The 72,089-nt window shown below is 35.0% G+C and overlaps 1 protein-coding gene across 2 annotated transcripts; it reads left to right on the top strand.

Moving 5' to 3' along the window:
• The first annotated feature begins 27,938 nt into the window (after window positions 1-27,938).
• Window positions 27,939-57,283, top strand: Gabra6 (gamma-aminobutyric acid type A receptor subunit alpha6). 2 transcript variants are annotated; one of them, XM_076856373.2, is made up of 11 exons: window positions 27,939-28,528; window positions 28,727-28,845; window positions 29,430-29,497; window positions 31,553-31,773; window positions 31,858-31,940; window positions 32,197-32,340; window positions 32,724-32,876; window positions 34,145-34,404; window positions 42,592-42,846; window positions 56,171-56,306; window positions 57,225-57,283. In XM_076856373.2, the coding sequence occupies exons 1-10, from the start codon at window positions 28,467-28,469 to the stop codon at window positions 56,177-56,179; spliced, it is 1,374 nt and encodes a 457-aa protein (XP_076712488.2). In that variant the 5' UTR covers window positions 27,939-28,466; the 3' UTR covers window positions 56,180-56,306; window positions 57,225-57,283. The 2 variants fall into 2 exon arrangements, with proteins under 2 accessions (XP_076712488.2, XP_076712487.2); XM_076856372.2 differs by lacking the exons at window positions 56,171-56,306; window positions 57,225-57,283 and having other exon boundaries at window positions 42,592-44,667.
• Window positions 57,284-72,089: the final 14,806 nt, after the last annotated feature.

The raw sequence follows: 72,089 nt of genomic DNA, 5'->3' as shown, positions 1-72,089 counted from the left end.
GATTGCAGTTTACTCCATCAATTCTCCTAGTTTTCAGACCTTTGGACTTGGTCTTCAAATATCAGTTCTCTTGGGTACCTAGTTTTCTGATTGTATTTTGTGGGACATCTTAGCTCTCATAATTATGTGAACCAATTTCATATAAGAAATCTCTGTGTGTGTGTGGGGGGGGGGTTCTCCCTTCCCTCCCTTCTTCCTTTACTTCTGCTTCACTGGAGAACCCTAATAAAAAGAGGGAACAGAATTTGGGTAGGTCTTTTTTCCATTCTATTACTCCTCCTTTTCTACCTTCATGAAGTTTATAAGGACATCATCATTTCTATTAAATTTCTGATCTCAGTGGATACACAGTAGGTCCTCATATGTCTGATTCATTTATATATGTGCTTAAGAATCCACCCTAAATAAAACACAATTTCTGGCAATATAATATTATCATATTATATTGTTATAATTAATGTTATAATTAATGCCAAGTGAAGAACATGAGAAATAAGTATATATTAATCTTTCCACTACAAAATAATTAAAAGTCAAATGCTGATAAAATAACTAGTTTCTTTAATAAAACTCATGAACATTTAGAGTATTGTGACCATTCACGCATTGGCAATTACTAATACACTTGAATAAAATTATTTGTAACCAAATAAACATTTTACACCTCATTAAGTATACCTTAAATATTCACATTAAACACTACTAAAATTATGCTATTTTACTGATTTAAGTTAACAATGGAAAGATTTGCAAAGACTATGTCAGAGTGAGGCAAGATGCTTTCTTTTAAAAATTGTCTTAGACTTGTACATTAAAAATAGTAAAAGAATAAGAATAGCCAAAGTTAATTTATAGTTTATTTTATATTTACTTGAATGACATACTAAGTATGTAATTAAATCATTTCTGATCTAGGTCACATTCTATAGAAATCAACTGCCTATTACTTACAGAGTTTTAATTCTATAATAAATATTTCTAATTCATTTTTCTTCTGAGCAACTAAACAAAAAGCAGTGCTCTTGAAAAATAAAATAGTGTATTCTAAAGTGAGACCATATTTTATCTTTCAAAAATATTAAGGCACTTCGGTTTTCCAAACCTATAAATGTAACTCACTGACGTGATAAATTACAAGTAGTTTTCAATGGGGTGGTTTGCACTCGTTGAGAATCCCATTTTTCTTTTGCCGTATCCATTTTCCTTCTTGACAATGATTTCTGACATTCAGTCTTTTACCCAACACACTGTGAGTGATAGAAGTACCTAATTAAATTTTTCTCAGTGAATTTTTTTTGCATAGAAAGCTAATCTGGAGCCCCATAAATCTTCTTCACATGTGCAAGTACACAGATAGTGCTGTAGGAGGGAAGTGTAACTGAATAACAACCTTGAATTGCTCATCACACCATTGTCACCTAGGCAGATAGATTTCTCTGTGTATGTTTTATTGGCATGTTATATAAGCGAAGCCTAGTAACAAAGGCTGAGAAAAGCAAGGCAATCACGTTTAATGTTCCATATACTTTGATCTCATAGTAAATGCTATTGATCTCAGAATTTTTCTCTTCCATTATAAAATGAACAGTATTTTAAAATTTTATCTTTTCATAGAACATAGGCACACACATATCTATGCACACAAATCCACAAGTGTGCATAGATATATACATGGGAAAATTAAAACAATAAATTGAAGTTTACTCAGTTACACACTCACTTAAGAAATAATGATTAAATAAATATTATGCAGCAAACATTGCACTAAGGGTTATGAAAGTAAGTCTTTAATATATAGATTTACATTCTGATTGGGAATGGAGATACTCTTTGTTATAGTCAATTTTTCATCCCTGCAAAAAATTACCATACAAGAACAATTTAGGGGAGAAAAAGTTTGCTTTACCTGATGGTTCCAGAGGGTTCAGTCCCTAGAAGGCTTGTTCTATTGCTCTGGGCACAAGGTGAGGGAGGCAGAACATCATGGAGATGGATATGACACAGGAAAGTTACTCTACCCATGGCAGTAATGAAACAAATACAGGGTTGGGGGAAAGGGAAAAGGGGCTTCAGGGAACATGAGCCCTATTGGGCATACTTCCAATGAACTATCTCCTTCAGCCATGCCTTACCTGCCTACAGTTACTACAATTCAAATTAGGAAAGACTGACTAGGTTACAGTTCTCACAATTCAATCATTTATCCTCTGAACATTCCAAATCATAGCATTTGCCTCTGACCCCAAAAGTATGGTACCACCATGATCTCCCCTCAAAGAAATTTTTCCTTCTGTCTTATGTCTGTGGTAGATGTGGTCTCTTAAATTCTTGAGAAACTCTCAAGGCATCTTTTCTATCATCTGTGTTTAAAGTCCTTAGCATCTTTGCAGGGGCTGTGATCTCTTCAAAATCAATCAGTTTTACACACACTTTTCTGGTCAAATTTCAAGTTTTTAAAAATCCTTCAACTCTGCTTGCTGCTCACTGTAAACCATGCTAGTAGCTGTCAGTAACACCCATGCTACTGACTGAATGCTGTGCTGCCTTGAAACTTTGTCAGATTAATTAGCATATGATCTTTAAATTCATCCTCACACAAAGTTTCAGGGCAAAATGTAGCCAAGCTCTTTTCAAAAATATAACATGAATTATCTGCTCCAACACCGTCCTCATTTCTTTCTGAAATCTTTTGAACATAACCTTTAGTGTCTACATTTTGGTCTTCTAAGGTCCCACTAGAATTGTCCATTAACTGCTGCTTACTGCATTCTAAAACTTTTCCAACTCTCATCTCCAAACTTTTCTAAACTCTTCCTGCAACCTAGCTTCAAAAGCTTCTGTAACATGGTGAGCAACAAACCCACTTCTGTGCATCAGTTTCTGTTTGAGTCAGCTCTGAGTCAATGTAATCCAAATGCCTGAAAAGAATAATTTAAGGGGGTAAAAGTTTATTGGGGGTTTGCTATGAGATTCCCCCTAAAAGCTTATGTATGAAACAATGCAAGGAAGATTAGATGTGAAATGATTGGTTTATGAGATTATTATACTCTTTGTTTTAGTCAGTTTTTCATCTCTGCAAAAAAGAAAAAGAAAAAGAAAAAAAGAAATAATGACCTGATCATTGCATTAATCCTCTAATAGGAATTAACTGGTATAACTGTAAGAAGGTAGGGTGTGTTTGCGTGAGTTGGGTAGATGGGTCGTGTCCTTATGGTTTATGTTTTGTCCATGGTGAGAAGAGCTCCTTCTCTCTGCTGCCTGATTCCATGTCCTGAGACGCTTTCCTCTGCTATACTCTTCTGCCATGAGCAACACTGTCAGCCATCTATGGACTGAGACCTCTGAAACTGTATCAAAAAAAATTTTCCTCCTCTAATTATTCTTGTCAGGTCTTTTGGTCACAGCACCAAAAATGTTGATTAAAACAGGGCTGATGATTCCAGAGGTTTCTGTCTATAGATGGCTGACTCTATTGCTCTACACACAACACAGACAGAACATCATGGGAGAAGGATATGGCAAAGAGAAACAGATTCCTGCCAACTAGGAAGCAGAGGGAAAGAGGGAAGGAAGAAGAGGTCCACACATCCAGTGACCCACCTCTTCCAACCATGCCACACCTACCTGCCTAGTTACCACTTATTCCACTCAAATAGGATGGACTGACAAGGTTATAGCGCTCATCCCCAATTATTTCACCTCTGAACCTTCCTGTATTAGCACAGGAGCTTTGAGGATAGATGATAGCAAAAATAATAATACCCTTAAAGAAAAAAAATACTACACAAAAGAAGATTTAACATTTTTATTAGTGCACAAGAGAAGTACCATGTGCTGTAAAAATACAGACTCCAGACTAGTTATTTTGGGAAGGAAGAAGAGAAATAGGTAGATTTTGCTATGGAATTGACATTTCAACTGCAACTTGGAGTATAACTTGCAAGATAATGAGGAACAGCAAGTGATATCCATCAGAGAAGATCCATTTCTTAGATAATAACTTTAGAAATTTCTCAGGGATATGCTTCAGTAGGAAAGTCTTTGGGTAGTGGATAAAATCATAGGCATCAATTCTGTGAATATTTAGCCATGCATTTACCACCACGAGAGGCTGTTTTTCAGGTAAAGACTGAGGCCAAAAAAGCATTTTGAGAAGATACCTATTTCATTGTTTCTATTTCTTTGATCCGGCTTCTGTTTTCTAGGGTCGACCCTGATGGAGTCCTGAAAAACATCATGAAATAGAGAAAGAAGCAGTCTTTGAACAAAAGGAAAATAATAAACAGAACAGAGGGACCGCATATTTGTTACTGATATAAATCTCAGTTGAAAGATTCTGGCCTGCAAGGATGTAGCTCTTTCCTTCTGAATATCACAGCAGTAGGAACTAATGCAGATTAAAAACATGCATGGAGGGCAGAATAGTTGTTCTCAAGCACCAGTTCTCTAAGTTTCCAGTGAAATAGCATCGTCCCTGACTGCATTGTCCTGTGAGACTAAGCAGTTCCTCATGGTTTATGAGCTCTTCCTGAGGGACAGACACCTGTTTGATGGACCTATCATGCCACCATTTTCAGTCCAGTATCTGCATTCCAAGTGGGATGGCTGGGAGGTGAGTACAGCTCTCTGGAACTTTTAAAACCTACACACATTTTCATATTTCTGCAGTCCCCTTGGCCAGGGAAATCTCTTTGTAATCTGGGTAAAATGTTGTGTTTTTTTTTTTTTTTTGTACAACTTCAAATCACCCACAACTTTAGGTCTTTCTGGAAACAAAATATAGAGATGAGTGTATTCTCTGCTTTCTGCATTGCCATAAATGCTTGTGAGGCAATGAAGAATGGGATATGCTGCCTGCTTAAAGGCTGGAGAGATAGAAAGGAAAAAAATTGAGGGGAATAAAATAAAATAAAATAAGATCTTCATGTATTTTCTCAAGCAAATAGAAAAAGAATAGCTAAGAACAAACTTGAAATAGCACAGAAACAGACAATCCACTAATAACTGGAATAAAATTGAGCCTACAAGTGAGACCACCATGATCAAGATGGCTGCTGCAGTCAGCCCCTCTACTTGGCTCTGACAACTGTCTGTTTGCAACACTGTGACTGCACACTTGCATATTCTTCTTTGGTTCAGATATAGTTCCTTGCTTTTCCTGTTGTTTCCCTTTTAGCATGAGCATTTCAGTATTCTAATATTTGGCACATAATAACTACCCATTGAATGTTTGCTAAACACATCATTGAATACAGAAAAGGTATATTTTGATCACAGAATTTCAAATATATGAAAGTCATATGAAGATATTAACACAGTGGTTGAAAGAAAAGCCAATGAGTAGACACTGAGCTTTAGGCTGATGGTTCTGTTACAGGGCTGAGGCCTTCTGGGAAACTGGGCAGCATGAAGAACCTCCACCTCAATCCCCCTTTCTTGAGATCAAGTCAGAAACATTTTTGACATGTCACCCTGAATAACAGGCATGAGTTTATTGAAAGGATAGGAAAAGGAATAGGGGACACTATTAAAGGAGACCGTGGGTCCTTTCAGAGAGGAGACAGTGTGCCTCTCTTGCACTCATCTCCAGAGAGTCCTGTCCAGGTCCACCTCTTGACTTTTGACTGACAGAAGGATGACATCAGACTTTCAAGTCCCCACTGCCATGATAGCTCTAGGTCACATTGTCCCATGTTTATGTTCTAAGTAGATTCTTAACCATACATTCTTACAATTTTTTTTTTTTGATTGGGAGGAATTATCCTTATCTCCCTGCATTTCAGGATATGCTCCATGAAAGTGTTGATAAAACTTCAGGATAACTTGAGTTCCTCTTATTGGCATACCTATGTTGGACCTGCATTTCTGTAGATAACAGGTAGTTTGCTAAGGAATGTGACATATCCTGTACAGTTAGGCCAGGCAGAGCTGCAGGTAAATTGCTGCATGAAAAAGAAAAGATGTGGAGGTCAGTACAGTGGGCTCATTTTACACAATTATTCTCTTAGTATTGTGTTCCCACCACACACATTTATTTGACCCCTACCAGTATCAATTCTTTTTTCTTTGAATCTCTGAACTTGAATGTGGTCTACTATGTAACAGATCCATGTTTGTAAACATTTAGGAAAAAAAATGTGTAGGGTGTTTTCATAGTATACTCTTTCAAACACTCTTTAGTGATATTTTTGAAAAATCACATGTATTATCTTCTCCCTTTTGTCACACCTGCAGACTTACTTAAGAACAGAAAGACACAAAGTAAACATTTATATATAAAAGTCAAGCTTCAGGCCATATACTGGTGGGTCATTAGTTAAATCTGAATTGAGTCCCAGATTTAATTGCATTCCCTGAAAAGCAAATTGAGAGAGATGCCAGTGTGCAGGTGAAGGAGAAAGAGGTGCTTTGTGATTACTACCTGTAAAAAGGAGATGCATTGCAACAATGGTGTCAACATCATGGGAGGTCTGAAGAGGGGATGACTCTACCAAGTTGGCTCACATCCTAGTAAGAGTGCTGGGTATTGCACATGTATCATTGGATGTTTTCTGTTTCCTCCCCAATAAAGATGAATGCTCTGAAACAAGATTCTTCAACTGCAGAAATTCAAAAGAGGGTTTTAGCATTCACAGCAGCTAGAGAAATAAGTTCTTGATTCTCCAAAGAATTTTTTTTTTCTTTTGGAAGACGCACACTGAAACATCTCCTACACATAGTATTTAAAGGGAAAAATGAAATAACAGTGGTATGCATGTAAACCAAACAAAGCAAAATAAAAATCAATGAAACACACTTGAAAGCCCAAATATATCCTCCAGCAAAAAAGAAAAATCATTGAATTGTATAGCAGACATTGTAAATCAGTGGGGAATAAATAGACTATTTTACACTTGAGATTAAATAATTGCATTATAATTAAGAAAATAAAGCAGATCTTTACTATTCAACATTCACAAAAGTATATTCCAGGTAATTAAGGATTTAAGTGGCATAATTTAAATGGAATAATTATATTACAGATATGAATTTAAATACTGTAAAACTATCAGAAAACATAGATGATTTCTTAACTAATAGAAAAAATTCTTTATTAAACCTTTAGACCATATATGACTTGGAAAAAAGTAAGTTGACGAACAATAAAATATATATCTTTAAAACTCTAACTGGGATGTAGCTCTGTGGTAGAAAGCTTTCTTAACAAGCCCAAGCCACTGGGCTTAATCAACAATACAAGCAAACAAAACAACCAGAAAAAAAAAATCTCTATGACAAAATACACCATAAAGAAAGCAACAGTATGGAAAAGGAACTGGTTTGCCATATAAAAGCATATTATTTTAAATATTAAAATAAAAGTCAAGCATAAGCAGATACAAATTAAAGCAACAATGAAATATTATGTCAAATATCTCATATTACCAAAAACTGTCTGGCAATATCAAGATCTAGTACAAAGGAGATAACACTTTTCATACTTATATACTGGTAGTACAATTTGGGGAAAATATTTTTCAATATCTAATAAAATATGAGATGCACCAGCAAAACTTCCTGATTCTTTATATGCAGAATGAGATGTTCGGGGACAGACAGATGTGAGTGGTGGGAACACAAGGTTAAGAAAATAATTCTATAAAATGGGTCCACTGTACTGATCCCCACATGCTTCGCTTTCCAGGCAGCAATTTTCCTGCATCCCTGCCTGGCCTAAGTGTACAGGATCTGTCACATTCCTCAGCAAGCTGCTTTTTAACTGCAGGAGAAATGCAGGCCCAAAATAATGTTGATAAGAGGAACCCAAGTTATCGTGAAAGGGGAGACTTTTTTTTTTTTTTTTTAAGGGGGAGACTTTTGTAAATATACCCCGAAGCCTGGGAGATGAGGATAGTTTCTCCTGAACATAAAATCTGTAAAAATGTATAGCTCAGAATCCAATCAGAACTGGTAGGCATGGGCCAAGGTGACCTTGAGTTACTGTGGCAGTGGGTACTTGAAAGTCTGATGTCATCCTACTGTCATTCAAAAGTCAAGACGTGGACCTGGACAGGACTCTTTGGAAACTTTTCTGGGATCGCCCAGTAGAACTGGAGTGCAGGAGAGGCACATTGTCTCTCTCCTCTCTGAGATGACCCACTCTCTCCCTTGCGAGTGCCCCCTTTCCTTTTTCCTGTCCCTTCAATAAAATCATTCCTGTTACTTTAAGCAACTTGTGTGAATTCCTCCTGACTTGATCAGAAGAATTGGGGTTTGAATGGCAGGTCTTCGTGCTGCCTCAGTTTCTCAGAAGGCCCCAGCTCTGTTACAGAGGGACAAAAAAATGTCTATGCATTATAATATTACTTATGATATAAAAATTAGAAATGACCCCAATATTTATCCAAACAGAATCTAAAATTAAATTTTGTTATATATGGTTAGCTAAAAACAACATTGAGTGAAAGACGGCAAATGGTAGACTAACATAGAATATTTTTGTAAACTGGAAGCTCATGAGAAATTCCTTCAAATTCTTTCGAACACATAGTGAAAATATAAAAATATGTGCTATAAAGGTATATAACATGCTTATGATGTCAGTTACTCTCTTGAAGGAGTAGAATGAGATGTGGAACAAAACACAGACTAGCTTTATCTATAATAGTGTTTTAAATGTATTAAAAAATGTTTCAGTCTGTGATTCTGGTGCTGTGTGCTAGAATACATTTTAATTGATCTCTGTAATTTCTGTACTTTAAAAACCTGTACAAAACAAATTAACAAGAAGAAACATTTTTTAAACTCAGTCTCATTCACAATTAGCATCCTGCCATCTAACCTCCAACTTAAAAAAAGAATAATTGAAGAAAACATAGGAGCCGAATTTTATGACCTTGATTTAGGAATTTCTTAGGTCTTCCTCCCAAATCATATCCTACAAAAGAAAAAAAATGATATTTGGACTTTACAACATTAAATCACTTGTTCTCTAAAAGAAACTATTAAATTATAAAAACTCCAGTTGCTGACCAGGAGAAAATATTTCCAAATTTTATATGTGAAAAAGACAATCAGACAATATTAAGAGCTCTCAAAACTGAGTCATAAGTAACTGATTTTTAAAAATAATGTTTAAAAAGTTTGAACTAACACTTCACCAAAGAAGACATACATACCCACATGGCAAATAAGAGCATGAAATTATTCTCATTGGTCATTAGGGAATGGAAAGTAAAACAACGTGACAGTAAAGATTGTGGAGTAGAGGAAGGGTGCATTTCCCAGCAGTTCCTCAGCTCAAGGTTTAAAAAGTGAGAAGTCTGCTTCTCAATGAGATGGGTAACTCGAGGAATTCTCTACAACTCAACACTGGACAATGAAAGAAACAATTGCCACACAAAAATTCAGAAATTTCCAACACATAATCAGTTATTTCCTACACTGGGGCAGTAACAGCTTGACTGGATGTGGTGGTAGTATTGACTGCAGCTGCAGAAGAGAGAGGAAGCACAGGCAGAGAGAGAGAGAGAGAGAGAGAGAAAAGCAAGCATGTTGGAAAATGCTTGGGGGACTCTGTGGACTTGAGAGGGAGACTGATCTTGAACAGACCCAGCATCAATGAGGGAAGCTGTTGACTGGACAGCAACCCAAAGCACTCAACCCACAGGCAGTAGTTCAGTGGGAACTGGGGTCACTGGCATGTGAATTATTTATAAACATGGAGTGACAGTGAGCAGAGGCCGGAGATCAGAAACTCATAAAGGAAGTGGCCATCTGACACAGCAGTCACCTACTGTGGGACCAAGAGAATGCCTGGACCAGTGAGACTATGATAGGAACAAAGAAAATTTTGCCCATGGCATTCAGGCTGGATTGAGAGAGAGAGAAAGAGAGATTGGGAGAGAGAGAGAGAGAGAGAGAGAGAGATAGATAGATAGATATTGATTTTCTTTTGTTGCTGGCATCACATAAGAGCTATTGGAAGATGCCAATACCCAGCTAGACAGGAGCATCTGCATTCCAGGGCTCTAAGTGGTAATTTACATCTATAGCTGTGAATGTGAGACCTGTGACGATTTAGACTTTGCACCCTGAATGTGGAAGGTACAGGAGATCCCTGAGACCCAAATGTTCAACAGAGATTGGCATCTGCATGGCAGCAGGGTGTGTGAATCAAATCTCAAAACCCCACCAACAGAGTTTCAAAGGTCAGCCAAGACTCAATCCCAACTACTGGAATTTCCAATTTAGAACTCTCCACCACACCTGCTGTAGGAGTACCTAATTTGTCAGCACTTCCCAGTCTATTCCACTTTAGACTGAGGAGACAGGAAGCTGAGAGCTATCACAACCAACTTTGGTTCCTAATCACAACAGCTGGCAGCTAGGTGAGGAACACAGAGCCATGGGACTTGACAAACCCCAGTTCTTGACTTAAGGGTCACAGAGCCCGAATAAATACAAAGAATGAAAATCCATCCTTGCCAAGAGTTTTGACCATTTCAGCAGAAACTGGTCCTATATTTCTCATTAAGAATTTTGTTTGAAAGCAGAACCCAGCTGATTCGAAAGTTGAAACTCTGTTTGGAGTCTGAGGTGGTCTACTCAATGACCCTTACTATGGAGGGAGCTGTCACCCTCAAACAGAACATGTTTATCTTGTAGTCCTAAAGAAGGCACACATTCAGGGATTGGACATGCACTTCAGGCTGGATTGGAGCTCATCCCCCTTTCCTAACTGCCTAGATGCTTTATCTAACAATTCAGCTTAAATGCCATTAGATGGGATCAAGGATGTCAGTGACCAAGGTGGGGCATCAGAATCTGGCCTTAAGGTCCTCACCACATGCTAAGTAGCTGATGGTGCCATGCTCTTGGACTTCTCAGTCTCTAGAACAATAAAAGATCAATGTATTTTCTTTATAAACTATCTGGTCTCAGATATTTGGTTACAGTAGCCCAAAATGGACTAAGACCAAGACCCTCCATTATTTCCATCTCAATATGATAGTCTACAAAGTCCTACCTGATCTGTCCTTCCCCACCTCCCTGACCTCGTACCCTACTTCTTTCCCGTCTCTCATTACACATCCACCACAGATTTATTTTACACTGCTCCTTGAACACACCAGGCATTTTCCTGTCCCAGCACATGACCTATGCTAGTTCCTCTTCCAGGAATTCTCTTCCCCCAGATGTCAATATGATTTTTCTCTTAGGTCTCTAAAGTCTTTGCTCACTGAGGCCTTCTTTGAGGGTTGCAAGCAATTCCCCCAACCATGACCTTTAATGCCTCTTCTTGCTGTGTTACTTCTATTCATAACAACTTCGATCTTCTATCTCACTGTGTGAATTACTTTGTAATTTTTTTAAAAGAAATCTCTTTTTCTCCTTGTTAGAATATAAACCTCAAGAAGGAGAGATATGCTCTGCATTTATTTATTGCTGTATTCATATTGTTTTGAAGAATGCCTTGCACAAATCAGCAAACACCATGCCTAAGTAGTGGCTCATTTCTGGAAGTCTACCTATACTTTGTAACATTGATTCTTTTTCTTTATTATCATCCATTAATTGCAACAATTAGTGGGTTTCACTGTGATGTGCGTATATATCCATATAAGCATTCATCATGCTTTTATCACATCTAGCTTCCTTCTCTCCCCTCTCCTATCCTCCCCCTCCTATTTCCTAATACCTCCTTTACTATTTTCAGTTCATTCTTTATTTTTGTGTTTATTTTATTTTATTTTATTTTTTAGTGTTCACATATGCGAGGAAACGTGTGATACTTCTTGTTCTATATCTGGCTTAAAATGGTTACATCCTGGTTATTCCATTTTCCTGCAAATGACAGCATTTTATTTTTCTTTATGTCTGAATAATGTTTCATTAAGTATCTGTCCCATATGTTCTTTACCCATTCATCTGTTGATGGCACATAGGCTGATTCCATATATTGGCTATTGTGAATAGTGCCAAAATAAATATGAACATATAAGTTAAAAAATATCTTTTCTCCTCCCACATTTTCACTCTTTTTAATTTAAATTTAAATGTTTAAAATTTCATTTTTATTTTATTGTTTCCTTTTTTTCCATTCTATGTGACTGAGTGTTGTTACTGCATGGATTAATTTATATTAATAAATAAAATACACACCCACACATATATACATATATGTTCATATATTTTCACTTTCATTTTACTTGTTTTCTTCTTCATCCATTTATTATTTGCCATCAGATTAACTTTGGTTGTGTAAAATTATATGTTGGTTTGAGTTATTTTGATCTTACTTTTGCCTTGAATTTTGTTCCTCTTATTGACCCTTCTTCACTCTTCTTCCACAAATAGTCAAATTTTCCTGTTCTCTCTTTTTTAAAATTTTATTACTTGTATTTTTTACTCCTACTTCTTCATAGCCATTATCTACTATCTATGTCCTGCCTCTCATTTGGTCAGTTTTTAAATATTTTAAACATTTTCTTACCTTCCTAGCTTATTTTCTCTTTACTTATGAAAATTTATTTACACTATTGATATAACTATATAGTTTATGCAATTTCCATCCCATTCATTTGCTTTAAATATTAATAGAATGAACAATGTAGTGGACATCTCCTATTTAATGAATGATCTAGTTCATGGTTGTTTATTATTGGTGTTGATGTTAAATGCTGACCCAACAATTTCTAAATAGGTGGTAATTTGTGTGTTATATTTCCAGTAAACACTGGACATTTATTTTAAGACTATACAACTGTTTCTATTATAATTAATTGCCATTCCTAATTACCTACTCCCTCTAAGAAAGGCTAAAAAGTGATTGGAACACTTAAAAATACAGAGTAGAGACTGTGATGCTTAGAACTACTCTCAATTCAGCCAATTAACAGTGAAGTTTGCTCCACACAAACAATCCCCACTTAAGCCTCAAAAATACTTCCATACATAGAAAAGGAGAGAGAAAGCTCCCAAATGAACAATCAGGCCCTAAGGAGGAACAACCTCAGATCCCATTCCTGGACATCTATAAATTCATAAAAAAACAGAGATGTTCCAGAACAAAACAGATAACTTACTCCAAATGACATGTGTATAAAAGAGAATGGGGAATCTATCTCAAATGATAAATAAATCCAATACCTCTGAAAACATGAGAAAATAAGCAAACAAAAATTTTCCCCCAATTTTTAATCTCTAAGAAAAGGAACCCACAGATATGGAAGTGGATGAAATTCCTAAGAAAAAATATATAAAAATTGATTATTAAAATGTTCAGTGTATTAAAAATGAATTAAGAGAGCAAATATAAAATATGTATAAACTTTTAAATAAAGAGGTGGAGAAAATAAAAATAGAACAATTAGAGCCCTTGTAAATAAAATACACAATGAATCAGATTAAAAATTCATTTGAAAACATCAAAAACAGATTAGATTGCATAAAAAATAGAAGATTGGGCCTTGAAAACAAAACATCAGGTGTTGAATATAGGACATATAAATTTGAATACTCAGTATGCAATGAAAGAAAAATAATAAAGATTGTAATCAGAATGTACAAGAACTCTGAGACAACAGAGACATCGAAGAACTCAAAGAAAACAAATATGAGAGTCATTGAGATGGAAGAGAACATATAGATAGAGGATAAAGGCATTAAGAACATTTTGTAGCAGAAAAATTTCTACTATCTGATATTCAAAAAAGCGTGCATATAGGACCCCAAATTGACAAAATAAACAAGAATCTCTTCCAAACACAAAATCAAGATGTCTGACATAGAAAAGCGAAAATATTAAAAGTTCCAAGAGAAAACCATCAGGTCACATGTAGAGGCAAACCAATAATTTTCACTTCTGACTTCCCAATGCAGACCCTAAAATCAATGAGGAATTTGAATGAGGTGGTCCAAACATTCAAGGAAAATAAAATGGCCAAGCAAGATTTCTATATGTAGCAAAGCTAGCTTTCAGGATTGATGAAGAAATAAAAACTGTCCATATAAGGATAAACTAATAGAATTCATGACCATTAAGCCTGAATTACCAAGAATACTCAAAGATAAACTGCACATAGAAGAATTATAAACAAACCTCAAATCTCCCAAACAGATGAAGATCACTAGAAGAGCAACTAACTAAATAAAAATCAAGACATAATTAAACCAAACAAATCAAAATGTCAGGAAATAACAAACTACTATATATAATAATACTGTATGTAAAAGGTCTCAGCTCCTCAATTAAAAAACATAGACTGGAAGAATTGATTAAAGATGAGATCCAACTATATGCTGTTTGCAAGCAACTGATCTCATAGGCAAAGACACACACAGGTTGAAATTGAAAGGATATAAAAATTATTTCTTGTAAATGGTGTCCAAAAGCTATTTACTATTCTCATACCTGATAAAGCAGATTTCAAGCAAAAATTATCCAGAGGAGACAAACAAGGCCACTACACACTACTAAAGAAAAACACAAAGAAAACACAATTATAGTGTGTGTGTGTGTGTGTGTGTGTATATATATATATATATACCAAATATCAGTGTGCCTCATTAAATTAAGAAATTAATTTTTGATAGATAGACCTAGATAGACCCAATACAATAATACTGGGTGATACTATAAATCAAGTAGTCCTAAAAGGCATCTACAGACTATTTCATCTCCAAACACTTAAATTTACTTTATTATTAGCAGCTCATGGAATCTTTTCCAAAATACATCATTTTTTTATGTTACAATGTTAAGTCTGATAAATATAAAATATAAATATATATTTTATATTATATAAAAAATATAAATAAATATAAAAATATAAAAAAATTTTCCATGCATCATATCAGATTATAATAGAATGAAACTGCAAATGAATAATAAGAAAAATAATGGAAAACACATAAACATATGGAGATTGAATAATACTATTTTAAATGAGGAACAGACCATGGAAGAGATGAGAGAAAAAAAATCAAGAAATTCTTAAAAATAATGAGGGCATATCAAACCTACAATATATCAAAATCTTTGGGACAATATGAGAGTAGTAACAAGAAGAAAATTTATAATATTGAGTTCTTACTTTAAAAGAATAGAAAGACTCCAAACAAATAATGTAATACTCAACCCCAAGAACTTAGAAAAGGGAAGAAAAAACCTAATTCCCAAATTAGTGAAAGAGGAAACAATTAAGCTCAAAGCTGAAATTAAAGAGTTGAGAATTAAAAATCAAAACAAAATACAAAGGATTAACACAACAAAGAGTTGTTTCCCTGAAAAGTTAAATAAGATTTGTAAACCCTTATACAAACTAACAAAAGAAAAATAAAGATTCAAATAAATAAAATCAGAGATGAATCAGGTGATACCACCACAGACATTTCTGAAATCCAGAGTATCATTACAAACTATATTAAAAATTTATACGTCATTAAATTAGAAAATCTAGAAGACATTGTCGAATTTCTATATGTATATGTCCCACCCAAATTGAACCAGGATGCTCTAGAAAACCTAAACAGACCAATATCAAATAATTAAATTCAAACATTAGTTAAAAGCCTTTTAACAAAGAAAAGCCCAGGACCAGATGTATTCTCACCTGAGTTCTAAAAGACCTTTATAGAAAAACGAACACAAATCTTTCTCAAATAATTCTATGAAATTGAAAGGGAGGGAACAATCTCAAATATGTTCTATAAAGCTTGTATAACTCTGATACCAAAACCAGACAAAGACACACATAGGAAAGAAAACTATAGACCAATAACCTTCATGAACATATATGCAAAAATCCTTAATAAAATACTAGCAAACCACATTCAAATACACATTAAGAAGATGGTACACCATAATCAAGTAGTGTACTATTCTAGAGATGCAAGGTTAGTTCAACATACAGAAACCAAAGAAAGTAATTTACCACATAAATAAAATTAAGGACAAGAATCATATGGTAATATCAATAGATGCAGCAAACAACTGTGATAAAAACCAATACTCATTCCTGTAAAAAACAGTGGAGAAACTAGAGAGAGTAGGAACTTACTTCAATATCATAAAGTCTATATATGACTAACCCAAGGCCAACATCATATTGAATGGAGAAAAACTGAAAAAATTGCCTCTAAAAATAGGAATAAGGGAAGGATGTCCACTCTCACCACTTCTATTCAATATTGTTCTTGAATCTCTAACTAGAGCAATCAAGTAAGAGAAGAAAATTAAGGGATACAAATAGGAAAAGAAGTCAATTTATTTGTTTGCTAAAGACATAATCCTATATGAAAAAGACCCAAAACACTTCACCAAACAACTTATTCAGCTAATAAATGAATTCAGTAAAGGGGCAGGATACAAGATCAACATTCATAAATAAATGGCTTTCCTATATTCCAACAGTGATTCTTCTGAAAAATAAAATCAGGAAAACTATCCCTTTTACAATGTAAACAACAACAACAACAAACCAATGAGCAAAAAACAAACTTAGGAATTAATCTACCCAAGAAAGTACAGACTTCTACAATTAAAATTATAGAACATGAAGAAAGAATTTGAAGAAGACCTTAAAAGATTGAAAGACCACCCATGTTTTGGGGTTGTCAGAATTAATATGTCAAAATAGTTATATTACCAGAAGCACTATGCAGATTCAAGGAAATCCCCATCAAAATATCAATGACGTTCTTCACAGAACTAGAAAAAAAAAGTCCTAAAATTCCTTTGGAAGAATAAGAGACCCAGAATTACCAAAGCAATCTTGAGCAAGAACAATGCAGGAGGAATCACAATACATGATCAAATTATACTACAGACCTATGGTAATAAAAAAAAGCATGGTATTGGCACCACAATAGAAATGAAGACCAATGGAATAGAATAGAAAGCACAGAGACAAAACCACATAGTTACAATCATCTGATACCTGATAAAAGTACCAAAAATATATGTTAGAGAAAAGATAGCCTTTTAAACAAATGGTGCTAGAAAAGCTATCCACCCATAAGTGGAAGAATGAAAGTAGATCCTTTTCTCTCACCCTACACAAAAGTCAAATAAAAGGAGATCAACGACTTAGGAATTAGAACAGTAACATGGCAACTGCTAGAAGAAAATATAGGTCAACACTCCATCATATTGGTGCAGGCACTAAAGTCCTGCTCCATACACCTAATGCTTAAGAAATAAAACCATGCAAAGGAAACAAGAATGTAAAAAGAGAACCTATAGAATGGGAAAAAATCATTTCCAGCTGTTTTTTCTGACAGGGATTTAATATCTAGACTGTATAAAGAAACCAAACCAAACAAACAAACAAAAATGATGCAATCAACAAATGGGCAAAAAAGTTAAGCAGACATTTTTTTTCAAAAGGAAAACCACAAATGGCCAATCAATAATAAAAATATGTTCAACATCTCTAGTAACCAGGGGAATGCAACTCAAAACTACTTTGAGATTTCATCTCACTTTAGTCAGAATAGCAATTATCAAGAACATAAATAATATGAAATGTTGATGAGGATGTGGGGAGAAAGGAACACTCATACGTTGTGGGTTGGACTGCAAAGTAGTACAACTGGAAAACAGTATTGAGATTCCTCAAAAAATTGAGTACTGGAAACACCAGCTATCCCACTACTGTTCATCCAAAATCAGCATACTATAATGATACAGGCATATCAATGTTTAAAGCCTAGTTATGGTACCAGCCCAGATGCCTGTCAATAGATGAACGAATTAAGAAGTGTGGCATATATACACAATGTAGTTTTTACTCAGCCATGAAAAAGACTTAATTATGGCATTTTCTGATAAATGGATGGAACTTATTTCCCATGCTAAGGGAAATAAGCCAGAGTCAGAAAATCAAAGGTCAAATATTTTCTCTCATATGTGGAAAGCAGAGCAAAATGAGGGAATAAAGGAGGTGAGGATCAGATGTCATAAAGATGTAGGGAATATCAGTGGAGTAGAAGGAGATTAAGATGGATGGAGGAGGGATGGGAAATAGGAGGAAATGCAGAATGAATTTAACAAAATTATATGATGTACCTACATAAACATAGCATGGTGAATTCCACCTTCATGTATATCCACAAAGTACCCATCAATAACAAATAAATAAATGAGTAAAGGGAGGGCCAGAAGAGTAGGAGTACCCAGGACTGAAATGGAATAAATCAAATTCCATATATGTGTGATTTTGTTAACCATTATGTATAAATATAATGCTCTAGTAAATGAAAAAATAATATATCACTATGTATCTATTACAATGGCTAAAGAAATAAATCAATAATGCCAAGAACTGGTTAAAATGTGGAACAGCTAGAAGTCTTATACATTGCTCTTGGGAGTGCACAGATATTTTTAGAAGATAGTTTGGTGGTTTTTAAATAAAGTTAAACATACAATTCTACTCTTAGGTATTTATAGTTGAAATGAAGATGAAAGAAAGAAGAAAATGAAATAAATGAGAAGTTATGTTTGCACAAAAAACTCTATATGTTTATAGTAGTATTCATAATTGATCCAAATTGGCAATAATCCAATTGTCCTTTAGTTAGAAAAAGGATAAACAAATTGCTATAGATCCTTACAAGAAAATGCTACTTTTTAAAAAAGGAAAAATTGATGTAATCAATACCATTGATGTATGTCTAATGAGTTATACTAATTCAAATAAGCTGAACTCAAGGTTATGGGCTATGTAATTCTATGCATATGACATTGTGCAAAAACAAATTATAGAGGTAAAAAACACCACGAGTGGCTGCTAGGGACTAGTGGTCATTGCAGAGTTTAGTTACAGAAGGACAGTATAGGGGGATTTGGAGACTGTTACTTCGAGGGAAAATAAATTTTAAAATTGAGCATTAAAAATGGCAATTTCATATAAAGAAAACAATATTTCCTTCTTCCTTAAAACACCAGAAGATATGCAATATCTTGCTCATATAATTTCAATGTAAGAATTTGCTGTAGTCAAATGAAATAACCTTTATTCTGTAAGTAATCTAATTTCTACTTCCATGTCTGATTTTGCTAGAATCTTCTGATTATAACTCTCATTTCAGAGCTAAGGTCTTTTGCATTGTGAATTATTCCATCCTTGGTTTTGATTCAAATACTACTCTGTATGAAGCAATCAACAGTAATATGACTATGGTTGATCCACATAACCAAAGGGCCCAAGATAACCATAATAACTTTTTCACTTACTTCTGTTTACTTATTCCATCTTTCTTCCCCAAGTTTTAGGAACTTCACAAAGACAAGTACAAAATTATCAAGTAGAAAAAGAAAAACAGTCACAAAAATAATAGAAGACCAGCACCAACAAAAGTCAGCTGTAAATCAGTTCTTGCTTACCAGGCAGCAAAGCCAAAAGGAAAAACTTGCTCATTTAAACCTTTTGTAGAAAGAAGAAAGTATGTCAGTTCCTCTTGAAAACAAAGGTTTTCCCTTTAATTCTATAGAAAACTCCTCAGGTGAGACTCAAAGAAAATACTAATATACTAATTGTTGGAACACAAATACTTTCTTTTAACTCTTTCCTATTATATGAGACTTAAAAATTATGTTTAGAAATATGATCCAGGAAGGAAAATTCTGGGAGTTACTAAACTAATGAGGTTTAAGTATTTAGGTTGCTGGCCCAAGAGCTTTAACTGAAAGTCAGGTCCCATTTCCATCAACTTTTGGACAGTAGCTGGATTACTCATAATTGGTTGACACTGAGATTCTTCAGAATATCTCAAAAGTCTGAATGACCCTTGAGAAAAAAAAAAATCTTCTAATTCCCATTAGAAACTTTGGTGTGTGCCAGTGGCAACAGAAATGCAGACTGCATTCCACTGCTTAAGTATTTAGCCCAGAGGAAGGAGTATCTCTGTATTATTAATATGCATGGAGGAAGTTTGCTGCCTGTGCTAGATATTTTAGTTGGCCAATTGAACATTTATCCTTAAGTCTTATCTTTTAGGCTACCTAAATCATAAAGAATAGCAACAGGAAAAAGAATATCCCTGGTGATTGAAATCTGTTCAATTTTCTTAGTTTTGATAGTAAGAAAAGATTTTTGCAGATTTCATCTGAACATTCATCTGTATATAGTCATGTCCTAGCTCAGAAAGCAAGAGGTATGCTATAACTTTCCCAGACTACCAGCAGCTAGAGATGGTCATGTGACTCAGTTCTTTACTTATGTTGGGTGCAGATATGCTGACTGAACCTGAGGCTGCTACCCTGCAAACACAAGAGAAGGGAACAACAACAACAACAACAACAACAACAACAAAACAAAACTCAGAGATGTCAGCACTGACATGTCTAAGCTGCTAAAGCCAGTAGCTGCCTATATCTATACTCCATTATTGTAAGAAATGTATGCTATTGTGTTTCACCATTGCAAGTTATGTTTTCTGTTTTTACATTTAACAGGCTACTTACAAATATAGTTCCATACTAACAAAAAAGACTGCCACATTAATAGTTAATGTAAGTCCACAGTTAAACAGTTCTTTTAATTCTGATATCAGATACTCTCGTCCTGACACGATTATTTCAAAGTCTATTAAAAACTATTTTAAAGCAACTCATTTGTTTCCTTGATGGTCAGGATTTGTTAGAGCTGTTATCATTGTGTGTGTGTGTGTGTGTGTGTGTGTGTGTCTGTGTGTGTAAGTAACACCATCAGACACCCTGATGGATCATTAGCTCCAAAATGCACATCAAACACTTCTCAGCTTCTTCTGTAAGTGATCCCCACCCCCCATCATTTATTCTTTTTTCTGTCATATTGAATCACTTGCATATAGAAGGCAATTCTCTTACATTTTTATCAGGAAACATGAAGCCATTTAAAATGACAATATGAACCACACAACCAATCCCATGAAGGCCTTTGACCTTTCCCGTGGCACTTTCAAATTTTTATCTTCATCACTTGTTCTGAAAATGTCTCTTCTCTACGTGAGTTTGGAATTTACCTCTTATCCAAGTCCAACAGAATCTGTGTTTAATTGACTTCCATTCTGCTTGTTCTTCTATAACATTTCCCCAGAGCTCATCACTGGGCTGGAACCCAAATTTCTGTCCTCTCTTTCCTATACTCCAAGCACCTGATAAAGAGCCAGACTGATTCTGGGGCATGGGTAGCACTGCCAGCAGGCGATGCTCAGTAGTCCCCTAGTGGCCTGAAGGAGTTCGTGCAGCTTTCTAAAGTGCTTATTCTGCTCCATGGAGGTGTGAGATTCATTAAGCCGCAAGTTCATTAACTGCCAATTAGCTTGATTCTTTCTGGAGGCCCAGGAAACAGGCCCAGAACTCCACCTTATATGGGTTTGCTCTCCAGTGGGTCACAGTCTATCTAAGTGTCACATTGTGTTGTCACAATCTGAAATTTTGCTCTCACATTTGGGATGCAGTCTTCTGAGTTTGAATTCCTTTTAAAAGCTGACAGAAATTGACTTACGTTTCCTTCAGCAAAGCAGAGGCATTGATAATAAGAATACAGGGCTTTCTTGGGGACTCACAGGACAGAAATGACCCCCAGATCGTGAAGGAGTTAAATCAGAGACGGTGTCAAAAATCCAGGCAGCTATTTGCTCAGATGCCTGGATGGCAGTGACTCTTCTCTCTGCTTCTTTGTTTAATATTGCTGCAATCCTACTTCCTCTTCCATAGATCTTTCTGTGCCATTCCCTGAACTTGGTCAAACCCATCCTTCCCCAACACTCACAGCCTTAGTGACAGCAAACAGATCTAATTTCTTAGTTCCATTTCTAAATGCTGGAGAGAAAACATTTCATTTGGCTAAAAATGACCACAGTGATGATGATGATGAGGTCAATGATGGTGGTGCCATTGTTGCTAGATGCTTGTGTGAATATGTCTCAGGATAAGCACCTTCATGCTTGTTTCATTCCATTCTCATTCTGACCCTATAATCCCATTTTATAAAGATGATAAAGATGACGCCTAGAGAAGATAAATAACTTGCTTATGTAATTTGACTGCTAGGGAACTCAAGTTACTTAATTCCACAGTGTTCTAATCAATTGAAAGCTAAGACAGAATTAAGGCATACAACATGACAAGAAAAGTTAAACTGAATGGATACTGGTGGAGCAAGTATAAATCATCAATTCCTACCCTTTATATTCTTTTTGAAAAAGACTTTTGGTATCTCAGTCTTTATGTTTTGAGATTTGAAATGGCTACTGTCTGTCTTTAGTTTTGGAAAGCACCAGAGTAGCCCACAATGTGCTCAACAGTCTGTTCCTAAACAAGCCAGAACAATTTAAAACTGCATTCCAGAGGAATCTCCCTTTATTGTCTTTTGCTTCCCAGAGCAATTTTATCCTTATGGCCCTGCATTTCCATTAGGGATCACATGGGATTTTCTTCAGTGTCCACTGGGATGGTGAGCATCCCTTAACAACAATATAATATGCCATTGGCCCAGATAGTTTAAGAGCTGTTACTTTAGCAAAAGGAGTCAGACTGACATGCACAAAGCATGATGTATAAAAGTGTATATTTTGGACATACTAACTCACTCTGGGAATTTCCAGTAGAACTGACAAATTTGTTAACCTTTGTTCACTGACCTTGACTTCTACATAGTTGCTTATGATTAAGAATTGTGGTTTGGAATCCTAATTCTGCCACTTACTAGCTAGGTAAAATCAGGCAAGTTTTATATCTTGCTGAGATATCCAATGACACAATTATACACAGCTTACAGAGCCATGGGGGATGCTAGAATCTTCTGTACTCATGCATTTCTTCCTAGACTGGAAAGGAGAAGGTTACTCCATCTTCATCATGCCACTCCACACTGTTCAAATCACGCTGAAGTTGTGGGAGGATTGCTGCCTATGAACTGGAAAGTTCCCCAGGCTCTATGTTTCCCTATACAACCATTCTTCAGAGGAATAATGCCAAATTTCTTTACATTCTTCTCTGGTGCCTCCATATGGGCCTTTGGGTTCTTCTATAGCATGTGAATTGGGAAAAAGGCAATGCCAGGTGATGAATACAGAGTCCCAATTTTTGGAGAAGATGGCTTACAGTCTCCTTCATTTGCCAGGGAAGGGACCAGTTTTTTTGCTCCCTAGAGAAGCTAAGAAGAAGCTTCTCATTAAGTCATGGCTTTCCCCAAAGATATATTTCTCCTTTTCTCTCTCCCATTATATGCATTCATGCACTATATAACAATATTTTGGTCAACAACGCACCAGATATATAAAAGTATACATCATCTAGCCTTGGTGTGTGGTTGGCTCTACTATCTAGCTTGGTGCAAATATACTCTGTGATGTTTCCACAATGATGAAATCACCTAATGAAACATTTTCTTGAGCATATCCCTCTTGTTAAGTAATTCATTACTATACTTAATTTGGTTCAGTGATGGTTGAGGAAATTCATTTTTCCAATCTATGGTAAGGCTGTCATGAAGTTTGTATATGCAGAAATATGATGGGGTTAAATAGCACGACTTTCTTTGAATTTAGCCTATGGAGACTTCAGCATGTTTTACTTTAAACTGGGAAGTGTAAAACTCTAGGATTTTGCATTCTAAATGGTTCTCAGCCAGAGAAAGTAACTTGTCTCTAGGATGCATTTTGAAACATAATAGGCATATTTAGTTTTTATAGAACCAGAGATATTTAGTGGGCTTCAGTGAGAAATTCTAAATATCCTGAAATGTATAAGAAGGTTACATCTAATGAAGAATTGTCCTTCCCCCAATGACAATAGCACATTGCATTGAAAAACCCTGCAACATGCACCCGTTAGAATTAATGATGTGTGACTGTGAGATGAATTTACAATGATTTTCTTTCATTTGCATTTCATTGATCACTATTGATGATGGCTGTCTTTTGTGTTTCTTGGCCTTTTAAATGGAAATTGTAAATATATAATATGTCTGATTTATGACCAATTATGGCTATTTATTTTCTTTTAATTTATCATATATTAACATAGCAGTCATATTATACATGTGAACATATACTCTTTCAATGTGTTTCTTGCTTTATCTCTCTTCATAGTGTGTGCATGCTATTTTATCTGTCTTAGAAATACGTAAATGTATGAACATGTGGAGCTATTCTCAGTATATTACAGGGTGAAAATAAAACTTTGAAGGATACTAAACTGGTAAGAAACTTTGGTGTGGTTGGACTTGAGAGGCTAAACCATCCATTTTGCTAGATTTTGAGGAGTAATTTGCTGGAGTCATGTTTCTCAACCTTAGCACCACTGATGGTTTGGGCCAGATAATTATTTTTCATGGGGTCTGTTCCATGCACTATGGGATATTTAACAGCACGCCTGGTTTCTATACACTGAGTACCATTATATACACTGACCAAGTTGTGGAACAAACACAATTTTTGTGGAAAACACAATTCCAATGATTTTTGTTTGTTTTTAATCAGTTGAGATTGGCAGTGAGAAAATGGAAGTATGTGTTTTCCAAGAGGTAATTCTGTATTGACCTTGAATATTTTGTTTGTTTATGTATGCATGTAGGCATATATCTGTGTATTTATTGGTTCTTTTATGAAACATTCTATTTAGTGCATGGTGACATGGTTGTTCTTTCTGTGCAATAATTCCTGCAACTTTCCCTGAATCCTTGATAAGGCACTGTGTATAGACAAAGCTATATTAGTGACAGAGGCACAAAGAATTAAAATACAAGACACAGAGGGGAGAATTTTTTTTTCCCACACATTGTCCTTCTGCAAAGTCCAGCATATTAATAGCAGTATTGTTGGGAAGTACATTAGTTTTAGACATCTTAATGAACATTTGAAAAAACAAAAAAGTGGGGCTGGGGTTGTGGCTCAGTGGTAGTGCATTCACCTAGCATGGATGAGGCACTGGATTGGATCCTCAGCACCACATAAGATAAATAAATAAAGGTATTGTGTCCATCTACAACTAAATAAAATAAAATAAAAAATTAAAAAGCAAGAAAGTTAATATCCAAGGTGATTTTTTAAAAGTACATATTTTGGAGAAACAGCTGAGATATGGACAAGTAAGGAATAAATATTCTCAAATTGCCAGAAGAAGGTCATTACCTATATGCAAGACCACTGTATTTTGTAAACAAAATGCTACGTAAGTGACTATACAACGGCCAAAGTCATAACCATTGCCTCGTTCTTGAACTTTCTTTTCTTACTAGTTCCATAGGACAATAACCTCACCTTTGATGCCATATTAAACAGATACTCAGGGAAAGCCCACATGGCCACCATTAAACAAAGATGACCACTGTGTTCTCTTTGATTTAAGCTAGGCTCTCCTAAAAGCCCCTGCTCACTACAAAATTGGGTTTCCACATCTCTCCTCATCCTTCTTATTCTCTGCAGACCACAGTATGTTTTCCACTCACAATGATTGTACCATTACTTTAAATCCCTAAATTTCTGATACATGTGATGCTGTTAAATAATACAGTGTTCCTTTTTTTTTAACTACAAATTGTTTTTTATTCAAGCACAGGCACCAGTATTTAAGTGTTACTTTGGTAGATTTGTATCATTTATATAAAAATATTTACTATCCATCTTATTGCATGAAGAGTTGAACAATATTGGAACAATCCTGGATTCTATTTCTGATTTTTATCCGCCTTATGGGCAGCAGACACACCCTTCCTTTGTATTTAAAAATAACCCCACACTATTCATTTACCAGCACTTACAGCACACCAGAACAATTTAATTAGAGTGCTGCTAATAGACCTTGTCTGCCCCAATTCCGAACAGCTATGCATAAACAAGGGACTTCATTACATGTAGACACTATCATATACAATAATTTGAATCCTCAGAATTATTGTATATGAATTACAGAACTTGACTACCTTAAAGATGGTCAGGTCTAGCAAAGTCATTTAAAGGCGAGGTTCTCTGAGGTGAAATAATTGGGATTACCTAGTTTATCATTACTTCCAGCTCTAGTATACTTTTTTTCCCATTGAGATTGGAAAAGAGCTTCTTTTCTCTTCATTAATTATTTAGCAATGAACACCTATCAAGAATAGAATTAGGGGCTGGGGCTGGGGCTCAGTGGCAAACCACTTGCCTAGCATGTGTGAGGCACTGCGTTCCATCCTTAGCACCACATAAAAATAAACAAATAAAATAAAGGCATTCTGTTCATCTACAACTATCAAAAGTAGAACCAGATACATGTATTTTTTCTTTAGTGACAAATGTAACTACATTCAATTATTCTTTGCTACATAAAAAGTCCTTTCCTAGAGTTCTTACTAAACTTTCTTCCTAGTCACATGAATCAGACATTGTCTTCTATAGACAGATATTATGATCAAATTCCTAAAGATATCAGTAGAACACATTTAAGATTTAACTTGATAAAAGAACAGAATCTGTGATGTACTTAGAAAAAATATGTAAAGGAAGATGAAATTGTTCTGGTGTGCTGTACGTGCTGGTAAATGAATAGTGTGGGGTTATTTTTAAATACAAAGGAAGGGTGTGTCTGCTGCCCATAAGGCGGATAAAAATCAGAAATAGAATCCAGGAGTGTTCTAATATTGTTAACTCTTCACGCAATAAGCTGGATAATAAATATTTTGATATAAATGATACAAATCTAATGAAGTACCATTTAAATACTGGTGCCCATGCCTGAATAAAAAACAAATTGTAGTGAAAATGGACACTGTATTATTTAACAGCATCACATATATCAGAAATTTGGGGATTTAAAGTAACAGTACAATCATTGTGAGTGAAAAACACGTACTGTGGTCAGCAGAGAATGAGAAGGATGAGGAGAGATGTGGAAACTCAATTTTGTAGTGAGCAGGGGCTTTTAGGAGAGCCTAGCTTAAATCAGAGAGAACACAGTGGTCATCTTTGTTTAATGGTGGCCATGTGGGCTTTCCCTGAGGATCTATTTTATATGGCATCAAAGATGAGGGCTAGGACCAGGTTACAGGTTTTCTTACAGCATAAGTAAAACAATATGAGGAAACAGATGCTGAAAATCATTTGCCAGGGATGTTGGAAGGAATTCAGATTTGTGATGGGTAACCAGAAAATTCCATGTAACCACAAGCTTTAGCAATCTTAAAATCATAGGAAATCTTGTTCTGTTCCTATTTTAACTTGTTTCTTTTTGTCTATATTTTATTTATTGAAATGATTCATGTATTTCCTTCATGTATGATTTTTAAGAGTATGCTACATATCTGTGTAGTTATAAAGGCTTTGCAGAATTTTAGATGATGAAATCAAGAAATGAAATTATGAAATCGGTAGGACAATGCTGAACTGAATCACTGGATTTTTGATCTTATGTTCCTGAATTTTCACAATGTTTTTATTATGCCTTTTAATTATATTATCTTAACCATACTTACTATATTATAATTATTTTTATTTATTATAATTTTATTTTTTCACTTTAAATATTAAAACATTAAGGTTTAAGGGGAATTCTTTTAACTACAACTTCCTCCTATCAAAACTAATAGAGAAAGCTATTTCTCAAATTCAGGCATGTTGCTTTGACTTAAGCAATATTTTTAAAATAGGGGCAGCAACATCATCATTTACCATGCCTATGTATGTTTATTCTTATAATATTTTTTCATATTATAGAAAGAGAAAACTTAACCAGCCATTTCTCAGACATTCTCTTCTATAGACAGTTTTTATGACCACGTTCCTAAGGATAGCAGTAGAGCACATTTAAGAGTTAGCTTGAAAAAAGAGGAGAATCTGCAATGTACTTAGAAAAAAAATAGAGTAAGATGAAATTGTTCTGGTGTGCTATAAGTGCTGGTAAATGAATAGTGAGGGGTTATTTTTAAATACAATGGAAGGGTGTGTCTGCCTCCCATAAGGCAGATAAAATTCAGAAAGAGAATCCAGGAGTGTTCCAATATTGTTCAACTCTTCAAGCAGTAAGAGCTATGCAGGAATCCTTCTGTGAACCATAGAAATAATAAATGCTGAGCCCATTGGAACATAATCTCAATCAGCAAGATGCCACTGCCTTCCAGATTTCCTCACAGGCCCTGCTAATTCCATGCCAAAACTAGCAGTGGATTTCTTCCTTCTAATCTCCCCTAATGCCTTATTCGATTATTGTCACTGCTCTCCGACCGTGCACTGTCCCTTCAGAGGCTTCATTTCCCAACTGAGTCAGGTGGAGCAGGTTGGGTGTCTCCAGGACATAGTCTAAGACTATAAACCACCTCATTCCATGTGAAAAGACAGAAACAAGATCAAAGACGGCCTGGGGACTCCTCAAAGTTTTTCTGACAACCTCCTCATCTGTTGGATTACTGACTGGAAGCAAGCAAGGAAGCGGGACATGAGGGGTTTGGAGGATTTCTCTAGTTGATTGGCAAAGGAGAGCTGGTCGAGGGGGAGGAATAAACCAGGAAGAGGGTGAAATGGGCATTTCAGTGAACCGCAGGATGGTGTTACTTCTGCCCTGGCTATACATTATTCTATGGTAAGATTTTTTTCTTATTTTTCCTTTTAGCTTGGAGAAAAGGAAAAGTATATACCTACCAGGTGACTTCTATACTAAACTGCAAAAGAAACCAGGGGGTGGTGTAGCATGTATCCATAATGGAGTGAATTAGGGTAGCATAGACAACATATTTTTTCTGAGACCAGAAGGATAGATCATTGATTGTCTTACCATCAGGTTAGAAAATGCTCTGGGTAAACTGGCAGATGAAGGCAACTTCTACCCAGAAAACATCAGTCGGATCCTGGACAACTTGCTTGAAGGCTATGACAATCGGCTACGGCCGGGATTTGGAGGTAAGAAGATACATTTTTTGCTAAATCAGACAACTGTAGTTTCCTTCATTCTTTATAGCCCTTCCAAGTCCTAGAGGGGTCAGAAAGGGGGTAGATCATCAGAGTGGTAAGGAATAGAGGTTCCACAGATAGGCCATTCATGTATTCCTATTTAATCTCTGCCCCTTCCTCAATTAGTGATGTTATGGAAGTTACTTGACCTCTAAGTTTTAGAATCCTGGTCTATATTGTGGGTGTACGAACATGTTTGCCTCATAGAGAGAGTATAGAATGAAATTCTCTATGTTAAACACTCCTTAGCATTTGCTCCATGAAAATATATAGATATGAATATATTTATGCATTATTATTTTATTACAATGCTTTCTCTTTTATTCTTTAAAAATCTCCTCAATTATACTAGAATAAATTTAAAATAATGTAACTAATGTGAGGTTTCAGAGTTGAAAGATTCAAGGTGGCCCATAACTGGAATATCCTGGGATCTGCTATAGACTCTGGGCATGGGTAGCGGGGAGTTATTAAGCTCAGTCTCAATTAATATGCCTGGCAATAATTGCCCCTACTCTCTGGGTTAATTCCAGGTGCTGTCACTGAAGTCAAAACGGACATTTATGTTACCAGTTTTGGACCTGTGTCAGATGTGGAGATGGTGAGTGAGTGCTGATTGAGTTGGATATTTTTACTTAGGAAAGGAGAGCAGAGTCCCACAACTAATGACACGGGGTCATCAAGCTTGGCTCCAGATTCACGATGCAATATGTGCATTCATGCTGGGAGGGCTTGGCCATTAGAGCAGATTACCCCTTAATCTTCACATTTCACTGAGGGTTCTGCTGAAACATTTTGGACTGAAGGCCTTTTAAAGATTACATCCTCTCTTTCTTCCACATGCCATGCAATGATTTTTTTCTATGAAGAGAAGAATTTCTCCTTTGTGAAGTCCTTATACAATTGTTTGAATAGTTAAACCAAACCAAACCAAACAAACAAAAAAAGATTCTATGCCCTATAAAAATATATGGAGGTTACTTATGAAACTTAAAATATACCTGTCTTTTGCAATACATCATTGTCAAGTCTAGTTTGTTAAGACAGTAAAAGGAACACTTGGAACAGCTCATGCATTCCCCTTTTTACATTGCAATGGACCAGTGGGTGTTCTGGGGATTCTGTTCCAGGTACAGATGGCTGTAGGATTCGTAAGAAGGTATTTATAGTAGGTGGAGATGAAAACCTGAACTAGTCCTCTAGAACAAAGTGTACCATGATATCTTTTCACAGTTCTCAGGTAGCATTCTTTTCTTTGAAATTAAAATACAAATACTAATGTGGAAACACACATAACTATCTTTAAATAGCTGTGCCATTCAATTTTATTAGGGAAATATAATTTTGGATAAATAATTAATGGAGTTTTTTTAATCTTTTTTGCCATTTGAATTGAGAAAGAAAAGAAGAAAAGGGGAAAAAGAAAGATGAAAGAAAGAAAAAAGAAAGGAATAAAGGAGGAAAGAAAAAAGGGAGGAAGAAAGAAGAAAGAAAGAAAACGAGGGATATGGGTAGAGAGCAAGGGAGGGGTTTATGAAGAGATAAGTATTCTGTAATATGAGGAGAAAGGAAAGTCACCATAACTCAGAATACTGATTATTTTTGTATTATATGATTCATTCAAATACTGACTCACCCCAAGAAACAACCAGTAGTTCAACAGCTAAGTATACCCAGAATCATTTAATTCTGGGTATACTTAGAATTTTATCTTAAACATATGTCTCCTTTAAAGTGGATTTGTAAAGTGGATTTATATCCAAGCTAATGTAGCTCAGATAATTATTGTATGACTATATTGTGTGTTATATTTTATAAACAAAATTACTACCAGTACTAATAAGTATCATAAAGGAATTTATAAAACAGGCAAAAACATTTATTGACATTCCTTTTGTATAATTACAAGTTATTGTCAATAACAGTAACCTTATCAAAATTCTTAAAATTTTTGATGTTATTTCATGAAAGTCAAAAGTGGAAACTCCTATTTATATTTATAATATTTATATTCAGACTTAAATGATTATCTGTTTGGAATAATCATGGAAACATTTACTTGTCTGTTTTCTGACAAAAATATAAAATAGTTATGATGTGTGACCATAACGTGTTCATCAGTAAGGCTTATTCCTGGAAATTTGTTGAATGGTACTGTAATGCTCTGAGACTGTTTTGCAGGTGAATGAAGAACTGAGCAGAGGGTTAGACTAATTGATGGTAGGAAGGTCCGCAAACAACATGGACTGTAAATATTTTCACATGGTTTTTCTTCTAAATTGAGTAGGGAGGTATACATAGGTTCATAGGTGGGAAGATAAATTACTGAACAGATACAGAGAGAAAGGTGAGAATAGCCAGGGTGGGGGAGAAGGAGGTTTGCCCAATACAGCATATCAGTTCTGCATTTGAGAAAAATGATGATTGGCCAAAAATCATTATTCATTGATGATGAATTATTCATTTATTATAATAATCAATTATGTGTTGGTTATAAAATCATTAGTTATTAAATTATTATTTAGCTTTACTGAGAAGTTATTGTCATAAAGTGTTTTTTATTGCTTAATTTTAGAATTAGTTTTATAAGCTAGTGAGTGAATTACTTTTAATAAACCATATCTCCATCCCGTGTGAATATTGTATTCTCTCCTAGGAGTATACAATGGATGTTTTCTTCCGCCAGACCTGGACCGATGAGAGGTTGAAGTTCGGGGGCCCTACTGAGATTCTGAGTTTAAATAATCTGATGGTCAGTAAAATCTGGACACCTGACACTTTTTTTAGGAATGGCAAAAAGTCAATTGCTCACAACATGACAACCCCTAATAAACTCTTCAGAATAATGCAAAATGGAACAATTCTCTACACCATGAGGTGAGGTTTCTCTAATTCTATTTCCTCTACCGAATTGACTTCCCCTTGGTACTAACTTAGAACCATTTGTTTCAATGTCCCTAGGCTTACCATCAATGCTGACTGTCCCATGAGGCTGGTTAACTTTCCTATGGATGGGCATGCTTGTCCACTCAAGTTTGGGAGTTGTAAGTACAAAAAGCTTCTGAGCATCAAATAATGCATTCAAAATATGCAATTATATGATTCTAGTCAGAGACAGGGAAACATAAGAAAAAAAATACTGTGACACTCTTATTGTCAATCTCACAGAGATGTTAATCATCATGATTAAAAAATAAATTTATCTTGCATTTCCTTTTTTCTATAGACAATTCTAGTTTGAATGGAAAAAAAGATAGCTAGTCATATTCACAGCTATGTTTATTTTTTTTTCAAATTCAGATGCTTACCCCAAAAGTGAAATCATATATACATGGAAAAAAGGACCACTTTACTCAGTAGAAGTCCCAGAAGAATCTTCTAGTCTCTTGCAGTATGATTTGATTGGACAAACAGTGTCTAGTGAAACAATTAAATCTAACACAGGTAAAAATTTGAATACTGTCTATAAGGGGACCCCAGTGTACATTTTCAAATCAAATATTTATTTTTTTCCTCTGCATTAGCCATTTTCAGCTAAATTTGCTGTTTTGAAGTGATGAGTGTTGTCTTCAAAATTAATTTTGCAACCAGACATACTTAAAGATTTATATAATCTTCGAATGAGTCTTTAGAACTCCAACAAAAACAATGACCTGATGTGTCTCTTTGCTCTATCAGCTGCTGAGCAAGTAGCCTTTCATGAGCTGGAAAATGTCTTTGTTTTCTTCCAGCCCAAGCTAATTTAAATCTTGCATGATTGATATTCACCTGCATTCCTTTTACAGACTGTCAAGAGCAATAATACTGATGCACGTGTCTTCCAACAGGTGAATACGTAATAATGACGGTTTATTTCCACTTGCAAAGGAAGATGGGCTACTTCATGATACAGATATACACTCCCTGCATTATGACAGTCATTCTTTCCCAGGTGTCTTTCTGGATTAATAAGGAGTCAGTACCAGCAAGAACTGTCTTTGGTATGCTTTGCACTTTGTGCTCCATCTCCATTTATCCTCCACCTCTCATTGCTTGTGTGTTTTGGGTGAATATTCACATCAGGACCCTTATTCAGTCCACAAAGGAAATAGACTCCTATCTCATCCAGACAGGTATATTTGTAAAATGACACTCATCTTTCTGCAAGATATGTAGTGAATCAACAAAAATATTGTCTCAGCAAGAATTCTGGCTGGTTTCCTATGACTTTCATGTGCCCTATTTAGTCATGTTTTATTTTGATTTGCTTTTTTGTAGGGAAGGAAAAGCAGACAGGTTTTAAACTGACATGTAAATCCAGGAAAACAAAAAAACTAAGATACTGAAACTACTCATACAGAAATTGTATCTGTCTTTTACTAGGTCGAATCATATTAAATTGGCATTCTGCAGGTCTCCAATGTCACCTATTTCTTATGGTTCAACCCAAACGTTTACATATATTTATGTGTTATAAAACCACTACTAGTTCTGATGGAATGAAACAAAATAATAAGAAAAAGCTATAACTAAGAATCTTATTAGCAATGAAATCCATCCTTTTGTAGATTTTCATGACCAGAAATTTAGTAGTATATACAAAATATTTGAGTTGAACTGAAATTTCCAATAAATCCTGAGTCCTTTGATTTAGTATACTAAATTACAAATTACAAAAATATATCTGTATAATGATTTTGACCATCAATATCACACATCTCCTAATTCTATAAATTCCCCAAGTCTGAAGTTCAAGTAGGAAAACTGGTAGCAGATGAATGAGGAAATTTATTTTTTGTAAGTAGATGTTTTACCCTAAGAAATTTTTTAAAATTGAATATAACTTAATTATATTAATACTCAGACCTAGTAGATTTCTTAATTGTAATGAAAGATGTTTCAGCTACAAAAATTGACCCAAAATTTAAGATTCTTTTTACTTAAGTGATAATAATGTATTGTTTTCTTGTGAATTAAAAAACTAAGAATGATTCATGACTTAAATTTTACAATAGTTAAATAAATACAGTTGAACAACTCTTTGAGGAACTACATTGTATAAGTCACTGCACTAAACTTGAATGATACAAAAATGATAGCGCCTATGATAATTATTATGAACAGTATTAATGCAATCAGGTAACAGACAATCAGTGACAGAGTGTTTACTACTCTACCTACCAACATCTTCTCAATTGATCCCACTATTGGCTTCCTGATGCTAATACTGAATTTCTCTCTCTCTCTTTTTTTTTCTTTCTCATTTTAGGTATCACTACTGTTTTAACGATGACCACTTTAAGCATCAGTGCCAGGCACTCCTTGCCCAAGGTATCATATGCAACCGCCATGGATTGGTTCATAGCTGTGTGCTTTGCTTTCGTCTTTTCTGCTCTCATTGAGTTTGCAGCTGTCAACTACTTCACCAACCTACAGTCACAGAAGGCCAAAAGGAAGGCACAGCTTGCAGCCCAATCTCCAGTGACAATATCAAAGGCAGCAGAACCCTTGGAAGCAGAGATTGTTGTGGTAATTGTTGTCTTTTCTAATGTTACCCACTACTTAGAAAAAGGCAGCCCAAATAGTGATTACATACAAATAAACAGTTCAAAATAACAAGCTACATAGTTAAAAGTTGCATAACTCTAGTTCCAAGAGCAAGGCCAATTTCACTTCTAACATCACAGAAAAAAATGCGAAGGAACAATCCTTCATTTATCTTTGCTCCAAACTTTCACATCCTTCTTTCATCATCTTTACTTATTCTGGCAGATTCCATGCTCTCAAAGGAGACCAGAAAATTCTGCTTAGCCTTTAGATGTTTCCTTTGAACAGGTTTTATATATATATCTACTAATGAGACGTTAGATTCTGAAGGAAAGGAACAGGAACCCTTTTGGAATGGACTGTTTTTGTTAGAAATCTGTTTGCTGTTTTAGTTCATGAGGGCAAGACGTGAATGGTGAATAATAGATTCTCTGAACTAATCATAGTCCAAATATTTGATTCACATTAAAATATTCTCATATTTATATTTGTATATTAGATACATGTACCCCAATGAGTTTATGTTCAAAGATTTATAACCAGTGAGAAATGCTCATAAATTTACATTAAATTTGCTGTGGTCAAGCCCTGGTCCCCACAGGTATTTGAATAGGAAACAAAGGATAGCATTGGTATTTAAAGGGCCATAAATCTACTCCTACTTATCTGTTTCATAGATGAGTGAATTCTTACACAATTAAGCTGGACACCCTTTTAAAAATGCATTTGAAAATTGATTGACAAATATGGATTTGTTTTAATATGAACTCCAAAGAGTAACTCTTAGGAAAGAGGTAATTTTTGCTGGTAAGATTGAGTAATGCAGACACTTTGAACTGGGGATTTTTTTAATTGATGAATTTTAGCAAGCATTTCTAAATCTCAAAACCATGTATAGCTCATTCATCTTTATTTTATCTTTGTGATAAAAATTATAAAGCTATTCATGGTTTCTCTCTCTGTGAGGAATTTCTTGACTAAAAATATGATATTTGTTTTAATTGATCATTTTCACTTAGATAAAGGAAGAAATTTCTTTAAGAATTTACATTTTCTCTAGGAAATGAAAGACCCGCCTTATAATAAGTCGAGATATATTTTTCTTGAATCAGCCATGGCAAAAAAAAAAGAATGAAAACTTTTGCCATACAGTGACCCAACGTAATTACCTTCTTTTACAAATAAGAAAACAGGATCTCCAAAAAGAAAAATATTATTTACTACTGGTTAGAAAAATTACCTAGAATTGATTCTAGAACTCCTGATGTTCATAAAATTATGTACAGTGAAGCCTTCTTTTTCCCACAATTTCTTAAGGACTCAGATATACCAGAATACATACAGGAGATAAAACATTTTGAGAATGTAGGTGAGGTCATTCTCCAAATTCTTTCTTTGACATAAGTATATTTCCATATATTTGAGAGTATATATGAATGGTATATTTGGAAATGATTTTAGGGTTTTAAATTTAATTAATTCTATTATAAGCTATCTGTATCCATATAGTTATATAATCTACAAATATCGTCCAAGCTCATATATTATCTTCACACGTACTGGGAAATAAATTGTTTATCAGATTCAATTTATAAACTTATTTGAGAAATAGGGTAAAATAAAAAAAGAGAAATTAAATAAAAATAGGGTAAAAAGAAAGTGGAATGATTTTGAATATACTCAGTGGTCAGATATTAAAATTAAAAGTAATCTTTACTTTCTTTGAAATATCTTGTGCTGAGAGGAATATGATTTTAAATCTTTGGAGAAAACAGTAATCATCTCCTCAGGCTATTATTTTAAATGTATAATTTATTAATAAGATAGAATCTAAGATCTCAGGTTTTCATATAAACTATCTCCTACAATCCTAAAATAGTAACATATAATGAGCAGGTCTTTTGGGAAACTGGATAAAAAATTGCATTTAAATCACCTTAAAGTACTTTTTCTTGCAAGTTTCCATTTTTTCTTGTGAAAAATTGTATTTCTGAACCTAGTTCCACTTAAAATATTTTTAAACAATGAATAGGAGAATTTTGTTTACAAAAGGCTAAAATGTAGAAATTTAAAAAAAAGCTAACAATGCAAACTTTGAACATATCAAAAATAAATATAGGTGATCACGCAGGATTTTTTCATTTTGTTCACATGAAATCTTGGCAGGTTGTCTTATACAGTGGAGGGGAATAAATACAAATTTCAGATTTGCAATTTATATTACACAATAGTATATTATGATTGCAAGGTCATTTTTTTCCTTGAAAATACCATGACATTTAAAAATGTCTATTTAGTTGTAATCAAAACATCATTATTTGAGTAAGTTGGACATTGAAATAGCAAACTAATATGGTGAAGTTGAGATTTGGGTATTTTAAATATGTTCACTTCATAGGAAACTAAGCATGGATATAGGTAAAAGTTTATTACCTTTTTCACTTTGATTTTGACATTGAAATTTAAGATAATAATGAAAAAGAATTCAGGTATTAAAAAGGTAGTTCTCAAACTAAAAAAAACAAACAAAACAAAACAAAACAAAAAACCCAAAAAACCAAAACAAACAAAGATTGCTAGAATACTCATCAACTGTTTTGCTTTTAAGGCATTTGGAATTGGAAATTTAACTTTGTAGGTTTTGAGAAGAAACTTCAGCCGCCTTTCTCCTGTTTATATGGTTGCCGTTTTTATTTGGTGTGCTATCATATCACATTGCAGTCATTCCTGACTTTGTGGTTTCAGAACCTCTGATGTGTCTGGGGTATTCCTGTACTCCAGGCAGACAAAGCTCAGTTCTTGACCTCCTTTGGCACAGCTGGTTGGTTTCTTTATTAATTTAAAGGTCTAAGTTATCATGGCTGTGTTCCTAAGAATGAATTGTCCCTACCCCATCAACCTTCTCCTTGAGTATTGTCATTACTCCTGATTTGGCATGTTGTCTCTACAAGGGGCATGAAACTTTTTGTTTATTATCTACACACAAAATGGATTAAAATTCACTAGCCAGGAAAATGACTACATTTATACTGCTTATATCGTTCATTCATTTTCTTTTGTTTCCATTGGGCACCCATTTGTTGAGTACTTAAGTATCCACTCAATAATTCATGCTGTTCAATTGTTTGTTAAGTGCTTTCACATGCCAAGTCCTTTGCCGAATGCTGAGTGACATCCTCATGGAGCTTCTTGTGCAACAGGAAGAGGGACAACTCTGGAAGAAACCAATTAACAAGGTTTTATTATTGTGATAAAGGCTATGGTCAGTGATGTAGGACAGGATGAAGAACCATGTGAGTGTCTCAGTTTGGAGGGGGTCTCCATTTCTGGAGGAGTGAAGTCTAAGCTGAGAAGAGAAAGATGAGCCTGGCTCTGTTACAGAAGCACTAAGCCAGTTGCTAAAAACTGAAGTATAGAGAGGGAAATAAGACCTATGTCCTTCCTGCCTCCTCTTCAAGGTGGGGCTGTGTGTGGTCCATTTCCAAGCTTACATAGAAAGATGTGAAGGTTTCAGAATGCCAAAAGCTCATCTTTCCCTCATCCAGATTTTGCCAAGATTTCTTTGAATACTGTCAATACTCCATAGAAGTAAGGATTGAATTAAGACATCTGGCTTTAAGGACCAGAAAAATCACATTGCCCTCTCTCTATGGTTATACCACTCTATGATTGATGGGGAGAGTGGGGTGGACTAGATGATCAGGGATGTAAGGAGTGTTAGCTATTTTGCCATATGTCCAATCAAATTCCCACCCAATTCTTTTTTCTGGAGTTGGCTTTCCCCTAGCACCCTTGTTGCTTCACTGTGGAAATTCTAGAGCTATCTCTGCTCTCAACTCTATTAGCTGTAATGTAAATACAAGCAGAGTTCTGATTTTTTCCATAATGATTGATATGATGGTTTTAAAATATCTCAAATACTAAATGTTCTCAAAGCATAGTCTCTCTGATTTTTTTTTGTGCCTCTACATGCTTGTTCTATAAACAGTTAGTTTGCCCGTTCAGTAGTGCAGTCCTAGTTAGAATATGTATATATTAAAAGGCTACCCATTGTGCGCTCCCTTTTAAAATATTAGACTTGAAATTGCTCAAAAATATTCTCTTAATGCCTTATACCTAGACCAAATAAGTGATTGTCATATTGTCCACTTTGACTCAGAGCACCTTTGCAGTGTGACATTACTTAAAACAAAGAGGTGCTCTAAAAATACCCAAAGCAGGATGGCACTCAGCAGCAGGGGAGCCTTGGAAAAATTCACAACCACAGGCGTTCCACTCAAAACAGTGACAGCCCCAAGCTGAGCCCTCATCTGGACTCTGACAAAAGCCTATTTTGCCATCAACTGAAGCTGCTGGGCTTACAGTAGAGTAGGCGGGTCTGATACAAGCCTGGAGCTCGAAAGGCTTGAAAGGTTGGCTTTCTTTTTAGAAATTCAATGTATTTTCTTCTAAATTGGTGTCCAGTTTCCTCAGGCTGCCAATTCTGGATGATCCAGTACCGATTACTAAGTGTGTCAAGTGGCCAGGACTCTTGCATTTCCTTTTGCATATAATATTTGCTGCCTGCTAAAAATCCAACCCCACCCTCATTCATGCTGGGCAGTGAAACAATGGTGACTCCAAATTAGTGATTATTAAAGGGGATCAGTCTCCCCACAGGACATTAGGCAATATCTGGAGGCATTCATGGTTGTTGCCATTCGGGGTGGAGGGTGCTACTAGTATCTCATCAGAGGAGGTAAGCAAAGCTGATCAACATCCCAGGATCATAGGACAGTTTGTCCCGATGAGAATTATCCACCCAAATCCCTGTAATTGTGAGTTTGAGAAATCATGCCTAAACTGGGAATGAATAGCATAAGAATTTCTAACAATGTGATCTTTGGTACCTGAGAAGAATTGAATCCAGGCCTTGCCACTTATTGGCTGTGTAAGCTTCCTGTTGTAGCTTCCATTATATTGAATATAATGACATTAAAGATGTCGTCAAGGAATAAGCCAAATGATGCAAGCAAATTCCTTGTAATGCTGGTCAAGAGTAAGCCTTTAGAAATGGTAGTTATGATAGGATGTAATATCAAAAAAAATTTTTAAATACAATGTTATCATAAAACTTTGTTTTTCTTTCTTTTCCTGCCTTCTCTAACAAACCTTGAAAAATATTTAGATTTTTATTCATTGGTTGATTGAGCATAAGTTTATTAAACTATTTTATGTTCTAGGCTCTGTAGGGATCATGCATAGAACAAGGTTATCCTATATCATCAAGGAAACATTACAATAGAAAGGGTAATAAGCCACAACAGAAGAATTATACTTAGAAGAGAAAATGTTGTAATAGTCACACTAGTTGTAATAGCTAAGTAGGCACAAAAGTGTATAAAGCCATACATAATCAGTGATATCAGTTGGCACATAAGCTTGATATCAAAAGATGTGGAGGAAAGATAGAGATGGGATGGTAGGTGCACGCTACTCTAGGCAAGAGGAAATCAAGCAAAGGTAAATGAATGGTAAGAATAATAATCAGACATATTTTGGGGGATAATTGAAAAATAGCTACAACTAAGATTTGCTGTGTAAATTTGCTTGTGTGTGTGTGTGTGTGTGAGAGAGAGAGAGATTCATTTTGCTTAAATTCTAAAAATAAGAATAAGTTTGTGAGGAAAGTAGTAATTATCCCTAACTTTGAAGATGAGATCTTGAAGCTTAGGGAAAATCAGAATCTCTGATATATATGACATGTCTAAGTCATACACAAGTAAGAAGCAGATAGAGAACTGTAATCTGAAGATTTCCACCTCCCCTGTTCCCCTCACTCCTAGGCAACTCTCTACAGAGATTATTGGGGACAGTAATGAGGAAGAGAGTAATCCTATTCTATGGGACCCTTAATTCCAGGCTAATGCCATTTTACTGAAATTTTTCATGGTGTTTGGTTGTGAATGAAGCCTTTTATCTCTGGACCAGGGATATTTGGCAATCCTCATTAAGTCTTCTGTGACAATGTGACAATGCTAAGATATTCAGAAGCAGCCTTACCACCTCACACCCTAAGTTAGAAGAAGAAAATAACAGTGCCTTTCATTTTTATGGTAAATGATGTTTTATAGTCACTTTTTATTCCATTGAAGTGGCATGCCTGCTTTCCTCTGTGTAAAACAAAGACAAGTTTCAATCAGGTAATGTGTGCTAATAAAGGTCAAGACAAGCCTGGAAAGAAAATCCACTGTGAAGGTTTGCTCTCTTCCTGTGCCATCATGATCTTTAGTACTTTTCCTAGGGGAAGGTATTTCAGTTTTCCCTATGTGTGGGACGAGAGTAGGTCTTTATGGAGGATGAACCAGTAATGCATTTTTCTCTTTCAGGTGGACAATATATTAATAGCATATTTAATGGATGAAAAATAAAATTAGAGTCCAAGAAACATGTTGGAAAACTCTTATGAGGCAAAGAGTCTGGTGACCCTGGGGATTTATTCCTCTGATATCATACATTTTAAATAAAGATTTCCACTTATTTCCTGTCCAAGATCAGCAGACTAGGTTTTCCTTTATTTTAAACCCTGTTCTACCCCCAAGAACCATGGTTTATTGAGTTTTACCTACTGTAATTCCCAGTCAATAGATAAGATAGTCCTTGCTTGAAATTGTCAAATCACCTGTGAGTACACAGATTTTTTTTTTCTTTCTTTCTTTTCTTATGCTTTGGATGAAGAAGCAGATTTTTCCTTAGTTCCTAAAGTCACATTGGGCTTGAGTTCTCTATGATGACCACTATTATTTAGATACTCAGAAACTTGCATGGCAAATCAAAAGCAAAATTCAGGAGGAAAAATAGAAAGAAGAGATTCTTGGGGTTGTTATTCCTGCAGCCCAAATGTCACCACATCGGCAGGTCGTTTTGTCCTGTGGCTTAGCCCACACAGGGGAGGTGGCTATCTCATCCTGCTGCCTCAGGGTTGCTGGCTGAAGCCATGGGAGTCAGTCCATGTGAGGAGGATGCCCTGCCAGGCAGCAAAGTCGTGATTTTGCTGCCAGGGAGGAAACAAGGCCATTTTGCAAGGTCAGTGGTAATGTACAGCAAGCTTTTGAAGGTAGAGACCCAGCAAGACAACCTTGCCTGAAGGAGAGCGATTGTTACAGGATGTAGACAAGAAACAATAGGAATCAGAGGAAAGCACCCTAGATCCAGCACCATGAAAGAAATCTAAATAAGACAGAATCCAAAGTCTGTGAAATAGGCTCAACAAGAAACTGTTGGGATGAAAGAAGCATTGAATTTGACCAGTGAGCTTTTTTGGTAGCCGGGTAATCACAGACAGGGCATCTCACCTGACTGGACCTAGCTTCTCAACTGTCATTGAATGGGGTAAACATTTCTTTCAAGACAGAAGTTGATTGCTTTGCAATTTCAGCAGAACAAAACATCTAATGGTTGAAAAGAACATGCAACAAATCTGACGTCAATATGGAGGGGACCCAGTGGAGAATTTTTGAGTGAGAAGAAGAATGCTTTTAGTATAGAGCTTCTAGTGAAGAGGCAGATCTATTTCAAAGCCTTCATTTTCTCAGTCAGCTTAAGGCTTTGTACTTGGTCACCAGCCATGCCATACTAATTCTTCTTACATTTCTTAATTTTTCTTCTTACATTTCATCTGGTTCAAATTCACAAGCAAGTGAACATGCGGGTGGGCCGGGGGAGGGGGGCGGTCTGTGTCCAGAAGGTGCAAATGACCTGCACTCTGGTTTCCCTCAATTAAGTAATTTGGAATCCAACACACACACACACACACACACACACACACACACACACACACTCCACAGTTTACATCCATTTCCTTAGTGGCCTTTGCTTACCTTGTAGCTGGCTCAAGTTTTCCTAAAGGTGTGACAGTCTGTGTATTTTCTGCAATATAGAATATGCTTGGCATCAACTGTTGATGCATTAAGTTTTAGAATGTCAGATTGAAGCAAGTTATTTGTTTTTAACAGGTGCTTTCACAGTTTCCTGAGAGAGTAGCAGGATAAAATATTACTAAGGGTTTGTTGATATTTTACCTTACAAAGTACGTAGTCAATAATATTTGCCAATGGTGAAAAAAATGAGAGATTAAAGTGACCTCTATTCTTTTACCTAGTATGAATATCTCTGTGATTTCTTCCATAGCATTCCGATTCCAAGTACCATCTGAAAAAAAGAATCACCTCGCTGACTTTGCCAATAGTTCCATCCACCAAGGGGAACAAAGTCCTTACCAGCACACCCATCCTACAGCCAGCACCTGTCACCCCACCACCACTCTCACCAACCTTTGGGGGCACCAGTAAGATAGACCAGTATTCTCGAATTCTTTTCCCAGTTGCATTTGCAGGATTCAATCTTGTCTACTGGATCGTTTATCTTTCCAAAGACACAATGGAAGTGAGTAGCAGGGTCGAATAGCTTGTGGCCAGGAAAATATAACTCTATATAACTTTCTATTTTCTGTATTTAAAAAAAAATCACAATAGAATTGAGCCTTGTGTAGATGCTTTTCTGATATGAAATCAAGATTGAAAATCTATAACTCATAGCTTTGACTAAGCATGTATGGAGCCCAAAGCAATAATGTTACCAGTCAAAATTGTAAGTGGGAGATGGCTGAAAAATGTAATGTTTCCATACCTTAGATAGATTTTTTTATAAGAGGATAAAGTGGATTCAAGATGAATATCCTTCATCATTCAGTACTTTAATTGTCACTTCAAATAACAAGGTAACAATGTGAGAAATACTGACACTTTCAAAGGTTGCCTTAAATATATTTTTTGGCTTAGTTTACACAAGTGTACAATAAATATGCAGTCTAAATATTCTTCAGTAGGTTTATACCAGCATGTTGGAGGCCTTTATGCTAGCAAAATGCCTTTTGGTGGCATTGTAAAGCTTATATTGAATTTAGACATTTGTTTTTAACCTTGCTGTGCTCTTTTACCTCAGTAAAGTGTGGTATTGTATACATATAAATTATACATCAATCATAAATTATGTATGCATTTGTACATAGCTTTAGTTTTACTGCTATACTGTGTTGTTTTATCCTATTAAATTCTCCTTTAAATTAATGTGCTTACCAGAATTTCATGCAGTTGTGGAAAATCTTAGATTTTTAAGGAAGCTCTCTATATTATGGCTGTAGTTACCACTTGTAATTTCCACCTTTTTTAAGTATAACACTAAATAAATATGAATGAACTTGGTTCTTTAGATCTGTTTCATAAGCTAGGGATAACAGTTTCCCTAGGTACTGAATGATGTACTGGTTACCTGGTTACTTCCATGCCAGGGTTAGTGTCCCTGGTGATTGTAAGAGGTAGAGGTATAAGAGGCAGGCCCAGTCGCCCCACTGGATAAAGACTGGAGTCCATGTTTAAATAGTTAATTCTTCTTTTCCTCCTCTTCTATCAACAGTGAAAAATTGATGAGACTACACTCCTCTTTCTATTAGTTTAGTTCTTCCTGATGCTTCCTCTGTTTCTCTTACATTGAACTATACAGGGAAACAAGAGTTAGAAGTAAGAGAAAGCATGGAATGTGGTTTGTCTAAATGGATAAAACCTTCATTAGACACCCTGGGTCTTAGACATTGCTGCAGTCACCCAGAACTCAGAACTCTCTGGCCACCATCTAGGAAAATGTAAAAATGCCCAAAGAACTTCAATCTTAATTGAAATAGCCCTTGGCTAAGGCAAAGAGACTGAGATTTCCACCCAAATTCTCCATCATTTAGATCCTTAACTAAGTATCTTAAGTCTCTGGGAGGTGCAGCTCTGTTCTTATTTATAGAACAAAGAAACTGAATTGGATCTGTAATGGTCAATTTGAATTGTCAAATAGATTGGATTAAGAGGTCAAGGATTAAGAGGTTTATGAGTGCATTGATGAGGGTGTGTCTAGAAATGACTGGCATGTGGGATAGCCAACTGAAATAGAAAACCTCCCACTGACCAATAGGATGATGGCTTGGATGGAATAAAAGTTGAAAGAACAAGGAAGCATCCAAAGATGCAAGCTCAATTCTTCTTGAATGGTTTCTTTATTGCTGCTGCGAACTTCTGAGGATATCAGATTCTTGCTTCTTCACTCTTCTAAAGCGGATTCTCCAGATGCCTTTTGTCTCAAACTAGGGTAGCAACTTTGATCCCTCTTGTCCTGGGACATTAGCCTCTTGGACTGCACAGCTACTCATTCTCACAGCTTTCCAGCCTGCAGATGGCCATTGTGGACTATTCAGCTTTGGTTATCCTTTTATAATTATACTTCCTGTTGATTCTGTTTCTCTAGAGAAACTAATACAGGATTCCTCCCCAAGCCCCTTCCATTGTGCACACTTATGTTGTTTCATAACTATTCTTTCCTATCTAAGTGAATTTGTTATAATTATATAGAGCTTACTTTTCTTTTGTGGAATATATTAGACATAATTTAACATTAGGTAGGTAGGTGTTCATCATCTCAGTTTCATCCTCCTTAGAGTCAAGTATGTGTTGCTATTTTCTCCATTTAAAGATGAGGGTACCAAGGCACAGAGAAGAGAAAAACATGTGCTTAAAATCAAGTAGCAGTCAGATTCTATGGCTGAGAATGAAGCTCAGATACTATGAATTGACAACTTGTTCATTTAACTGTATTCACACCTGTCCTCATGTAATACAATGGGACTTTATGCCTTCATTCCCACTAGAAATCTCTCACACTTTCCCTGTAATAATTCCCATGGTTTTCTGATATCATCCATGTCCTTCCACAGCATTCATAAACATGTCATTGTGAATGACACACTTTCTCAGCATTTATGTTAGAAGCTGAAATAAAGACAACTGATTAAAAGAAAATATTTGCTATATCCATATGATTGTGTTATTTAGCAGTAGCATCCCCCAGAAAAAAATTTCAAAGCACCACTTATGTTACTGTCTATACCATGTCCTCTATTACCACCCCCCAATCAAACAGATGTGGGATTGTGTTTCTCTGAATGCATGCATGACTTACTCCAGTCCAAATAGCTATTTAGAAACTAAAGTGCGACCGTGTTAAAATGAACCAGAGTATTTATTTCAACAGAGGGAATTTCATAGAGAAGGACCTGTTCAGTCACACAGAGATGTTAACTGTGAAGACAGATATGGAGCAGGAGAGGATAAGGGTAACAGAACCTAGAAATAGGGAAGAAGCTGTATGGATCCAGACCACCCAGAGCTGGGGATCAGACTTCAAGGGTAGGGTGCCACTGGAAGTTCTGCTCACTAGAGGAGGGATTCTCAGAGCAGACTCTCAGACCTCCAAGGTTTACTGCTAGATTCTCAGGAGCTTGAAGTGGAACAATGCAAATTTGGGATCAGACTCAAGGATGTGATGCTTGACTGAAACTGGGTAACTCTGAGAGGAGAACATGAAGTGGGTTCTGGGAGGACAGAACAACTAGAGACAAGAACCAATGCTTATCTCAGGGTGAAGCAACACTTGAATGGCAAAACCAGTCAACAACGGGACACTGTACCTGCCCTTTCCTCCTGCCTTCCTTCTGCCTTCCTCCATCTCTCCAGGGCTTTCTGTCAGCAGAACCAAACAGAAATTGTCTTGAGGAGAAGGAATAAAAATTACAGGGTTTCAGCCCCATCATGACAAAATGGAATATAGACGGTTGGATATGGAACTGACAGATAATTGCTTGCTAACTGGCATAATTTAGCTCTTTGGTGATTCAGAACTATATACATACTGCTGTACATTTCATACTGCTTCACAATAATAAGATGTGATTATCCTTTGTACAAACAGAAATACTCTCATAATTTTTCCAAAAAGGAAATGCACAAAATCTTAACAGTTATTATATCTATCTCTAGGCAACAATCCTAGTATCCATTTCTGAGTGATGATATTTATTCTTCCAATACAATTACAGCCCCACTGGAATGCTCTCTTTCCTAAAGTCTCAATTATGAAATAAAAATGCATACATAAAACAGTTCAAGGGACAGGAGAAGGGAGGTCAGAAAAGAGATTACTGAATATAAACAACCCTCAGTATATAAAATACCTATTAGAGCTTCATGTATGTGCACATTATATATATACCTGTGAAAAGGCTATTAAGCAAAGGATAAAATATGCATAGCTATTACAGTCTCTGTTTCTGCAGTTGGCTACAAGACCACAGTTGATATTTATAACTTTTTTTTTTCCTACTACCTTTTCTGTCAGTCAACACCTTACCTGGTTGATTTGGAGTTCTTTATCCAGAAGTGTTACTATTTTTTTTTTTTTTGGTACTAGGGATTGAATTCAAGGGTGTTTAACCACTAAGTCACATCCTCATTCCCCTTTTTTATTTTTTATTTTAAGATACTAAGTTGCTTAGGGCCTTGCTAAGTTGTTGAGGTTGACCCCAAACTTGGTGATCCGCCTGCCTAAGCCACCTAAGCCATAGGTTAAGTTAGATTACAGGTATTCACCACAACATCCAGCTCCATAGGGTCTAAATTCAGGTGTGGGACAATTTTGTCCAGGTGTTGGACAATTTGTTAGGAAAATTTCTTCCACCAGCCAGAAAGTCCTAGAAACCCTTGAGGCTCTATTATTCCCAACCTTGAGGCTCTATGATCACCAACCTTGTCTAAGTCTTCTGTAAATTTCAGCCTCACTTTCCTTCCTAATTAATGTCCTGGAATTCTCCTAGGTGACTTGTCAAAGGAAAGATTTCAATTTATATCATTACTCTACCATCATCACAAATAAAATATGCATCTGCTTTTTTGAGAGAAGCAGCCCACCACAATAAAAAGTAAGAGACTCTTTATAACTGCCATTGGAGGTCTTCTGTTCTTCATTATTTGTACAGAAAATTAAAACCTGTGAGCATAAACCTTTCTGTCTGTAAATTCTCCAGTCAAAAGAGGCTACTCAGTCACAGTTATCATCATCATTATAACTATTAAAATAAATTAGTATAGAAGATTCTTTGTTCTCCAGATGCTTCATTATAACCAAATAAAAGTGATCATTTTAATTAACGGTGAACCCTGGGCTTCATGTAACAAATCACTAGTGTTTCACTTTTAATTGGCAAGGAGGTCAGTAGTTCACTAAAACCATGGACATTCCAAAGGAAGCCCAGGGTCTTCTGTTACCAGATACAATCCAGGCAGAAAAAAATGTCAAGCATTGTTAAGGCTGGGACTTGGGGACAAAGAGAGGGACATGGAGTTAAATTCATTGGGGAAGACCCCACCAGGAACTGGATCCCAGAAGAAGGCAATACCAGGGGCATGATGAGGCTGCTCCTGAGAAGAGAGAGAGAGAACCTAGAGGCCACATCAACTGCTGCTGCCAGTGTCCGAGGACAGGAGCTGAAACTCATGCAGAACAGCAATAGGAGGAGTGCAGAAGTCCCTTCTTCCCTTTTCCTCTTGGCCTTTGTCTCCCTGTTGTCTTTCCTCACAACTAGCAGAAAGCATGGGAAAAGCCCACCCTGCTAGGCCTAGAAGGGAAGGTTTGCAACAGAGACATTAGGAAACATAGGGACCCACCCTATTCTGGCATCCAGCTTAAGCCCTTTAAAATTGCTTAGTGGTTGCATTTCATGAGCAGAGTTGAGTGGTTGAGGGAGCCATGTAGAAGACAGGCTTCTGTCCTGAAGTACTTCTTGGTAAAGATCCATTTCTATATGTTACCACACATGAGTTTATGCATGAGAACTGCTTAAAATGGTGTGTGGTCTGTCTAGGGCCTGGTCATGCATGATTGGTTAGAGTACCATCATGATCATCCTTTTACATTCCAGTAGTTAGCATTGTTATATAATTGATAAAATTATGGTTAAAAGCATTCCCTGTCATCTCAGGCGTAATCATGAATGGATTTGCTTATGACATACATTAGCCGACACAAAAATAAAATATGTGCTAACACACTCAAACTAAAAAAATAAACAAAGACACAGTCAGTACTGAAGAGTCTGAGCATTGCATGACTCTAGCTACTAAAAGTTCATAACTTTGAAGAGCTTCCCACAAAGTTTGGCTACTTGATCATGTGCTATTGTTTAATGATGCCTCAATTCATGATTGTCCAAGAATGTTTTCTGTCCTAGAAAAACCAGTGGCAATTATTGTTTTGAATCCTCCAGAACCTGAGCTGTATTCATTCTTCTGACCGCATGTGTTTTTGAGCATATGGGGTAGAAAATGGAGAGGAAATCTATAACATAAAGCCTACTCACAGGAGTCTTCCAGACTAGACTCGTTATATAAATCGAGTCAGAAAGCTAACATACAAGTAGACTACTTGTACATTCCTGAAATCTCTTTGTTTATTTATTGGTTATTTCAAAATGAATTAAGTAGACCACCTTTTCTGTATAATCTGCATTTTAGTTTTAATTGAACACATTAACATCCCATAATTTACTTACTCTAGATTATTTTTGCAGTTGCTGCTGGAGTGGTTTGTTAATATGTTTTCCCTTGTTTGCAATGTCTGATTTTAACATTTGTTCAAATGTTGAAGTAGCAAAGTTTTACTTTTGCATATAGTTCAGTTTTCTAATGACCTTTGTTATGCGGAGAACCAATAATGTGACATTGAGCCCAGAGTCGCCCAACTCTCACCGGTATACCTGTAAACTTACTCAAGTGAACCAAAATGAAGGATTGAAAGCCAAACACTGTAGTCACATAGTCACCATACTCTCATCCAGACTCTCCTACTCATATATTAAGTTTACTTCAGGTTAGTTAATTTGTTTCTTAGCCCAAAGGGATATAAGGAGTAAAATGTAGAATAAAACAGAACAGAGGTAGAAACACAGCATACTGAAAACTGTGAGTGAGATGGATGGCTATAAAAGTAAGTTTCAAAACCATGAGTTCAATGTGCTTTGGATGGCATACACCCTCTGTTGCAAAAGTATGGCATATGGTCTGAGTGACCTGATAGCATTAGTTCACCACAATGGTTAGAGACCCTTAGGGAAGTCACTTACTTTTAGGAGCTTTTATTTGTATATATATATTTTGAGGATTTCATTAAATAATTTCTAAAATCCTTTAACCACTGAATTTTGTTTAGCCTTATTACAATTTCATAATGATTTTTTAATTATATCCATTTAAAACATCAGAAGAGTGTGTCACATGTTTTAAAAATATTTCCAACCAAAAGTAGTTAAATAACAGTTGTTTGGTTTTAATGCGAGTTAATAATTGTGATTAGCCTGTGTCTTGGTCTGTTTTTGTTGCTATAACAGAATACATGAGATTGGATAATTAATGAAGACAAAGAGATTATTTCGTTTAGGGTTCTAGAAGGCAAAAGTTCAAAACCAGGCAGCTGCACCTGGTGAGAGCCCTGTTCTGTGTCATAACATGGGGAAAAAGCAGAAGGGTAGAGGGATATATGTGAAAGGCAAAAAGCATAGGGGCTAGACTCACTTAGTAACAAGATAGAAAGAATCCACTTCTACAAGAAAGGCATTAATACTTCTTAATGGCCTAATGAACACAAACGTTTCACCTCCTAACACCACTACAATCTAATCAAATTCCAACACAAGTTTCTATATTCAAATTATAGCAGCATGTGTATGATATGCTTATGTGTTTACATATCTTATTTGGTTTAGTCTGTACAACAATTCTATAAAGAATGTTGTATTTGCACACATTGTACATGCAAATGATAAACCATGACTCAGATAAGTGACGTTAATTGCATAATGTATCATGGTGAGACAAGATCCACCATGCTTGTTTCTGTTTATTTATTTGTTTGTTTGTTTTGGCTTCCACCAAACCACACTGTCTCTCCAAGTAGCACAGATAACCTGCTTCATTTTGGAGTTACAGGTAATCAGGAATTGTCTGATTCTCAGGACACATGGTTGGTGCTATATCAAATATAGGCCATTGATGAGCAGCACTGTCCCTGACCACAACTGTATGTAGCCACTGACTCTGCCATCATGTTTGGTGGCCCACATTCCTGCAAGAACACTCAGATGACTGAATGTGATCCTCACTCTGCACCACCTATGACGTCAGTACCCATTACTAAGGATGGGCTGATACAGAGGACATTTTCTCTGCTCTTTCTCTCTCTTTCTGAATATTATTATTTATTTTTAAAGTGTCTTTCCTACATATTTGGAGCAAGGAAGTATGAACGAGCATCCCTCCATGTCATCTAACCAGAAGTTATTATCCTTTCTTCAAGCAGTTATTTAAATGTGGAAAATACACAAGAGGCCAAGTCTCACAGCAAAGAGCATGGACTACCAAGATAATCTTGTTCAGCTAAATACCTCTTCAAAATGCCATCCGGGGCAGCTTGCAGAACCTTGGTTTCTTTTCTAATAAACCACCTTTCTTAGCTTATAGGGCTGTAACAAAAACATAAGTAAATACATGTAAATAGGTAAAACAGACTTTGACATAAAATGTGTTGAAAAAAAAATTGTCACTGACTCAGAGCAATCTTTTATTAGTTAGCGACAATTAGTGAGGAGTCATGACTACATGTTGGAATTTGCATCTCTTTATTTCCCTAGTGCCTACTGCAGTATCTGATATTTTATAGCTGTTCTGTAAAATTTCACTGAGGAAATGTTATGGTCTTCTTCAAGGCTTTCCCCCCATCTCTACCTATAGTACCAGCTTGGCCGCTCTGAAAAAGTTGTTCCAGCTCATATAATGGACTAAGCACATTATTTTTTACAAAGTCTCTTAAGGAAGGTATGACTAAGATGTTTTCTTCCCACTTTAAAGATGGGGAGCAAGATCATATAACCTGTTCATGGTTAGCCAGAGGGCAGAGCTAGAGACTGAAGTCCCAGGTCTCTCCTGTGCCTGAACGGGAGCATTCTGTCTGTCTCTGCCAGCCCTTGAAGCCTAAGATCGCAGATTGGAAAGTTCTGAGCATGCTCAGAAGCACTACACCGCCTAAGACATTTGTGAATGTTGGTGAGTTTGCCACAGTGGGCTCTTAGTAATCAATTATCCTCAGTGAATCCCACACCCTTTCCCTGTTTATGAACCTATCCCAGATATTGAGACATTTATGTAGAGAGAACAGATGAGGGTGGAGTGCCTCTGCCCCCAGACAACCCAAATGGGTCTATTATCCAGTGGGTGCATTATTCATACCATTACCCTTTCATCTTTCTAGTAATTGTCCAACTGCTAACTCTTTTCTCACTGTTATTAGCAAAAACAGATTTAGATCAGGCCATTATGAAATTCATTAGCAGGTCATCTGAAAGTCACTTGGTGAAAGAGAGCAACACCAATGCACGTGTACAATTACTGCAGATTTAGTGTGACTATTTTTCACCATTATGCTTCAATGTGCTCATTTATAAAATAAGGATATCAAAACTCCTTAATTATAATTATAAGAACTAAAATTTAAACACAGAGAGTGTTTTAACCATGCATGGTACATATTCAGAGATCAGTAAACTAGCTTATTAGGAAGAGAAATTTGAGCTATAGTTGCAATATTTTCAACAAATGGATCATTCTTCATCTTCTATGCAACTCTATCTATGCATACCAGATGAGGTTATCAGGTTGAAAAGAGAGCCCACATACTCAGGGCTATGCTAAGCATAACATCTTACCAAGAATGGTGGGCATAAGTTATATACGTCAGATTGTCTCTTCTACACATATCAATTTCCAACACAATACATATTGTATGTATAGCTTTCTGTATTTGGTCTTTTCATGAATCTATTTCCCATAATTCACCTGAAATATAAACCTTATTCATTTATCCTGAGCACAGATCATTCCAGAGACATTCTAGAATTAATTTTAAAAAAATAGCCTAGGCCTTTAAGAAACTAATTCTTGAGTCTAGCAGCAAACGAAATATCAACCTATAATTACAATCCAGGGAAAGAAGTGCTAATAGAGATATTTACAACATAATATGGTGATAATGAGAAGACCCTAAGTGAGTGCCCTAGTCTACTAGGGGCAGTAAGTAACAAAGGAAGAGAAAGTGATTGTTGCCAAATTGGCCCTCTCCCAACCTTTCTCATTTTGTTTCTCAATGGAATCTACTTGCAATGGAAGCTAAGAGATGTGGATGCAGAACAGACCCATCTTCAGGCTGGTGCTTATGTATTATGTATCCATGGCCTAGTCCAGGAGAGGAGGAGGAAGAGGGCAATGGAAACTGGCCTCATTCTTATTGTCCAACAAGAGTCCTCCCATGACTCTATGAACAAAGGAGAACACTGCTCCATCTCTTTTTTATCTTCCATTCTTCCTGCTTTTACTCTCAGTATGTTGAGTGCTTTGAATAAATTGTCTTAGCACTAACCAGTTCAATGAATTAGAAATTAATAATTCGACTATATAACTGAGATAAAAATTAAGTCTTAGATTGTAGAAAAAGCAATGCAAATCTGTAGTGGTAGTCAGTAGTCAAACTCACACCTGTCTCCGATATTTTTCTCTTAATCATTCTACTGAGCTTCAATATATTGAAAAGGAGAGGGCAATATGATTACCAGGGTCATTTCCAAGTCCAGCATTTTATACATTGATAAATACCCAGTAACATCCAAAGAAAATTTCTAACTTTATTCATGCCCTATCCACAGTTCATTTGTTCAACCAACAGAAAATAAAATGAGGAAGTGAGACTTACTGACATGTATGTTTTGTACTTACATTTCCATGAACTTTTGGAAATTTGAAATAATTGGTTTTGAAACTTCCTGTCTTTGATTCTACTGGCAATTGCCATTTTTGATGGAACTGATGTCAGATGTAATGGCAATACAGGTATTTTAAAATTATACAATGTATTTAAGATATTAAAATAATAATACAATAATTATCAGCCCTTTATAAAGCAGAAAGTGAGGAACGAAGTTTAACTTGAGCAAGAATACAGTGATTTAACGGAAGGACTGATAAGTTCATGAAGGCTGGAGAATTCAATTTAGTCATTAAATACTTATTTGGAAAACTGGAAAAGTTTGGATTTCATGCGGTAGGAGTACAGGATTACATTTCTTGAAATATCAAATTCATAGAATGAAACTCTAAGATACTCTGTTTGACCACGGTGACAGAACATATGTATTGTTATTGGAACATTTCAGCATACTGTAGGCAAAGAAGTAATTACTGTTAAAATTGTTGCTATATCTGATATGTGAGGGGTAAAAATTTGCTCCTAAGATTTAGGCTCTCTATTCACCTCACAGATTGTTTCTTAGCTGAGAAGAAACTTTTTAGTTTGAATCCATCCCATTTATTGATTCTTGATTTTAATTCTTGCACTATAGTAGTCTTATTAAGGGGAAGTTGGGGCCTAATCTGACATGATGAAGATTAGGGTCTACTTTTTCTTCTACTAGACACAGGGTCTCTGATTTAATTCCTAGGTCCTTGATTTACTTTGAGTTGAGTTTTGTGCATGGTAAGAGATGGGGGTTTAATTTCATTTTGTTGCATATGGATTTCCCGTTTTCCCAGCACCATTTGTTGAAGAGGCTATCTTTTCTCTAATGCATGTTCTTGGCACCTTTGTCTAATATAAGATAATTATAATTTTGTGGTTTAGTCTTTGTGTTCTCTATTCTGTACCATTGGTCTACCAGTCTGTTTTGGTGCCATTACCATGCTGTTTTGTTACTATTGCTCTGAAGAATACTTTAAGTTTTGGTATAGTGATGCCTCCTGTTTCACTCTTCCTGCCAAGGATTGCTCTAGCTATTCTGGGTCTCTTATTTTTCCAGATGAATTTCATGACTGCTTTTTCTATTTCTATGAGGCATGCCATTGGTATTTTGATTGGAATTGCATTATATCTGTATAGTGCTTTTGGCAGTATAGTCATTTTGATAACATTTATTCTGCCTATCCAAGAGCAAGGTAGAGCTTTCCATCTTCTAAGGTATTCTTTGATTTCTTTCTTTAGGGTTTTGTAGTTTTTATTGTATAGATCTTTCACCTCTTTCATTAAGTTGATTCTCAAGTATTTTATTTTTTGAGGTCATTGTAAATGGGGTAGTTTTACTCATTTCCCTTTCCTCGATTTATACCCAAAGGACTTAAAAACAGGGACACAGCCACATCAATGTTTATAGCAGCACAATTCACAATAGCTAAACTGTGGAACCAACCTAGATGCCCTTCAGTAGATGAATGGATAAAAAAAATGTGACACATATATACACAATGGAATATTACTCAGCAATAAAAGAGAATAAAATCATGGCATTTGCAGGAAAATAAATGGAGTTAGAGAAAATAATACTAAGTGAAGTTAGCCAATTCCAAAATCACAAATGTCAAATGTTTTCTCTGATGTAAGGAGACTGATTCATAGTAGGCTAGAGAGGGGGAGCCTACTATGGGTTAGGAGGAGAAGGGAGGGGGCAAGGGATTAGCAATGATGGTGGAATGTGATGGATATCATTATCTAAAGTACATGTATGAAGACATGGATTGCTGTGAATATACTTTGTATACAAACAGAGGCATGAAAAATTTGTGTTCTATATGTGTAATATGAATTGCAATGCAATCCACTGTCATTTATTAAAAATAAACAAATAAATCAATAAAATTGGAAAGCATCTCTTAGAGTAAAATGAACATCTTTTCTCATCTAGGATTACCAGCAACTTATCTTTCCTTAAAGGGATATTATGATGGTTGATTGAATCATGTTCAGCTACAGTTTCTCTCTCTCTCTCTCTCTCTCTCTCTCTCTCTCACACACACACACACACACACACACACACATCTTAAGATATCATGATTGCATCACAATTATTTCCAATTAGTGAGATGAAGCACAATTCAGTGAATACCTATCATTGTGCAATTTTACTTCCTAGAGCAACTTCACAAGGAAGTAGATTTGCACCATTTAGCAGCTGCACTTAATGAAAGAAGCAGAGTTTTAGACACAAATTATAGAATAATAGTGTGAGGGAATCAGAAAACAATTTTTCAAATACCAATATTTTATAGGAAAACCCTCAAAGCCAGAACGGTGAAGTGAGTTGCTAAATGCAATACTATTGCCAGACACACATTCTTGACTTCTTTCATTTTTCCATCCTTTCAATCGATGTTTATCTCTTTATTCTATGGACATTTGGGGTTTAGGCACAGGCAGACAGATCATCAGTGTACATCTATTTTCATATATAAAAGGGATGTCTCCTGGAACAGGTGTTGTTTCTGACATCTGAAAACAAGTGCTATCTAGATAAGCATTTGATACCTGCAGGAACTCACTAACCTGACTGATCCTGGAGAGCATGAAGATTTCTCCACTCAAAACTGCTGTCCAGAACAGGTACACAACTACAATTACCACAAGAAGTTGCTAGTCACTGTCCTTTACTAGAATGTAAAAAAAAAAAAAATTCTGGATTCTGCTGGGAAAACAAAAGGCACATAATTAGTGTCAGAGTTTGGATTTGGATTGTCCTCCAAAACTCGTGTTGAAAGCATGGACCCAAACAACAAACTTCAGAAGTGGGACTGGTAAGCAATAATTGGATCATGAGGGCTGAATCAGTCTATCTGAGGGGTTAATCCTTTGATTTCTGAATGGATTACTGGGAAGTGGACCTCCTTAGAGGAAGCAGGTCATAGGGGATATGCCCTGGAAGAGTTTATCTTCTCTGAAGCCCTTTCTCTCTCTCTCTCTCTTTGCTTTCCAGCTACCTTGAGCTGAAAAGATTTCCTCTGTCACACCAGTCTGCCATGATTCCTGGATAAAATTGGCTGACCATGGACTGAGAACTCTGAAATCATGAGATCAAATCAATCTTGCTTCTTCTAAGTTGTTCTTATCAGGTACTTTTGTCATAGCGATGAAAAGCAAACTAATGCAATTTGGGTAGAAGTACAAACCTTCCAGACTTAACTAATTTTGCCAACAAATCAGCAATAATAATTATTCTTTCTTAAATTATCTAAGAGACTTAAATTCTCATTTGACATTTACTATGATGCCTCATATAGAAAAAAGTTCATGTTCCAATTGCTTTTAAACTTTTGAATCAATGGGTGAAATATTCCTAAATTTGTATCTTAACTATAAAAGAACAACAGACGGCATGGTTTATCCAACTAAAAGACTTCACGTAGTTCTGGGAGTCTGGGAAGTCTAAGATTGAACACAGGCAGAACAGGTCTGTGCAGTGGACTCTCTTTTTGGTTTGCAGATAGCTTTCTTCTCCTTGAAGAGAGATTATTTCTTTTCTCATAAGTGCATAAGTCCATTGTGAGCTATTCAATCTTACGACCTAGTTATCTTGCAAAAATGCCACCTCCAAATGCCACCAATACATTGGGGATTTGGGTTTCAGCATATGAATTTTGGGGAAACACACATGATTATCCCATATCACTCCATTTATCAAGTGGCAAATTCTTTTTGTTTTGTTGTTTTAGCACAGATTTTAGACTCTTGTGGAACACTGCAATTGTACTTGCCCAATTTCCTTTTAAAATCAACCAAATATTAATTAGTATGAATCAATTACTCAAAAGATAAGTCAAGAAATTTTATATAATTTAAAAAGCTTTTGAAAAGTGAAATTTTAAACTATTGAGAGAACAAATCTAAATAATGTCTTTTAAACAGCATTTCTATTATCTTATATTTACCTAATTCAATTAATTTTCCACCATAAAATAGGAAATGAAATATTTTCCTGAAAGGTTTGTTAAAAATTTCTTAATTTCCTTTCTTTCTTTCTTTTTTTAAAGCAATATAGATCTGAGACTGCCTGGAAGAAGCTTTGAAATGTGACATCAATGATCTGTGATAGTGAATTGTTAATTGATTTTGGCATGATACTACAGATCCACGGTATAGCTCCTTTGTGTGCACATGTGTTGTAGTTTGTTGAAGCAAACTTCAAAGCTTCCTTTTGGGGCTGGGGTAGTGGCTCAGTGGTAGAGCACTTACCTATCATGCCTGAGGCACTGGGTTCAATCCCTGGCACCATATAAAAATAAACAACAAATAAGCTTCCTTTTGATATAAATTTCAGTGTGTATGGACAAATAAATTTACTAAATTGTAAAAGACTCATGAAACTATAACTGACACAAAGTTGTACAAAGATCACACAAAAAGCAAATGCTTAAAATATGATATCATGATTCAGAAAAACTATGTTAGCTAAAGCTGAATTTCACAATTCTATCATCTGGTCTGATATACAGATTTTTTTTTTTATTTCATATCATGGCAAAATAGACAAAACATGAAATTTAACTTCTTAGTCATTTTTAAATGCACAGTCAGCTCAGTGGTATTAAATATATTTATTATGATGAGCAAATATTGCCACCATTTCTCTCCATAACGTTTTTCATATGGTAATACTGAAACTCTATACCTATTAAACATGAACTCCTCATAGCTCTCTCCTCCCAGCCCCTGAACACTGCCATTCCATTTTGTTTCCATGATTTTGATTAACTTAAGTATCCATATATAGTATACTTCTTTTTATGTCTGGTTTATGCCACTTAGCATAATGTCCTTAAGTTTTATCCACATTGTCAGAATTTCCTTTATTTCTAAAGCTAAATAATTTTCCATTAAATGGACATATCGCTTTTGGTAATCTATTTGCTGTGGTTGGACACTTGAATTGCTTCCATGTTTTAGCTACTTTGAATAATGTTGCTATAACCATGACTGTTCATATGTCTCCTAAGAGCCTGCTTTCAATTATTTGGAGCATATAGCTAAAAAATGCTTCTTCTTCTTCTTCTTTTTTTTTTTTTTTTTGTTTTTGGTAGAACCACCATACGTGATTGTATCATTTTTTACTCCCACCAGGAGTGCACAAGAGTTCCAATTCTCCATAACCTCACCAGAACTTGTTTTCTATCTTTCTTAAGTTTTACATAAACATCCTAATGGAGATGAGGTGTTTTGTTGAGTTGCTTTTAATTTTTTAATCATAAAATGGTGTTGAAATTTGTAACATTATCTTTCAGATGTTGATGATCACTTGGTTACTTTCCTTCACTCTGTTAATGAAGTACATAATATTGATTTTTTTTCATATGTTGAATCATCTGTGTGTTCCACCATTAAACCTCAGTTAATTAAGGTATATAATCCTAATCCTTTTTAAAATACTGCTGAAGTTTTAGTATTTTGTTGAGAATTTTAATATCAATGCTCATAAGGGATATGGTCCTGTAATTTTCTTTCTTTTAATCTTTTTGTTTTGGCATTGATTTCAGGCAACTATTGGCTTTATAAAATGAATTAGGAAGTATTATCTCTTGTTCATATCTGAATTTGAAAATATATGCATTGCATGTTCTTTTATTTATTTATGTATTTATGATTGAAACAGGCAGCTTTTTTTCTTTTTTTAATTTATTTTCATTGGTGCACTATAATTATATGTAATAGTGGGATTTATTATGCCATATTTGTCCCTGTAGGTAATGTAATATGATCAAACTCATTCCCCAGTACTTCCCTTTTCCCTCTACTCTTCTCCTTGCCCTAATCTGCTTATTCTATTCTATTAATGTTCATTTTATTTTTATTATTATTTTCATTGGTACATTATGGATATCTACACACAGATACGTACAGAGGATGTATGTAAAATTAAATGTGGTGTATTCACAAATGGACATAGCATAATTGGGTAGGTTTCATTCCTCAGTATTTCCCCGATGCCCTCGCCTTCTACCTCTCTCTCAATCCTCTTTCTCTACTCCATAATATTTGTTAAAATTCACCAGTGAAGTCATCAAAGCCAGGCATCTTCTTTGTTGGTAACTTTTCAATTAATATTTAAAATTCCTTACCTATTATAGACCTCCTCAGATATTCTATTTCTTCATGATTTAGTGATGTTAGGTTTTGTGTTTTCAGGAACTTGTCTATCTTCCCTAGATTATCCAATTGTCAGTATATAATTTTGGATTCATTTATTTTCTCTATTGGTTTTTCTATTTCATTTAGCCCCATTTTAGTATTTATTTATATTTTCTTCTTTCTGGTAGCATAGAGTTAAGTTTGTTCTTTTTCTAGTTCCTTAAGTTGCGTACCTGGATTGATAATTTGAAATCTTTATTTCTCAAGTGTAAATATTTACAATGTTTTAATTAGCATTTCAATCCAGGACCAAAATATCCAAAAGATATTCTTAAACAAACTTTCATTTTCAATCTATTTGTGTCTTTGGATCTAAAATAAATACTCCTTCCTCTGCTTCTCCCTTTTCTTTATTCTTCCAGTCTCTGTCTTTTGATTGAAAAGTTTATTTTAGGGTCATGGTTTCTTTTTTTTAAAATATTTTTTTAAGAGAGAGAGAGAGAATTTTAGTATTTATTTTTTAGTTTTAGGTGGACACAACATCTTTGTTTGTATGTGGTGCTGCGGATCGAACATCCCCAGCCCAAACGGTCATGGTATCTGAAGATCTTTCCAAGGTAAATTGCTTCCATTGCTCTGGGCCCAAGAACATCATGGCAGAAGCAGGTGGTGGAAGAAAACTTCTCAACTCATGGTAGCCAGGAAACAGAGAGCTCCAGGAGCCAAGGACAAGAGATATATATAACCCAAAGGCTTGCTCCCAGTGGCCTATTTTCTCCAGTCTACTCAACCTGCCTACAGTTTTTACCCAGTACTGAAGGGCTTTTGAATAATTAATCTATCAATTGAATTACTCCAGTCATTAGGTTACAAATCTCATAAGCTAATAGTTTCACCTCTAAACATTTCTGAATTGTCTCACACATGAACATTTGGGAGACACCTCATACCGAAAACACAGCATATACCTATAAAATTTTCTCTTAATTCTTTGTTGATGGCAGTATCTCGTGATTTTTGGTATGTTTGTTTAATTTTCATTATTCTCTAAGTATTTTCTCATTTTCCTTGAGATTTCTTCTTTAACTTATTGGTTGTTCAATAGCATGTTGTTCATAACAATATTATAAAATCTTCTGCTTTAGTTCTGTTATTGATTTCTAACTTTATTCCATTGTGGTCAGAGAAAATACCTCACCTATTTGTTTTTTTAAAATTTATTGACACTTAATTTATGGCCTAACACAAAAACTATCCTGGAAATATCCTAGGTGCACCTGAATATAATTTGTATGCCTTTCTTGTTGGGTTGAATGCTATGTGAGCTTCTATTTATTAGAGTGAGTTTCTTGAGTTAAGTCCTCTATTTTCTTACCAATCTGTCAAAAGGTATCTGTCCGTTATTCAGAAAAGTGTATGAAGTCTCCAAAGATTACTGTAGAACTTTTTATTTCTCTCTTCAATTATTTTAGATTTTATTTCATCTACATTTATGTCTATATTAGGTATGAAAATGTTTATAACTATTAGATCTTCTTATGCTATTGAACTTTTGTTAATATATAATGTCCTTTGTTATTTATGGTATATTTTTGTTTTAAGTTTATATATATAAACTTTATATATATATATATATATATATATATATATATATATATATATATATGTGTGTGTGTGTGTGTGTGTGTGTGTGTATCCAATCTCTTGTCTTTTGATTGGAAATATTGGAAAGTTTACTCTATTCAAAGGAAATATATTATGTGCTATTTTTCTCTATATGTTTTTATGGCTCATTTGTCCCTGTTTCTTGTGTTACTCTCTTTGCATTTGTAGTAAAATGTTAAAATTACTTCTCATTTCTCTTTGTTTTTATCCTGTTTTCTCCATATTATAATGGAGATTCCTTTTAGCATACTAAAGTATAGCATACTAATTTGAATTTATACTTGCTTAGCTTTAATGGAAGTATTTTTTTAAGGTCAACTTGAAAAATCTGATCTGAAAATTCTTTTTTTTTTTTTTGAGTAGGAAGAAAATTTTTACTTTTCTCTTTCTGTTTTGCTGACAACAACATGAAGGATGCTAGAAAGGCAAAGACTTCAGAGAATTCTCCTTATATAATATCTTTCTTAGCTCTCAAATGCTGGAAAGCTGTTCAAAGTCTCTTTGAAGAAGGAAAAGGGAACAGATATTATTTCCCCATTTCTTTATAGTTTTAAGACTTTTTTGGAGTATTTCTTCAAAGCTAAATTTGTAATGTATTTAGAGTTTCTCTATGTCTTCTGTAAACGTTAAAAGAAGCAATAATTTCACATCAAACTCCATTTATAGTACTAGGATATAGAATCAAAGTTTTTCTTCACTTGTTTCTTGAGCCACTATGAAAAATTAGGCAGGGGAAAAAACATGTAAAATGGTTTATATTGTGTTCAACTTACTGAAATGTTTTTGACATTATATGCTATAAAATTTGAGAAAGTCTTAAATTTGCAGTGAAAACTAAGAGAATGCAGAAACATTTTAAATGAATGATTGAAAAAAAGGAAATTTGATACATAATCTATAAGCTTATTTATAAATATGATGTTCCAATCTTCCATCTCTATTTATTTTATGGACATATTCAAAATTCTTTTTCTCTTCCAGTGAGACAAAGGAGTTACATAAATTGGATTTGGATTTATTTAGAAGAGCTTTATAGAAATATTGTTATCACACAATATTTGCTAATATAATAACTTCAACTGCTATCTACTATTTTGGCGTAATGACTTAACCCACATCTTTATTTTTCTAGGTAATGGAATTCACTGAGTAATTATTGGCAGTTGTCTGAAATTTATTGTAGAAAAGCTGAAAACAAACTTTTTCTTACCTGAATTGACCTTAATAATTGAGTAAACATTTTTATCTATCAATAAAAGCTATGAATAAATGCAAAAAGGCAAAAAACCCCACTCAGATGTGTATCAGTGTGTATCTCTTAAAGCAGCTTATTTGTTAATATTCAAGTAATGGAATTCTAAGTTTATAAGCATAGTTTTCTTGCCAGCTTGATAAACTATTCAAAATAAAAGCATTGTAGTCACCAAGATGTTAGTTTAGAAATATGTACCTTTTATTTATATCTGAAATGTTGATTTCGCCTTCAAAAAGTCTCTTGTGGTTATCATTTTCTTCTTTTTATTATCATCATTACCAAAGTAGAATGTAGTAAATTTGAAGAAACACAATTACAATTTCATTTCAGTTTACTTAATAATTACTATACAATGTATTAGAATATATGATAGAGCATAAATAATATACAATATAGGAATTTATATTAGAATATGCTCTGTATATTGTAATTACAATGGTGATTTTAATACTTTTGTTTTGGAATCCATCAGGACTAAAATAATTTTCGTTATTTAGATTCTGATGTGTCATGAGTAAATGTTCTCAGCATAGAAATATTTGTATTGCAGAAAAATTAAAATATCTATTCTCACCTCATAGTATCTTCAAATTAGTGAGGCAATATGAATATTTAATCAACTTCTTGAATGATCTAATAAAGCTGTAATTCAGATCACAAAGTTTGTTGTTCCTGCTGACAACATTGTTTTTCTTACTTGAATAAATATGACCAGGAACAACTATCAAGATCTACCTTTCTCAATGCAGATTACTTTATCTGGAGAAGAAAAAGAAACAAACATCAGATTACAGTGATGTGGTACCAACAATTCAGGAAACTTTAAAAACCTTGTATGACAATATTTGAATATGTTTGCTCTTTGCATCCACCATATGTTTCCTGAAGATAAAATATGGTAACATCAGTTAATGCCATTTTCTTAAATAATTAGGTATGAAATCATTGACTCTAAAATTTTTAACTTGTGTCTGTATCTCATGATTGTAACTCTATCATCTAACTATCACTTCTCCTTTTGCTATCATTCTAATAAGACATAATGCTTTTTAAAGATTCTTTTCAACCAAATGATAGACAAATGGTTTTGGAAAGACAAATTGGGCATGCATAATGTGTGCTGGTATAAATTATAGAGAATTATTGTGTTTGTAGATAAGACATTTATTTTTCCCTAAAAGGGACTTCAGAGAGTTCCCATTCTTTCAAGAAGTGTCAAATTTTCAAGATAATATCGTTGTCACTTTGCAGCTACCTCAACTTCTTTTTTAATTTTCCTACATCTATAAAACAAAATGTTATATATTTGACTTTTCTGAAATTAAATGCTTGAAATGAAGAAACAGAGTTCATGGGATTTTGTTTTCAAACCCATATGTGAAGTGCTTTCAAAAGTAAGTTTTAATTTTTTAAATGCCCATAGACATATGAAAAATCATTAGAATCAAAAGAAGTCACTTGTGTTCAAACAATAAAGCACTCAAGTAAGCCAAGCCAGTCCAAGCCAAGCCAGGCCAAGACGAGCCAGGGGGTTATAAAGGACGGGATCTCATTCAAGTATGTGTGATAACAAGACGTATACAAAATACTCTGCTGGAACCACAACCTTGCAGAAAGGCCACCACAATGTTGCAAAAAGCCATTCTGTGAGAACATCTGCCTAGTGTCTGCCTGCCCGACATTTCATTGATGCCACCCTTATTATTGGCATGGTTAGTCATGGATAGTTGCTTTAAAGCAATTTTTTAACACTTCTTATTTTACTGTAAATAATGACTATCTCCCTTTGCCTCCCTGAATATTAGTTTACTAATATTTACTCTTGGTCTATTGCTAGCTCCTGAAATTGATTTATTATGGCATATCTAGTCCCATCACAAAGTTCACTCTTGATGAATTTTGTTATCTTTAGAAAATCTCTGTCTGTTATTTTCATCTGACACACATTAATATGTCTCCAAAATTTGTAACATATCCAGGTATATTCAGAATATGCTACAGAAGATCATATAAGAAAATTGCATATTCGTATACCCTCTATTGCCATGTCACATGATGCACCCTTAATATATGGGAATAAATGATAAAAATAGGAGTTTCACTTCTACCATTTTAAGTTTATCCTGGCCCAGATACCCAGTGGAATTATCCCTGGCTCTTGCTCTTGTCCCCCTACCCATTCTATTTCCCTTCCTGCTGTGAAGAAAACAGAGCCATATCAGTGATATTAAAATATGACCATTGGAAAATCCCAAAACTATAGTAATAGGAAATTAAGACAATAAAGTATTTTCTGTGTGATTGTGTATTAAATCTTAAGCTTAGAGTACACCAATACATTTAGATAAAGGTTTTAAAAATATATTTATTAATTTTCTACCAGATGCATAGAAACCTTCTGGAAATTGAACTCTGAAAGAGTCATAGAGGAGTAATAAAATTCAGGGTTGTATGTTTATGCTAATTCCTTAATTTGATAGATTACTAGATGAAGAAATCACAGTATTTACGGAAATACACAATTGAGGAAGAAAATCAAATGGAATTATTGGCAGTGATGGTGAAATAAATTGCAATTATCAACATATTAGTCAGTTATTAACATTTAGCTGAAACAATTAGATCCTAATTCCCAAACATTTTGTGCTTATGGATAGAATACCCTTAAAAGGCAGAATTTTGGGACTGGCACTGGAAGGGATATAATAAACTAAATTGTGTATCCTTCACATGTTGAACTCCTAAGCCCAAATATGACTGTATTTGTTTTTATTAGGACATAATGTAGGTTAAATGAGGTCAGAGAGCAGGATCCCATTGGGAAAGGATTCATGGTCTTATAAGAAAAGGAAGCATACCACTCTCTGTTTCTTGCTTTCTATCTGCTCATTAGTTAGGTGATTTCTTGATATTAAGTTGTTTGAATTTCTCAAATATTTTGGGTATTTACTATCCAATGTATGATTCACAAATATCCTCTCCAATCTGTAGGTGGTATTTCACAGTGTGAATTTCTTCTTTTGCTGTGCAGAAGCTTGTTAATTTGATGCAATCATATGGTCTATTTTTGCTTTTTTTTGTAATAGCTTTTGATGTCAAATCCAAAAACTCATTGCCCAGATTAATGATATAGAACTTTTACCATTTGTTTTCTTCTAGTACTTTCATAGTATCAAGGTTTTATTACTAAATATTTAATGAACTTGGAGTTAATTTTTATATATGAAGTGCAATAAGGGGCTAATTTTATTCTTTGGTATGTGAATATCCAATTTTTCCCTTTTATTGAAGAGATTTTTCCTTTTCCATTGTGAGTTCTTGGCATCTCTGTTAAAAATAAATTGACATAAATGTGTGTGCTCAATTCTGAGTTCTCGATTTTATTCCTTTGGTTTACATGTCAGATTTTATGCCAGTATTATGCTGTTTTGATGACTGAAGCTTTCTCTAGAGTTTGAAATCAGCTGGTCTGATGCTTCCTACACTATTTGTTCCTTTCTATGTTCAAGATTGATTTGTCTATTTGGGGTCTTTTTTGGTTTCATATGAAATTTAGGATTTATTTTCTATTTTTATAAAAATTTTCATTGATATTTTTATGGAGATTCTTTTGAATCTGTAAATTGTTTTAGATGCACTGACTTTTTGAAAGCATTAATTCTTATAATACATATCACGGAAACTATTTTTTATCTCTTTGTGTGTTCAATTGTTTTCATCCATGACTTGCAGCTTTAGTGAAAAGATCTTTTACCACCTTCATTAAATTTATTCCTAAGTATTTTATATTTTTGTAGCTATTATCAATGAGAATTTTTCTTGATTTCTTTTTTTTCACATATTCTATTGTTATTTTATAGGGACAGTTCTAAATTTTGCATGTTGATTTTGTATACTTTAATTGCGATTTTACTTAATTCATTTATTAGTTCTTACATTATTCTGGTAGAGTCTTTTTTAAAAATTTTTTTAAATTTATTTTTTAGTTGTAGATGGTCACAATGCCTTTATTCATTTTTATGTGGTGCTGAGGATCGAACCCAGGGCCTCGCGCTTGCTAGGCGAGCGTGTTACCACTGAGCCATAACGCTAGCCCTGCTACAGTCTTTATCAGACCAAATTCAATGGCACATTAAAAGGAACATCCACCATGATCAAATGGGACCTATCCGTAGGATGCAAGGATGGTTCAACATAAGCTAATAAGTAATTGTGATATCCCACAAGACTACAAGGAACAATCAAAACTCTATGATTATCATAATATATGCAGGAAAATGACAAAATCCAACATCCTTTCATGATAATAATTTTTCAACAAATTATGCATAGAGCAAATACACCCCAACAAGATATACAACAAGGCTATATACAACAAGAAAGAAACTACATAGAAAATTAGAGGAGATGGGAAAAGAAAAGTGACTGGAACTTGTTAGGGGGGGCCTTAAGGCTATTGTGGAACAGGGCTTCTTAACCTTAGCACTGCTGATTTCTTGGGCTTGAAGCTTCTCCATGGTGGAGAGCTGTTCTACGCTCTATAGGTGTTTGGCAGCATCCTGGGGTATGCCTAACAGATCCCATACACCCTCTCCACAGTAAACATAGGGTCTTCTGATTTACAAGGTACCCTTGCAGGAGTAAACACCCCTCTTCCCCCTTATTAAAGACTACTTTTTAAAAAAGAAGCCATTATTTTCTTTGAATAAAATGAGAAGCCATTGAACAGCTTGAAGCAGAAAAATAAATGACCTGAATTTAAAAGCTTCACTCAATTTTTAGGCTTTCTTTTCTTAAAGTAAACAATTCCCCATTTCTTTTCACTGTCTTTGTATAACATGCCTTTAATCTCTCTCATGTTTTTGTTTTGTTTTGCATTTTTATGCTCCTCTATTTTACACTCTTCATCTAGATTTATGGGCTCAAGAATGGATGTAATGGATCAAACAAGTTCCAGTCCAACAGAAGATTTACTATCTTGTCTCTTGTCATTAAACTTAAAATTTCATGTTGGATACAGGGATTTTTGTTTTGTATGAGAGATTGGACCCATGGGAATTTTAGTACTGAGACACATCCCCTGCCCTTTTAATCTTTTAATTTTTATTTTGAGACAAGAGTCTTGCTAAGTTACCTAGAGCCTATAGAAATTGCAGAAGCTGTCTTTGAACTCATGATCTTCCTGCCTCAGTCTCCTGAGTGACTGGGATTATAGGTATGCACCACCATGCCCTGCTGAATACAAAACATTTTGATTTGTATCAGACTTAATTCTAACCAATCCTTCAATGTATTTCCTCCAATATGATCGTACATGGATGGAATGGGAAGGAATAGAGAGAACAGAAAAATATTATCTCTCTTCCTAAAAAAATTGCTATCCAAGAGTGAGGCTTTAAAAACATTATATGTATAGTCCCCATGAACAACAGATTACAGTAGCAGAAAACAGAAAATAATTTTAAATAGCTTCGTGACATAGCAACCTGGAATATTCATCAATTTGCAATTACAAACCAAGGGTCCACTATATGCAAAGCACTATGCTAGACCTAGTAACTAGTAATATTTGTGTTCTGCATTTCAACAAAAAACAGAATTTCTATTATGTAAACAGGTTGGCTGGTTTTTTAGCAGTAATGTTTCTTGGGCAATTTGAATTATAAACTCTGGAGAAAGTGTGTCACTATTATAGTTACCCCTATTCATAATCTCTAAAATGTTATTTTCCTTACTATATTTCCCATCAGATTTGTGTGTGCATACATGTGTGCATGGGTGCATGTGTGCATGTGTGGATGTGTGTATGTTTGAATGATACTTAAGGCCAGCGTTGGAGTGCAGAGAGCAATGCAGTTGTGTTTTCTGTCATACAATACAAATGACAGTTCTATTCCTGAACTTAAGACATGTAATATCACTTGCTATACTGCTTTATGTATCCTCAGTTTAGCTGTTAAATCTTTAATATGGGGAATTATGTGCAGGCATGATCCAAGTCAAAAATTTAACTAATCTACTTTGTTTGTCAGGAGGTACAAATTTATTTGAAGTTATAAACTGCTGTTGGGTAAAAAAAGCCATAATGCCATGGTCCATAAAGAACATTCTTTATTAATCATAGTGGTATAGGTAAGACCATGCTTGAATATCATTCAGTTGTTTTTCACACAGAACAGAAAACAAAACTTTGTATTGTAGAATAGGAAACACAATTTTTTTTCACTGTGGAAGTACATTAAATTAAAATAGTAAGCAGAGGAATATTTATTACAGGGTAACTACACACACCTTTGGATTTCTTATCCACTCCTACAGATAGTAGGATAATGCTGATGGATTTATGCAAAGATACTACGTAAGACATGTATTAAAGAAAGCTCACACAAATGACCAGTAGAGAGAATGGAAGAAAAGGAGTCAAAATAGAATTAGGATGATCAGTTAAATATTTGTTGTATACAAGAGAAAACAGTGCTCTGAATTTAAGTATATGAAATCTATAAATATTATGAAGATTACATTTTAAAAATTTGGTGAGTGAATACGAAGGAGAATACAGGGATGATTTTAGGATGATATCCAATTTACTAGATTGCACAAGGAAGAAATTCAAGTCCTATTCTTTTCACTGAGATAAAAACAACAAGAAAAGTATCAAATTTGGTGTGGAAAGTTGAATGTTGCAAATGAAAATTGTAAATTTGCAATGTTAGAGTAGTGCCCTGGTTAGTGGGCTCTTGGAGCAGGCAAGAGCTCAACCGGGAAATCGAGTTTCACAGGTTGTAAGTTTCTATGTGAAGTTTTAAACCAACAGTCAATCTTACCAAGGAAAACTAAGCAAAGCAACAAAGGAAAAGATATGCCACCTGAACTGTGGCAATAATTAATTGGAAGAAGAGCGGTAGCTTTCGGACTCTACTAATTTGTTAGTTGAGTGATAGGAAAACAATTATAACATTATTATGTCAAAAATCAAGAAAAAACTTCCAGGAACAGGAAAATGATAAGATACCTCCAAGGAGGCAGAGAGGCCAAAAGAAGTTTTTTTTTTTCCCCAAATGAAAAGAATAATTAATCAAAAAGGAGAGTTATTAATATTGTGATGATAACATTTTTCAATGGAATCCTTCAAGCAGAGAGTGAATGAGTAAGAAGAATATGCATAAATAGAGAACTGACTGGGTACAACTTTACCAAAATCCCAATTGTAGACAACTAGTGGGAATGAATAGAACACTTGTAAACAAAGGATTTCTTTGGACCCATGTCACTCATATCATGCACAGACTTTCTCTAAAACAAAGAAAGAAAGAGGAAAACATACAAAAAAGAGGAGACAGATATAAAAGTAGTACAAATTAGAATAAGAAGTCCATAAGACACCATGATAGTTCAAGTAATATGGATTCATGTTACCAGATATTAATAATAATTTAAAAATATCTCATTAGTTAGAGACATCAAAGATGATTAAACAGGGATGATAGAACAGAGCATTTCAAGGAAAATAACATTGCAAAGTGAACTTGTTGCTAGATTCCTTGAGTGAAGACCCCAAACCTAGTGGTCTCACCAGACCAGGTTCTGCCACTGGTCCAAATATGCCCAACAAACAGATAATCAGGGATGAAGGGAAAGAAGAGAACTTTAATCTCTATGGTCAGACCAGAAAAACAGATATGAAGGTACAATGACCAAAGATCTGTGTTCAAGGGACTGACAGACACTTTGAGGTTTTTATAGAAAAGGAGAACAAACACAATTGTTGGGGGATTGTATGGCTGGGGGTTTTGCAGAACTGACAGGATAAATCATTCTGATCAGGCCAGGGTCTGGTTCACTATTTTCCAGTTCTATGAGGTGGTTCTGGAGAAGTTCTTACCACTTGCGGGGACAATCTGTTCCTCATAAAATGGCTGTCCCTCCTTTGGAAGTAGCCTGGATTACTGCCATGAGGTAATTGCTCCTGTTCCGGGGTGACCTAGTCATGCGGTGATTGCCTGTGAGGCTCTATTCTTCCTGGTAGTCAAGGCGACTACAAATTTAGACCAATGACTGGAGACATCTAGGTGCCAGTTCTAGGGTCTCGCAGTTGAATGGCCAGGTAAACCTCTACAATATCTCAGTTACTTTTACTTTTGTATCCCCAGTCTTAAAAAGGGAGGAAATAGATTAAGTAAATTTAGGGCTAATAACATTGTGTTATTCTCCTTTAGTGATTAACATGCCTATGTGCAGAGTTAGCAAGATGGCCCCAGGATGAAGGTAACCAAGGACACAGATAAAAAGGAAAGCAAACATGCCACTCGCGTTGTCCTTCTTTTAGTTACCCATTTGGCATCTGCAGACCCAAAATGAAGAGTCAGTGCTTTCAGCAAAAGAGGCTTCCAATTCTGTGAGTGTAATTTGGTATATGAAATCATTACCAAATTACAAGCCAGATCAGAAACAACAAGAGGAGAAAAGGTATTACTACAGCAATGTTAGTTATGTAGGGGCAAATCAGAACCAAACCAAAAAAAAAAAAAAAAAAAGCATGATGTGAAAATTCAGCAAAACCATTTGGGAAAGAAATAGACAGTAGATTTCAGAGAGGAAACTCTGGGTATAGAAGAGGGGCAAAGGAGATTGAACTTGTGCATTTTTGATGTTCTTGAGGTAGAAGTTAGAAAAGATGAAAAGGCAAAGAAAAAGAAAATCTGTTCCATAATAAATGTTTGTGTCTGCAGAATAAAAGACAAAGTACAGAATTGTGTAAACAGAGGTGCTTTTAATGAGTTTCTAAAATATAAAAATTCCAAATCCTATGACTATATCAAAAGTAATTTAAGAAAAAAATCATCTATTTTAATGTTCATAGTAATATTTTCAACATAAAGAAGATTTTAAAGGACCTGTAAAAGTGAGTACTGGAAGGGAGATTGAAAAATCAGTTAAAATGAATCCTATTTCTGTTAAAATACTTATGTTGTAAATTGATTATCAAAAGGGAGACTCCCTAAATGAAAAAAAAAAAGTTAAGTGACTATAAAAATGAGGTGCAGATAAAACAAGGATCATGATATTAATGTTGAGCAATGTGTAATTCAAAACACAAAGTATTTAATTTGAAAAAGAATGGCAGGAATGAAGATCTCTATGTCATGAAACTTTATAGAACAAAAAGTTATAGAAATAAAATTCACTGAGAACAAAATCAATAGGAAAAACAAGAATCATTTATGGAAACAAGAGAGTAGACTAATGTTTCTTCCAGTTTGTAATATTTCAGATTGACAAAAAATGAATAGGAAAAAGAGGTATTAAGTTAATTAAGGTGGCTAGTATAGATAAATTTGAGAACAGAAAATTCACTCTATTTTCAAGGACCCATGGGCCAGTTATGAAAATTGGCCATTTTTAAGATCTTAGGATAAACCTCAGTAAATGCTACATAGTAGACATTTCATAGAAATTCCTGACTATTTAAAGTTCAGTTTAGTCAGAAATTAACTTAAAATCAGAAAAATGAACTGAGAAGGAAAACTGCACTCTACTTGAAAACTCTTAGCTAAAGGGCAACTTAAACACAACTTTAGATGGTCTATAAAACAGAAATGATAAATATCTAACTTAGCATCACCTCTCTCAAATACTGAGGACAACTCTATTAATATTTAGAAAAAATTAAGGAATTTTGTTAATATATTTGCACAATATTGTCATGGAAGTACTGACCAATACAATCAAAGGAAGAGAAAATACTAAGTATAAACATTTGAGTACAACAATAATCAACATAACTGCGTGATTATACAATCCAAAATGATCTTAAAAGCTTTTGGAATTATTCAACTCCTAAAAACTAACA

Source organism: Callospermophilus lateralis, chromosome 5 (assembly GCF_048772815.1).
Source record: "Callospermophilus lateralis isolate mCalLat2 chromosome 5, mCalLat2.hap1, whole genome shotgun sequence".
NCBI classification, from domain to species: Eukaryota; Metazoa; Chordata; class Mammalia; order Rodentia; family Sciuridae; genus Callospermophilus; species Callospermophilus lateralis.
Note: the sequence above shows the minus strand (reverse complement) of the source record. Positions and strands in the feature narration are given on the sequence as shown.

What these genes read in the sequence shown, in the direction of transcription:
- Gabra6 (XM_076856372.2), top strand. Translation starts at nt 28,467, where the DNA reads ATGGGCATTTCAGTGAACCGCAGGATGGTGTTACTTCTGCCCTGGCTA. An exon ending in TGGCTATACATTATTCTATG is followed by an intron (nt 28,529 to 28,726) that starts GTAAGATTTTTT and finishes TCTTACCATCAG; the next exon opens with GTTAGAAAATGCTCTGGGTA. An exon ending in ACCAGCAAGAACTGTCTTTG is followed by an intron (nt 32,877 to 34,144) that starts GTATGCTTTGCA and finishes TTCTCATTTTAG; the next exon opens with GTATCACTACTGTTTTAACG.